Source organism: Pleurodeles waltl, chromosome 6 (genome assembly GCF_031143425.1).
Source record: "Pleurodeles waltl isolate 20211129_DDA chromosome 6, aPleWal1.hap1.20221129, whole genome shotgun sequence".
NCBI classification, from domain to species: domain Eukaryota; kingdom Metazoa; phylum Chordata; class Amphibia; order Caudata; family Salamandridae; genus Pleurodeles; species Pleurodeles waltl.
In genome coordinates, this window is record NC_090445.1 from 45,822,060 (window position 1) to 45,893,904 (window position 71,845).

General features: G+C 44.4%; 2 protein-coding genes across 6 annotated transcripts; one reads left to right on the forward strand and one right to left on the reverse strand.

Moving 5' to 3' along the window:
• Positions 1-7,073: 7,073 nt before the first annotated feature.
• STK19 (serine/threonine kinase 19) lies at positions 7,074-22,086 on the reverse strand. Of its 2 annotated transcripts, none has more exons than XM_069237221.1 (7): positions 21,929-22,086; positions 17,751-17,864; positions 17,494-17,639; positions 15,707-15,942; positions 14,882-14,979; positions 11,616-11,763; positions 7,074-9,797 (listed from the first exon to the last, which is right to left on the reverse strand). In XM_069237221.1, exons 2-7 carry the CDS (start codon positions 17,860-17,862, stop codon positions 9,752-9,754), a joined length of 786 nt encoding a protein of 261 aa, XP_069093322.1. In that variant the 5' UTR covers positions 17,863-17,864; positions 21,929-22,086; the 3' UTR covers positions 7,074-9,751. The 2 variants fall into 2 exon arrangements, with proteins under 2 accessions (XP_069093322.1, XP_069093323.1); XM_069237222.1 differs by having other exon boundaries at positions 21,903-22,082.
• Positions 22,087-22,338: 252 nt separating this feature from the next.
• Positions 22,339-51,473, forward strand: DXO (decapping exoribonuclease). 4 transcript variants are annotated; one of them, XM_069237219.1, is made up of 7 exons: positions 22,339-22,453; positions 31,672-32,136; positions 35,549-35,775; positions 36,526-36,745; positions 37,312-37,447; positions 45,094-45,188; positions 47,310-51,473. In XM_069237219.1, the coding sequence occupies exons 2-7, from the start codon at positions 31,697-31,699 to the stop codon at positions 47,428-47,430; spliced, it is 1,239 nt and encodes a 412-aa protein (XP_069093320.1). In that variant the 5' UTR covers positions 22,339-22,453; positions 31,672-31,696; the 3' UTR covers positions 47,431-51,473. The 4 variants fall into 4 exon arrangements, with proteins under 4 accessions (XP_069093320.1, XP_069093318.1, XP_069093319.1 ...); XM_069237217.1 differs by lacking the exon at positions 22,339-22,453 and adding an exon at positions 22,470-22,665; XM_069237218.1 differs by lacking the exon at positions 22,339-22,453 and adding an exon at positions 22,470-22,631.
• The last annotated feature ends 20,372 nt before the right edge of the window (positions 51,474-71,845 follow it).

Consider the following 71,845-nt stretch of genomic DNA (forward strand, 5'->3'; position numbering starts at 1 on the left):
TTACTTTGTGCCCCACTGACCAGCCAGCAACGAGAAGCCTGCAGCTCAACCTTACAGCACCCCCACAACCTGATCTTTGAAAAAATGAAGGTAAGTGTTTTAAATGTTCACCGTGCCACTAATCTTCGGCGTCTCGCTGGCTGTCACTCAGGACAATGTTCTGGATCGAGGGAGGAAAGCTCGACCAAGCTTCCCAATTTGCTCCTCCGGGAGTCTTGAGAGTCTTATGTGCCAGCATATAATTATAGTCACTGATGCTATAAGTTCCAACAGCTTCCCAGAGATGTCTCTCCTCTCTACTGGGCTCATGGGAGCACCGGCCCCTCTTCCCAGCACAGTCATGGCTTGAGTTGCCCTGTAGCAGGTCTGTTTGCACCCCCGGAGTATTCTGATTGGCACAGTTTCCAGCGCTCTAGTCTTCTATGCCCTTCTGATGACTGTGAATCTGGAGTCTGCGACACTTCCAGTGTGTTCCTCCATGAGTTACAACTCCGCCTTTGCTGGGCTTCTTGCACTGAGTTTCCTGTCATTTTTGGATTCATGTTCCAGTATTGTTAAGTCTAAGTACTTAACTCTCAGGTTAGTGTGCACACTAAACCATAGAGGTGATATTTCAAGACTTTCTTCCTGAGATGTGATCCTGTTTTGAACTCTAAACATTGTTGGAGTTTTGAGCCCTTCCCCTGAGGCCCAGCTCTTTGAACTCTTGTTGTAGCGCTCTGAACTTTTCATATCCAAACTGAAAGTTAGTCATTGTTTTCCAGACAAGTCTGATCCAGCACCTTGAAATAGGTTCCGAGAGACTATAGTTATATTTGTTCAGAATCTGATTTTCTGTATGTTCCGGAGTTCTGGAAGTTCTTCAGTTATTCTTGAATTGGTTGTTCTGTTGTTTTTTCCTGAAATGTTTATGAAGATGCTGTAAGTTTATCAAAAGTGTGAGTAGTTTATCAAAAGTGTGAATAATCATTTAAGGAGACTTGTCTGTGAATAAACATTTAAGGGTTCTACGTAAGAAATAGTAAGTACCATTGTTTTTTTTTTGTTTCAAGTGTATACCTGCACCGAAGATATCGAGGTTCAGAGAATTTCAACCTTTTAGGAAGTGTGTGAGGCAGTCAAGCAGTTCCCTCAATAACGTGGGTTCTTCTTTTATTCCTTCCCCCTTTCGCCCCGGGGGGCTGTCAGTAGAGCCAGACCGTTGTTACTTGTTACACTGTGCTGCCCCAGCTGGGATTGGAGGTCCAGCATTGTCCCCGTAGTTGGAACCAGGTGCGTGACATGCGAATCCTGGTCAGCATATGGGCCAAGAGGTCAGAGTTACTGCAAGTTCAGTCACCATTCTCGGGGGGCAGGCACATTAGAACAATAGAAATACAGGTGTTTCAGTGCTCACCCACACCATTTATTGTCCGATTTCTGCCACTTCCACCAAGTCTTGGTTGTCTCTGGTCCAACCCACACCTCCATGACTCATCAGATCTTTTGCCTTTGACCCTGCACAGAGGCCCAGGCTGCTCCTGAGTTCATGGGGCCGTCTGATCACCTTTGGGGGCACCGCTGTCAACAGCACTCTGCTCGGCACTCAGGTCCTGGCCACGACAAGTCAGGGTGCCACCTCTCTGCGTCACCCCTTTCCACAGCCAGGCCAAAGTGCGTCTGCTCAAAGATTGCCTCAGCTAGCAGCAAGCACTTATTCTGTGATGCAGCAGGAGTCCTGGCCCACACCCAGAGTTCACCCGGCCCCCACCTAGGTGTCACACCACAGAGGGCATCGAGCTTGTGGACCCCAGCGCAGGTGTGAGTCTCGTCGAGGGCCTTCTGCACTTCACAAGGCACGGGGGTATAGGCCGCTTCATCCTCAGCCCAGCGCAGTCCCAATGACTGCCATCTTAGGGAACCCTGGAGAGGTCTCCTTCACGTCAAATCCGATTTTGGTGTTCAACCTACACCGGGCAGTTCAAAATGCCCTCAATGCGTGTCTCCACCGGCGCCAGGCGATTCCATGGTAACTTTGGGACTGGATGGGCCCTCGGGACTCAGGATCGATGCAGCATTATCGGGACCGAGCCAGAGCTCCATTAAACTATGTGTGGCTCACCATCTTGCTGCCCCCCCCCCCCCCAACATTAGTCTGACCTTGAACCAATAGTTGCTGTAATTAGTGATCTCCTACTTTCCGAGGAAAAGAGGGGCAAAATGGACCCTAGTTTGCACAGCCAGAAACAATGTGAGAAACAGCAGCAGATAGCTGGTAGGTCATTGTCAGTTTCTTCTCTGGATTAACTTCACACAGAACTGTGAGGTGGGAATTTTTCTGGTGCATATTTATGATTTCATAAGAGTGAATCAATATGGGTGTTGCTTTTTTGTAGAAAAGCACGATATATTGGCACATGGCTCATTGGTTTCAGCCTCTGGTATTTCTTTGTCTCATATTGACACCCATTATCATACAACTTTCGAACTCTACCCCCCTTACAAGTGAAACAAACTTAGTAAAGATTATAGGTACAGGACTGTCCCCTGCATTGCATATATGTGTGCTCCCCTGCCCGGAAGGCTCAACTGTGTGTATATCTGATATCCTGACTTTTATTTTGGACTTGGCGTCATGCTAGTCTAGCTTGTACGCAGAGATCTAGACTTGAACCGGACGTGAGGTCCAGGATTCATCTTGTAACCTGGCGGAGTAAACGATGTGTCTCTTCATAGAGAACAGTGGACTACAAGTCAGCAATAAACAAACTGGCATGGTGGCCACAACTGACACATCCACTGCAAACCAAAGCGCTGGTTCACTGCAACCTGGGGCTGTGGCTGTCTTTGCAGCACCATGGAAACTTGACTGAGCCAAGGCCATGGAGATCATCATGCAAACAGCCATCACTATGAAGAACAAGCCCTGGAGGAATACACTCTCAACAGGCACGAACATCCCCCGTCATGCCCACTGCAAGGCCAGGGTGGATATTCACAGGGCCTAGCAGCAACTAGGGATAAATGAGACTGCAGCACACACTGAGATTGTGAGAGTTTTAAAACCTTGAAGAAGACTTTGAACTAGATTGCCTACTGGATCCAATAGAACTTTGAACAATCTGCTCCTACCTACTCCTTAGTATATGGGACGATCAAAGTGGAATCCCTAACCACAGAGAAAGAAAAGGCCATTACCGGATAAAAGAAGGGGTAGCGTACCTCTTATAGTGTAACTTAAACTACTGTTCATAGTTGATTGGTTAAATTGTGTAGTATTTAGTTTTGCTTTGACATCAAAAGCACTTACTTATCTAAAATGATAAGCACTTGGCTGGACAGTATTGAATTGTGTCTGTTGTTTGACTGAGTTCTGAGCTTTTGCTCACCATTCAGCCCCCTTGAGGAGCCTGTGACTCCTCGCCACCCCTACTCTCAGAGACAAGTGTGGAGAGGTTTGTACTTGGCCCAGTTTGCAGAACCACAGAGGGATGGGCTCCATTATACTAACAGCAAACAACCTCAATGGCTGGGGTCCTGTAGTAACTGTGTAGTCCGTGGCACTCTCACTAGGGCCCGATACTGAACATTATCATGAAATACCTGAGAAAGAAAGGTCTTGGAATACTCTCCAAAACTCAAAGGAGATATTATGTTTCTCACAGAAACAAAAATTGGCATAAAGGAGGCGCACCCAGGTGGATGACTCCACATGCTCCCATACATTAGGGACGAAAAATGTACACACCTCCCACACCCAGTTTTACAACACCTTCTGCATAAATTCCAGACATAAGTGCACCTGGCATCAAATATTTAGATTTTTTTTAAACAGCTACTTCTAACATTACACTGGCTGATTTGGAAAACACTTTTCACTGTGAACGTGACCCCTAATTAAGCCTAGACAAGTTTTTTTCTTTAGCATAAACATTTTTCAAGCTCCAGAAAATATTTAGAAGGTAAAACTAACCACCTCAGCATTATGTTGGAATTGTCAAGAAGAACAGTAGATGGGATCTTCAATGCGTGATCCTAGAGTGTAAAATGGTAAAGCCATTCTGGACAGAGGTAGTTTCTCACTGTGAAGGTATAGTCAAGACTGATTATTACCTTAACTTTTTTACGGCATGCCTAGGCACCCAGGCTCTTGGAAATTATAGTGATATCAGTCTCACAGACATGATACAATTAGACTCATGCACTACATTACAATAAAAAAAAAAATTATTATGTAATTGGCCTACGAGGTCCATTTTAGATACCAAGGCCTGGTATGTAACACAAGATGGAAGTGAGGTTGTCTTCCCCGCCAGTGGAAATGTATTGCTAACATTTCTGAAGCTGAAGGGAGGAGCCCTGGACACTGAAGTGAGGAAGAGGAGACAAAGCTTCTTTAGAAAGTCAATTAGGCCTTTTGCTGAGCAAGGAGTTGCTGATTAATTTTCCTCCACTGCCATTTGGTGAATGGTAGGGGTGAAGGGTGGGGAAGTTTGATTCTGCTGTGCAGCATGAAGGGGACTCTGTAGCCAAAGCCCAACCTTTTGTTTTGATCCTGTTACACGTTTAGTTTGGCTGATGCCAACTAATTGCACAAACCCCCACACCTCTTTGAGCTGTGGTAACTTCAGGCTGGACACAAGCCTGTTGTAAGAAGAATCACATCTAGAGAGCAGCCTGCAAAGAAAGGACACTTGATAGAAGAAATACTCCAAACCGATTCAGAAAGTGCCGACAGTTGGTATACATTGCCTGCCTCCTTTTCCTGTTTACAAGTGGGACCTTTGACCCCACTTTTATCAGTTCCAAGTCCTCTATGGCCAAGGCAGGCAGTGCTCTGCAGAGTCCTCAGAGGACTGCTCTGATACCACTGCTGGTGTCAGCATAGCAGTCAGATTTCTAGACCAGAGGGGATATCACCAGAGTCTAACCCCCTTGCTGGAAGAGTTGTAGGCACTTCAGATCAGGTATACAAGTCAGCTTGCCTGCTAAGCGAGGAAAGAAGCTTGCTAACCCTGCGGAAGAAGCAAGCTGCAGCATATCCCTGGTGCCAGAAGGACCTCATGAAGAGGAAGACTGCAGAAAGTGAGTTGAAGACCCAGGTGCATGACTTGGAGACCTTTATGTCAATTCCTGGCAGCAACCATGAGGACATGACTCTACATCACCAAAGCCTGGTCAGGGCTGTGGTCGGACTCCAAGATCGGTCTGTGGTGCACAGATTGTTCCGTTTGTGTATGGCCGTGCTTCCCCAAAGGTTGGCCTGTGCATATACGTGTTGCCTGACAAAGATCAGCTGGTGTGTGGCTGTATTGCCTTCAAGATCGTTCTGCAAGTGGCCGTGTTGCTTAGATTAGACTGTGTGTGGTCATGCCGCTTGGATCAGCCCGTGTATAGCAGCACCACTGGAAGATTAGCGGGTGTAGTGCCACACCACAGAAGGGAGACTGGCTTGGGCATGGCTGCGGAGTCTGCAGAGGGCCCATCTGGTTTGTACTGTGATGAAGCCTTCCATATGGATTGTTGTTCCTGTCTGCTTGACCACCACCAGTGAACATAAATGTGCAAAAGAAATTGCGTCTGCCGGGAAGGTACATGCAGCCAGCGTTGAGACCCCAGACACAGCTTCCAGTTAGCAGACCTCCACACAGAAGCAGCAAGGATCACAAACGCAGAGGCGAAGCTGGACAGCTTCCCAAAACGTCTGTTCCATCGTAAGAAGTGAGAAAGGCGCAAACCAAGCAGTAAGAACTGAGTGAACTACGAACCAAACAGTAAGGCTTGAGTGAGCTGAACAGGGAGAGATTGAGTGTATGTTGGTGGGAGGTGACCTGCACTTAAGCCAGAATCCCTAGTTTAAGAGATGGGGGAAACCATCTAGTTTAGGAGGGTCGGAGGTATAGAGGCGCTTCCCTACCTAATAGTGCACAGGAGACGAAATTGTGCTTTGCTTATGTGTGTAGTATTCCTTTCTAACAAACACTAAACTACTTTGCTCCTTGAAAGTCAAGCACTGGGTTGTACATTCAGTTGTTGTAGTGCTGCGTGACTGTTAAGTCTTGAGCAAACACCCCTCTACCCTAACTTCCTGAGCACCAGTGACTGCTCGCCATCACTACCACATCTGCGGTCTGTGCTATCCTTTGTGTGGGAAGCTTGCACTACTGCAGGCTGTGCTGTACCTACTGCTGGTAAACCTTGCAGGCTGTGTGTTCTTTGGGAGGTAGGCTTGCCCTTCACTGCTACTGCACAAGCTGTACATGTGGAATTAAGTGTGCAGTACAACTCCCTGTGTCGTACCCAGTGTCTGAATCTTGCACTATTCTGTGTAACCGGCTTACACTGCTGCTACTTGCACGGTTGTTGCCTGCGCCGTTGTGGTGTGTGGGAAAGACACGTTCTACCGCTGCCCATGCAGTACCTCTTGGCACTACGGAACCTTGCACTGCTGCAGCTCTTGGCTCTAAGGAAGCCTGCGCTGCTGATGCTCATACTGTACTTCTTGGCACGTAGGAAGCTTGCACTGCTACCACGCATGCTCTACCTCTTGGGACTAAGGTAGATTGCACTGTTGATGCCCACGTTGTACCTGTTGGCACGAAGGAAGCTTGCACTGCTACTGCCCACTCTGTACCTCTTGGCACCAAGAGAGATTGCATTGCTGATGCCCACGCTGTACCCGTTGGCACTAAGGAGGATTGTACTGCAGATGCCCACGCTGTACCCGTTGGCACTAAGGAAACTATATTGCTTATGCACATGCTGTACCTCTTGGCACGAAGGAAGATTGCATTGCTGATGCCCACGTAGTACCAGTTTCCTGTGCTCACGGATGCGTAAGAGATCAGGGAGCACTGGAGTGGTCTCACTCATGCCACACAGGAGCTTACAGGGACACCCAGGCCGCATCACCGGCCATCAAACACAAGACGTATGGCACAGGGCTCCTTCCAGGCCACTTAGGCTTAGCAGCAGAGAGGCCACCTCTGATGCCTTCTTCAGCGCACCTCTCACAGAATGGACCAGTCACCAGTTGTTCGCAGGCATAGACAAAAGTTAGGTCCCCCACGCCCCCCCAAAAAAACCAGGACACAAAGATTTTCACACCCTTTATTGTGACCATTCAGAACACAGGAAGACAAAGTGTGTAGGTGTTTGGCAAATGGGTGAGAGTGCACTTTCTAAGAAGCGACGAAAAAAGATCTGCAGAGAATGATGTTCTACATCATGATAGCAATAAACTAGCCTTACAGAGACTCCAGAATCACAAACACACTGCGCGTTTGGACCCAAAGTACGTGCAACCACGACCTCCTAAAACAAATGCCGTCCTCCTCCCCCCACCTGAACACCTCAGTGGCTATATTTGGTTTTTACTCCCTTGTGCGTAGCTCTATTGGTACTCTGTTCCTAGGTTTTCAGCCTAACCAGGTCTATTTTCCTAGTCTGTGCAGTCACCTTTAATCCAGACCAGGCCCTTGCAATTTCTAATCCTAGCTTTAGCTTTGGAAAACACATTGTTCCCGTGGTGTAGGACTGCCCCTTATAGTATCCTTTCAGGTTTTGGTCAAGACAGTCCTGGTCATGACATATTCCGACAATGTCATAACAGAAGGACAGGATGTGACTGGATACACGGCATGGTTCGGGGTGCGCCTAAAAGGCTTCTACGGGATCTTCCTGCAGTATCTATGGAGCTTTTGTCGCACGACAACTCTAGGAACGCACCAGTCCACTCTACTAGTGGATCTCCTAGCTATGTGGTCTTTTAAACTCACTCACGATTCTTAAGGCCCAGAGGGTGTAAAGGTGACTTTGTGGCACCAGTTGGCAGCTGGGATGGCTGTCCCTTGGCACAAGCCCAATGCACCTGCAGAACACAGGTCAACCAAAGATCTTGCTTAGCAAGACTGCCTCAGTGGACAGCACCCCTTCTTTAATCAATGTTTTGGGAGCTCCTGTGTGATCAATGTACCTCTCTCCTAGAGAAGAACAGGGTTGGGATTTGAGGTGGGGGCTCCTTACCAAATCTAAACTCAGGTGTGAGATTGCCTGGCCATTTCTGGTCCCAAGCAACACCACTGTAGCTGCTCTGTGATCGTCTAAGAATGCCTGGCTATCTGAGGGGACGGGGGAGCAGGAGACGGAGTGAAGGGGGGGGGTCCCAGTAAGTGCACGGCTTGTCGGTGCACAAGCCCAATCTGTGTTCAAGACTCGCAAGGCACCGGGGTTCCCATGCAAGGACTGGTCCCAGAAAGTAAAGAGACTTCCCTATGAAAGTACATCCTAACGTGTGGTCCCTGACTCAGCTACTCCCGTGGGGACTGGGTGCCATAGGGTGCCGAGGGTCCTAAACAGTTTGTGAGGATTTTGAGACTGATTTATGCTGGTTTCTGAGGGCTAGATGCCATAACATGCTCTCGCTTCCTGGGTGGCTTGCAAGAGATAGGCTCCATGGAAATCTAAGCCTCCCCTGCATATTCTGGTTTTTGAGGACAGGGTTCCATATGATGCTGGGGCTTCCTGGCTGACTTTGGAGAGCCAGGTCCCATAGGATTTTGAGGCTTTGACATATGCTTGTTTGTGAAGGCTAGCTACTGTAGGATGAAGGAATTTCAGAGAGGCTGATGACAGCTAGGTCCCATAGGATTTTGAGGCTTTGACATATGCTTGTTTGTGAAGGCTAGCTACTGTAGGATGAAGGAATTTCAGAGAGGCTGGTGACAGCTAGGTCCCATAGGATTTTGAGGCTTTGACATATGCTGGTTTGTGAAGGCTAGCTACTGTAGGATGAAGGAATTTCAGAGAGGCTGATAACAGCTAGGTCCCATAGGATTTTGAGCCTTTGGCATATGCTTGTTTGTGAAGGCTAGCTACTGTAGGATGAAGGAATTTCAGAGAGGCTGGTGACAGCTAGGTCCCTTAGGATTTGCTAGTTTGACACGGCTAGTTGAGATAGTGTGTTGAGCTTTACCAGCTGGCTTGTGCTAAGGTCCCCTAGGATGACAGGATTTCTGAGCGTAAGTTGGTTAGTGTGGGCTTTGTCTCATAGGAAGCCAAGGCTTCCCTACACCTGGTTTGCGAGGAATAGTTCCTATAAGCTACTAGAGTGTTCCCAGGAGGTTTCTGAGCACGCTTTCCCTTATGCGAGCCTGAAACCAGATATTGGCAACACCCTTCGCATTCATGGAAACTTTAACAAATCTGTGCGAGAAATACCTTCTTCCGTAAGAGGTCTGTGCCCCTTCTAGGACAAATGTAAACACAATTCAGTCATATAGTGCTTGCAAACCCCCTCCCCCAGCTTCGTAGTGCTTTATACCTCAGAGTACCCTGCTGAATGGCACTCGTTTTATCGTCCGCAGACACTTATCTATCTGCTGCTTGGCTTCGAAACCGTGACCTGCGGGATACAGCCACCTTTACAGCAGAAGCATTAAATGAGCTGTTTCACAACTAACATTTCATCACAGTATAGTTTATAATAAAAAAAGAAGGCCCAGACCCTTTTCTCTACAAGTGGCTGTAAACCATTTGTTCAAATACCCACTTTGTTAAGTCAACATTCCAACAAAAGAAAAGTACTGGCATCGACTTCGAAATAAATTAAAAGAAAAAAAAAGACAGAAGACTGGCAGAGCAGGTCTCCATTCCTGGCCTGGACTCTCAGGCACGCTCCGTCGTGGGAGGAAAAGGCACAGGTGGCTGTACTACACCAGTAAGCTTAGGGAGGCCATCTTGGATTGGGGCACCGAGTAAGGCACACCACTGATCAGGTGTCCGCCAGGCGCAGCAAGGTTCCGGATGTCGTGGGGATGCTAGGGAAGAGAATACAGAGAGGGCAGTTAGAAGCGTAGGGGGTAAGATAGCCATAGGCAGCTTGGTTGTGCACCACTGCTTTGCTTCTCTTATGTTAGATTACCTGTGATCATTTTGCAACTCAGAGCTTCCGTATCACAATCTGTTTGGAAGGAGCAATCACCACTGCCCACCCCTGAAATGGAACCCCCCTCCTGCCTGAAAAGCACTGCTTGTCTGTGCATGGTGGGATGATATTTCGTTATCACCCTGAACTGTGGTCCAGGGCAACCTTGTGCTGCTCCCTGCTGCATTCCAGAGGTGTGGTGGATGTCTGCAACCCCAGCACCCTGGTATGGTTTGTGCTAGGTGGGGTAGTGTCTTGTGAAATGCAACGGCTGTCCAGGGGCAGGCAGGGACTGCTGTCCGTGTCCGCCGTCTGCAGATCAGGTGGGGTGCCTTGTTTCAGGCTGGCGCTGAAGCATGCCCTTGCTTGGACTGAAGGGGTGCCTTTTCAAGGTGGGCAGCGGTGGTTGCCTCCTTCCAAACCAAAGCTCTGTGTTGCATGTTTAACACCAAACACACAACAATGCAGAGCCAGGCGGTCTTCAAGCCATTCTGGGGAAAATGGAATTAAGCCAACAACTACTAGGCAACCCCCACCTCTGCACTAGACTAATCATCAGCTGCTAGCCAATAACACACTCCTCGGGCCTCTACGCGGGCAAGCCCTTCTGCACTGACCTGTAAGAAGACAACTCACCGCTCTGAAAAGACTAGCATTCCCAGCCCTAGGGTGTATGCTGCCAAGCAATAGCTAGTAAGCAAATACCACCTTACCCTAGACACGGGCACTCCACCCCTGGCATTAAGGGAACTTCACACTACTCTAAAGAGACATGGACTGAAGGGCTGGTCTGTAAGGGGGCACCTCACCACAACGAGATAAGCAACCCAGCTCCAGTGGGTAAGTGCACACCACCCTGAAGAGACCATCTTGGGAGTTTTTGTTTTACAGCACATGGTCACTGGTCCATAGATGCCCTCTAGCGGAGTGTATACCAAAAGGGTATTGGGGCAATTAAGAGTTAGGATGTAAACAAAAGGGGCTTAATTGCAGAAGGAGGCGCACCACAAGGTCTGGTTTTAAAGGTTATGGGAAGTGGAAAGAGATAGGGTTTATCAGTGTATCAATGTATTGACACACTCATGGGCTTGTGCTGCTTAGGTCTGTAGTGACCTCTTCAAAAGAGATATCAGGGCCTTGGCGGGTAGAAAGCAAACTAGTGCACCACCGAGGTGCAGGCAAGGGAGCGCCCTGCATGGCTGCTGCTCTCTCTAGAACCCCGAGACAGGACCAGGGCGGCCCAATGGCCAGTCTCAGTGCTGAGTGTTGCAGGATGTAGAGACAGACAGACATGCATCAGAGTGGGCTCAGGGAGTGAGATGGGGAGGCCTGTGGTAGAACTTCCTGGGGTGCTTATTAAGTGAGGCACTGCTGGAGGACATGTGGCTGCAGAGCAATTGCTGCCCTCCTCTGTGGTATGTTGAGTGGAATGAAACAGGAAGGATGGGTGCTAAGAGGTTTAACATTTCTTGCTCCTGTGTGGACCGCCACATGTCAGTCTGCACCCACCTCTAAGTATGTCCATTTAAAAGGCCAAGCTGCCCTTCTCTAGATCACATCTTCACAAGGTTATCCAATCAGCAACGCCACCCTAAACCCTCTGGTTTCCAACCACCTCCTCAAAGCCGCAGCAATGGCACAAGGCGCATCAGGCCATGCAAGGAAGCAAGCACTCACTCTCCCAGTACTTTCTACAGAAGTTCTGCATTACCAGTCAACTAGTTCAGCACCAATGAGGTCGTAGATGTGGTAGTGCAGGCCGAGCTTCACATTGAGTGGCGCTTTTCGACTCTGGAAGTCCTGCAGGAGCACCTCCTTGTATTTGGTTTTTCGAATTACACCCAGAAGGGTTTTACGACCTAACAAAAACAAAACCAAAGAACAACAAAGTAAATAACGAAAGGAAGCAACTAAGGAAAGGAAGAAAAAGTCAAAGCACTTCAGTTATAGAAGATGCCTGTGCAATGCTAGGAGGCAATGCTAGGGAGGCCTCTATGGCACGTCAGAGATGCCTGGCGCAGTACATCTGAGTACTTTACATGAGCGGCTTTTGTTTTGTGTACAGTATGCGAGGTTCTGACAGCTCGTTGGATGGTGTATGTAACATCTGCCCTGCACTTTGGGCAGTGAGAAAGAAGCTTGTGACAGGACTTCGGATACAGTAGGAGTGAATGATTCGTAAAGGGAGTTGGCTGGAGTTTACAGTTTATAAGAGCTGGCAGTAGTAACTCTGCTTATGGTTCAGCTGCAGGTACCACTAGAAATACATCTTTTGGGTTGCTAATACCTTTGGGTGTCATTAGATGAATAATCACGAAATTCTGCACGCCCTGAGCATATATGGCTAGGGCTCAGCATGCAAACTTTTGTACAGTACTGTGCAGGGGGCAAAATAAAGAAGGGGTCACAAAAGAAGCCTTTTCCATTTTAGCTACTATTTAAGATTTCGCTCACCACTCCAGCAACAAACACTGGCACAGCCAGTAGGTCTCATCTTGTTGACCTATTGGTTTTGCCACAGGTTTTTGCCAATGCTGTGCAGCCACATCGCTCTGTAGAGGCGTGCATGGATACACCTTGATGTATGTGCATGCATGTGTGACGATGTATAGGACATTTCCTTTTTTTTTTGTTTAATTTACCGATCTAAGATGGTACACGCCACTTGGAATGACAAATAAAAAGAATCACATTTTATATAACGAAAATGCTGTTTGAAATGCGGGTGACCTGGCAAAAAATGGTAGCTGCTGGGCCACCCAAGCAACTAGAAATAAATCATTTTATGGGCCTGGGTGGGGAAGCAAAGAAGAGGAGCACAAGGGCTGGAAACAAGAGCAGGAGAAGTGGCCGCGACGGCGGTGGTGGTGGGTGGAGGGGTGGGAGGGAGAAATACTTCTGTATAGAGTTATGCCAAATCACTTTTTGGAATGGAGTGCAGCCCTTGAACAAACAACAGCTGCCAGGCCTCCAAAAGAAGTTCAAACCTTTTATTTAAAGGACGGCAATCAGTAGAGGCGCAATGGAGAAGCAGGTAAGAGTCAAGTGGAGGGGAAGATACGGGGGTGGATATTGGTGGAGAAGCAGCACATGAGAGCAAGAATACACATGTACTCTCATGGCATGGAGTAGTTCATTAAAGTAGTTCCCTAAATGTGGGCAAAGGAATGATACAAGTCATCTCATTAAAAGAATGGTAAATGGGCTGTGGTCCATAGAATACACAACAAAGGAAGACAAGTCACTGAATAAGAAGTAAGTAATGAGTGACAATAAAGACAACCAATGGAAAACAACAAGCATACTTTAAGTCCACTGTTCTTGGTATGGTCCACAAAAGGTCTTTCACAAACAGAGCTGTAAGTGGGGGAGCCCTAAAAACAACCCACACGGTCAGCAATTTACACTTTCAGGCAGCTACTGTGTTAGTAAATGCTTCCAGAAATATAGTACAAGCGGCTGCCTTGCTTACGCTGCTCTGCCTCTAACAAGATGGCCACTATTTGCCCTATTTGTCATACTGAGTTGGGGTGTAACACACTACAAGACCATCCGAAATGTGCCCAGTCTACTGTAACCCCCCCCCACCCCCTTACACACTAGCACCAGTATAGTTTGCTCAGCTCCTTGCCATGAAGAGCACAGTCCCTCCTAACTGGACACTGCTGGGTCTCATCTTTCTCTCCACTAAATCAGGCAACCTCAGTCATCCAAATATAAATCGCAATACAGGGCCACAGCAGATCTGCAAACTACCGGATCTGCTTCTGACACCAACCAACAGCAAATTTTGGCATTCTGTCTTTTAATTGCTATTGCGACAAATAAGAGGCTCGTGGCTGTCTGCCATTTTGGTTGAAACAGCCTCCATTGGAATTTATGAGCTTGTAATAAGAACAGTTCTGTTGATGCTAAGTATCACAACCTAAAACTGGCGGGAGTGGACCCTGGCAAGGAGGACCATACTAAACAGTAACAAGTGTTATGCAACAGGTTAAACTAAATACAGTGATGCAAAAATGTACGATTGTTAAGGTTCACCCTGGCAGTTAAAAAGGAGGCCTGCGCCAACGAAGAAAAGTCTTGCCAGCTGAGCACAACGTGTACCTATAATGCAGGAAACTACTAAATAGTAGGATGGACAGTGCTAAAAGTAAGCGTTTCCCTGTGATAAAATAATTAGCTTGAAGCTAAGCAGACTGATTAACAACTTCTTTAAAATGAGAAGTTCTTTCCATAATGCCCACGGTCAATAACCCGAGCTTTTCACAACTGGGTGCCTAAACAAGAATGAAGATGACAGCAGCAAACACCTACAAGCGGGGGAGGGTCCAACGCTTTTTAGGTCGAGCGTGCAAGCGATCTGGCCTGTTGTAATGTATCTGTGGGCTTCTAACCACGCCCACCGCATGCCCATCACTATCACCCTTTTGTGAGCGTGCCTTTCAAACATCCGTTGTTATCATTGGTAACTGCATTGCGTTTGTCCCTCTTTGCAGCGGTTCTTTTACAGCTATGGCCATCCACCCAATGGATAATTGCACTTTTGTCAATACGTTTCACTGTGGGCGATACTTCTGTGTCTCTCCTTCGCGCTCACGGCAGCTGCGGAACTTTGAATCAACTCACTTATGTCAACTGTTTTACTTTTCATTTTCAATTTATGTGGCAAGAAAAGTCCGGTTAGGATTTTACAACGCTAATAGCTCTAACTCAAGCAAATGTGAGACCCCAATGTGCTGCAAATGCTTGTTTAAATGTGTTAGTTTTCCAATGAATATATTCCTACACATAAGGAGACACTATCTTTTGTCTTGTACAGTGCTTTTAGGATGTTGGAGGCCTCAGGTGTTTGGCTAGACAATGTGCAGGGTTTAAAATGAATTATAGGTACGTTTCTGTGAAAGCTTTGCACAATATCACCATGCCAGGGTGAATGAAATGTTAGTGCATATCTCTGCCCTAGAAATTACAAACCATTCACAAAGTATTTCACGAATCGCCCAGCATTTGGTATCGCGAGCCACCAGCTTCCAGCATCCCTCACCGTCAGCACACCGGCGTGAACAAGCTGCCTGCAAAGAAATGTGGGACAGCATGTTAAAGAGAAGCCAGTGTTCTTAGTTTATTTAAATTAGAATAAGGGGTGAGGCTTATGCAGTTCTGCCTTCCAGCACATAATATTCTAAAAGATAAGAAAGGCGCACATCTGAGTCCAACTACCAGGTGAATGACTCCTATACAGTATGCTGCATCACCCATTCCGGTACTACTATACACACAGCTGTGGTCAATGCAGCTTATCTTGACATCTACCAATGCATGCTATTCCAGTAATCAGCCCACACACAAAGCATAGCAATGCACCACAATCCTGACCTGATGTGTTCTTTACTACCCTGGCACTGGGACCCACACATAGACCTGCCAATGACCCGCTACATTCCTTAGAGCTCCAGTAATTGGACTTGGACAAAGCTTTGTCTGAAATACAATCCTGGCCGGAAACAAAACAAAGACAAACACACACAGACACCCCTCTCGCTTTCTGCTTTCTTACCTTAGATACCCTTTATTACCTTTGTATTGAGAACAATGCACAACTAACACTGCACCATGCTTTATTCTTGTACTGAGACCTTGCTATAGCCCTGCAAATGCACATGAGGCTTGAGTTGCAACACTGCCTATTATTCAAGTTCCGAGTCCAAAACGCAGCTTTGTGAGATTGTGGGTTACGTTACTTGGTTGAGGTTGCATGAGGACTCAAGGGAAGGAGTATAGCAAAGAGTGTGCACTTACGAGATCTCGCGGTCTTGGAAGCCATGTTGCAATAGCATCTTCTCTTTGCTGAAGCTGATATCATGGCATGAGGGCAGCACCTTCTCAAGGAACTTTTGAACTGTGGTGGACCCTGCCTTGCCCGCTGCAGCTGCTCGCACTTTGCTTACATAGTCCTTTGTGAAGACCACACCAAAGACGTCAGTGTCGAAGCCATGCTGGAACATTCGGATCTCACCCTGCTCCTTCATTTTGTTCTTTGGGAGGAATGGGGGGGGGGGGGTGGGAGAGATTGTTAATAATCTCAATGTGGACTCAAAAAGGTTATCTGGAAGAATTCAGCTTAAACAGAGAGACCACAACAGGACAATGAATGCATGCTAAGCAGAGATCAGAAGGGTCTTTGGTAACAACATTTAAACATCCACCCAGGGTGGCGTTGCCCTATATATCATTCTATTAGCAAGGACTCCTCATTATTTGTGCTTCCCACAGACATGAAGAAACCAGGCCATGGTGCCCTTTTGGAGAAGCTTCACATGGTCTTTTACTTCTCTAAATTCCAATGGATCTTGTTCAAAACCTCGTTCTCTCCAGGTATAAGGCAGCGTAAGCAAAATGGCTGAGCTTTATGGAGTGCTGTGGGAAACCTTGAGCCTGAATAATGGAGACTCCTTGTTACTGCATTAGCACAAGCTAGACCCTACTAATAGACAGGGTTATGGATAAATTCTTCATGCTTGCATTTTTTTTTTTTTTTTTTGCTGTTGCTCTATTAATTGCACTTGAGTCCCCCCCTATTGTCATGACCAGTCCTCCTCCAGAAAAGAAGTGTGTATATATGAGTCATCCCCTTGGCATGGTAAAACGTAACCAATGATTCTGAGGAATAGTCATTAGAAAGGACAATCACCAGAATGCTAAGCACAAGCACCCAATTCCTAGCAATGTCTGTACCTCCAAATATAAAACAGCCATTTCTGCAAAACTATCAACCCACCTGACCACAATGCCACCCATATACTCACCTTCCACGAAGTAACTGCGTTTATGTACTTTACTCAATATGAACAAGCTTCTAAGTGTATGCTTTTCTATACATTCTTCTATATGTACATCTTGCTTTCAGTGAGGATGCTCATGGACTTTATTAACTGTGTATGTGCTCCTAAAAGCAGGTGATTTCCTGTAAATTATCCTATGTGTGTAAGTATTTATGTCTCTACTTTCATTCACTGTATTATTCCACATATCCAGAGATTTTGGTTAACTCTTTCCAGTGTCACACACACACACACACTCATAATGTGAGCGTGTTCCTGTACTTGTTCGTATGCACTTTTTTCAAAACGGCGCCCCGTTTGTGTACAATTAAATATAAAAGCTCTTAAATATTTTTTCTTATGCAGAGTTCTATATCTACCTCTTCCGGAATACAAGCATTCTGTATATGCTTATAAATGTAGCTGCTTTCTTTGTGACCATATATGCATACTGTGCTTTATTCCATGTGTGGATGTATGTTGGTGCACCCTTCGTGTGCATTGTCCCACACAAAATTCCTTAATGGGAGTCTGTTGCTGCGCTCCCCGTAAATGCACATTATCCTTACCTGTACAATATCGTGTGTGTTTTTTCCTTCTACTTGTTCTGTATGGAGTTGATGTTTGCACTTTTCAATTACTTTTGCTATACGTTGAGGTCTTGCCACACACTACACATGGACTAGATGCCATGACCACCACCCCATAATACCCATCTTACTTTTGGAATGCTGAACCAGTGCTCTTTGAATCTCAATGCCCTACCAATTGGCGATCAACTGTGGTGCGATCCTTCACTAGGCCGTAGATCTGGTGTTTCATCACCACAGGGGGCAGACAGTCCTCAAACAGCTTGCGTGGAAACAGTGCAGTTAGGTGATGCAAAGCGGCCCTTGCATCCTGCAGGCCAGCTGAAACAGAAGACATAGGCCTTAGTATGAGGGATGATGAAAACACCACACCTAGGACCGAAGCATAGTTACGGGTTGTTTGGGGGGACTCTCACTCAAGATTGTCTATACCTGGAAAGAGTGTGGGAGCCACATTCTCGTCTCCTAGGCATCTGCTGATAGGCTCTGCCTTACGTTTCTTCACTTTAAATGTATCACAGATTAATTTCCGCTTTCGGTCCATGGCTGAAAAAATGATGCACAGTACAAACAATCAATGTTCATTTTCCCACTTGGAGCACTGAGTTTGGTCAATTTTAGTTACCAAAACAAATGTCATTTAGGCAACTCTTACCAACTTTCATCACTTTTTATGGCACTAAGACAATGCCCTTGCAACTCGAAATTCTAAAATGGCATTCAAAATACGTATTAAGAAAAAGAAACTCTGTAAAACCTGATTTGAAATGCAAGACCTAATCAGTAAGGATATATGTCATTACTTCCAGATACCATTTTGAACGACTTTACCACCGTACTGCAAGTGACGAAATGATTGTTACTTTACTCCACTATCTCCAACATTAAAATATCCCTTTGTTCAACCATCGCTTTTACACTAAACCATCATACATATTTAATTCTCCTTTGTCCGCTACTGCACTGGTTTGTTTCTAAGAATAGCATGCTGCAAGTTTTCCTTAATTATTTTATAAATTTGCTTTGTGCATGTTGCGTTGACTGCATTTAACCTTAATTTTTAAGACTATGTTTGTAGAGTTTATGTACAGCAACTAAAGATAATATTTCACAATTTAAACAAAAATAAAAGATTTACTCCTACTATATTAACAGTAATCAGTGCATGTAAAATAGTTTAAATGACAAACAATAATGAACCCTATTCAAATTCAAACAACTATATTACCAGAATTGGAATAAGGAACGCTAAGATAAACATACAATCAATTCGCAAGTAACTGTGAATAGATTAACATTAACTTATGTCACTAAAATATAATCCTAACCAATGTAAACAGCATTAACACTAATGCAGTTTAAAATAAATTGAGCTACCACAATAGCAAAACCTTCCTCTGACAAACTGTAATTGTTAAATAAAATAGGCAACTATAGTAAATGTTACGTGCTTAGTTTTATTCGTGTTCATTCACTTAAATCAAACAAATGTTTTGGAGAACCCCACCAAATTTTAAGAACTTAATTTTATTAATAAAAGATTTTAACATTAATTACATGAAATGGCCAACCCTAACCGAAATTGTATGTAAACATTTTTTATTACTTACGAACGATTATTTAATTCCCTTAAAAGTCTGAGTCATAGTGTATCTCAGCAACAGCAGGTAAAGTAACAGCATTTAAGTAATTACATCACACTTTTTTTTGGTTGGGGGGGGAGGGAATGCAGTGCTACTTCACTGCGAACGTAAAACAACAAGCAAGCTCCTTTAAATAAAAAACATAAAAAGATTTCACCAGCAGGAAAAAAAAAAAATACCAGCGTCTTCTGTCCCTCAAAGCAATTGCTGAAACTAATGTTTTACTGGTTTGTTCAAATGAGGAGGGAGAATAGGCTTTACTACAATACACATGCCACAAATAGGCAGCTTTATGTCCTATACAGGTCATATGTGGCAACAATTTTCTTACATATACACATTATATATATATATATTTTTTTTTTTTTTAACTGTTACCCTGCAGGTGTGTAAGAATTTCCCCAGAGCTCACGAGCGTTATCCCACAGCAACTTTTAAAAGAAATAGTGGCATCTGTGCCATATATGTAGGAGTCCGTTTGATCCGCTTTGTATAGGAGGTCTATTCTCGGTTGCAATGCCTAAAATACTCCGAATAGATCTTTCTGTCAGCAGGTCCAGTCAATCACTTGTTTTAGTCAATGCGCTGCAAATCTCCACAAACATTTATGCCTCCTCTCAAATATGGGAGACAGGTGCCTGGTGCGTTCGGCCCAGGCAGATAACTCACTACAGAGATCTATGTCAGAGGAGAACAGCTAGAATGAATTCATGATTAAAAAATAATTACATCAAAATAGACTACTAATCAACATAGGGCTTGACTTAATCAGCAAAATGCCTGGTAAATGAGTAATTAAACGGATGTACTCTCAACAGACATCAACACTGAACAACATTCAAGACCAGGAGACACTCAACACCACCATAACTAGATCCTAATATGGTCAGCTGTAAACAGTGCAGCTAAATGATAATGGTGCCCGAGTGACAGAACAGCTCAATCAGACATGTCCTGGTCAGATGTAATCAGTGCAAGCTGGATAACTAGGGTGCCCAAAGCCCACGGAAGCCACCACTAGGACTCGACAACTGCAGATTGTAATCAGGGCGAGCTGTACGTCGATGGTGTCCGTAAACCACAAGAATCACAATGGGTGACCGTAGCTAGGGAGGCTAGGTAACAGTTATAACGTCAGCTAGTGAGAACTATAACTGTCCAAAACTACCACGGGACATATTTACACTGAGAACAATCATTAGTCCACCAAACCCAAGACAGTCATCAGAAAACAGAAAAAAGCATCCAGGCCATGAAGAGATTTGACGCATAAACCGGCCACTCTCTTGCAGGTCGCCCCGCAACCCTTAAGATACTTAAAATTGGACATAGTAAAGTAGTACTCATATAGGGAAGTTGCAGACCATCCAGGCAGGTATCTTTCCTATCTACACTTCTGTCCTCTATCTGATACATTCTGGGTAAATGTTGGTGTACTTTCTGGCATTTCATGTTACGCTTGCTAATCAAAATTCCAGCATTATCTATGCCATGATGTGTAATTTCAAGTCTGTTATTTGGCTCTATTTTGTGTGCAAAATGTACCCTTGCATTATTTCGTGCTAAACTAAAGCCCTGAATGTTGAGTTTACATTTTATGTATTTTTCCGGCAGTTTCTCGTAATTACAAAAAGGAACGTTTTGCAAATGTCATACACCACTACTTTCTAACCCATGCTTCTCAGAACACGATATATGCACGATTCAATAAGAACAGGTGATTTAAGTCCACAAATCGCTTGGAAATCTAATCCAGTGGCACTCAAAACAATTTGTCTACCACGAAGGCCAATGCCAGCAAGATGCCTAGCACAAGTGCTATTTGACTGGGCGTCCACAAAATATGGTGTTTTCGTTACAGCATTTCAAAAACGAAATACATCATGAACGGTCGAGGCTACAGAGAACTGCACAAGACGACATTAAAAAGTGGACTCTAAACTTCTCTTCTCTCTTGGGTAAGTTTAGTGAGTGAAAAAAGTGACTCAATAGATAACCTGCTTTTGGATTTATTGCCCATGCAGCATTTTAACTACGAGCATTCATCTAGTACATTAATTAAAAAAAACAATCAAAACAATGTAGCGAAACCAGGCAGAAAGGGTGTGTGTTCACATGTAGAGACAATTCCAACGTCAAAGCCCCAATTACTAGAGCAACCAACTGTAAAATAGAGAATCAAGGTTAAAGTCCATTGCACTTTGCACAAGCCCATGTGAGGCGAAGGTCCAAAAATATCACAAAGAGAAGGGCTTCATTTTGCAAACCTACCAGAAATTTAAAACCAGTCTACTCTTAACCGGTGAACGAAACTATGAGCACTAAAAGCATAGAGGTTGTAAGCTGAAGAATAACAGTTTCAACTAGTCCGGGTGGTTTGACCCAAGACACCGGCCGTGGAACAGTCCTAATCAGGATCTGATACTATCTCCAATACACAGAGAAATGGGTGATAGGGGTCAGGAGTTTGGTAGTACAATAGTCCATATGTTACATCGGTGGGGTGGGTGAAGAGTTCTTAAAACACTGCCTGTCAGGTCTTAATTACCTGGAATGTTTTTTTTTTTTTTTTTAAGTCAATGTTTATAATATGTAAGCTATACACATGGTTGTGTCAGCATTTATTTTAAACCTTCAAGAAACTTTCTAATCAAGACTTTTCTTGCTTTGTGAAACATGTTGCTTCGAAGTTTCAGCTGCGGTATATTGGTGGTAATCAATTGAGGTTGTTTATGCGTAAGGGTTCGTCAGCCTCTTAAAATATAAATGAATTTTATCTTACTAATGAATACGGATAATTAAATTATTTGAATTAATTATGCAGTCAAATGTATTAATTCACAAAAAATTCACATACTAATGAATATTATACCACGTATCTTTGTCTTATGATATGTTGTAATACCAGTAAGTTGTCGAATATACTAAAAATGTAACTTACGCCGTTAAGGAGAGCTCAAACAGTACCTGCATTTCAGTGCCAGACAACCCTCGCCGCGATGCTGCCGGCCGGGGGTCTGTGGTCACCAGGTTACAGTCCGGGCGCTCTCAGTGCGCAGCTCAGCTGTGCGCTGACGGTGGACTGATTACACCAGCAGGCTTCTGTGGCGGATATGACGTCGACGCGCTTAGCTGCGTGATGACCTCACGGTACAGGCCACAACAAACCATCCGACCAGCTGGAGAAAGTGCAGCGATGGCTGCTCGTGGCGTTCAGAATGCGTTGCCACGGTGAAAAGAGGCACGTAATGGACAATAGATAATTACATTATTGATTTGGATGTCCTTGTTGTTCTAATTCCTATTAATCACATTATAAGCGTGGTAAACAGCTGAGCTCCTGAAAGGACGCCGTTTTCCGTAGGGTGAATTTCTATGTAAATTATGCGGTTGTAAAAAGGCGGCAGAGTATTTTAGGTGTCGACCACGGCTCTAAAATGTGGGACTCATATTTAAGAATGGCGACGGTGAAGCAAAAGCTAAAGACGCAAGGTAATTGGGCCGCCATGTTGGATTGGGGGTTGTTTTTGCTTTATTCCAGTTTGTTCTAATGTACTCCCAAGAGTAGCTCAGCAATCTCAAGTCGGAAGTGGGCATGGCAGGACGGAAGTGTCGTAGGGAGAAGCTGCTTCTTGAAGTAAACACGGCGCCAGTCCCCGTTTGTGCCGCTGTGAGTACAGGGGGCGATCCTTAGGGGCATGCAGGTAAGTGACCACAAGGACTCTGCCCCGGGGCATGTCGGGACACAGTGGACCGTGGATGTCAAGTCTCTTAATGCACCGACGAGCCTCCTGCCAGTGGTACAGAGGGAAGTCAAAATACACCTCCAAAAGACAACTTTTAGGCCTAGTTCACGGTGCGTTATTGTAAACAGTGGGCATGATTAAACCTCTACGGTGCGTCAGTGGTGTCTGTTCACCACCCACAATTATATGAGTCACACACACAAAGTTCAGCTAAGGACGAGGACAGACACGCGAATGACATCCAAACAATGGTTAATCGCAGTTTTCTCCAAAGAGATGCATACTAGACTGGCAGTGTTTAGCACCCGGTCTTATGTATTTTCTTTTTCTGTTTGTAGTCCTGATTATGTCGTTACTAACGTAGCGCTGCACGTACCAGAATACATCAGAACGGGACTGGATGAGGTACTGGCTTCTGCACTGAGGCATGTTGGCAGAGAGACTGGTCTACAGCTTCCAAATCACACCTGCCCCATGCATAGTGAGGTTTTGGTAAACGTACAGGATTAAAGTTCCTATCACTGGATTGTGTAGCGTGGTATGCTGGGAATGAATACAAATTCCACAATACAACGCTTATGCCCCGCAAATGGTCATATCGAGTGACATATAAACAAGTTCTGCAGTTGTAAAGTAGCAGACCCCAATTGGAGCGCCAGCTTGCAGGGAGCAATCCAATTTACGCAGAAAACAACAGAAATATTGGGAGCAGGCTACCTGTTGACACTCCCCATAATTCGTTTTACTGGTGGGGATGCATAGGTTTACGAGCCGGCCCCGGTGTATTTTGGGACATCAGCAGCAACACTCGGAACAAGAAGTTCCAACATGCAAAGTTGGCTCTTACGATTTCACTAACACAAGTGATCATGTCGGAGGCTAGAGACTTTTGTGATACTCAAACTCACATATTCCTTTTTCACTAATTTGGAAATCAAATTGCCGAGAAGCCTAAAGTATTTCAACGATGTACTGCTGAATAGTGTTTAGGAAATAACCAGCCACATCTAAACGCTGCTTGTGCGTAACTAATCACTTATTAATCGACGAACTATTAAAATAGAGAATTGGGAATGCAAGTCAAGTAGCCAAATGGCAATGTGGGACAAAATATAAAGTTAGGAACGTGTGCCAACCGGCCAAATTATGATTTAGGGAAAATTGGAATGTGGCCGTCTAGCCTAAGGATAATATAGGGGGGTGGATTACCTAGCTAGGTGGTAATTCATGATCAATCAATCGGAAGGTAAAATAAGGTTATAACAGTCAAAGCAATTACTTCGCCAGTTGGATAGCTAGGTAGCTGCCTAACATCAATCCACCAGTATAGATAAGTAGCTGTTTAATACTAACCTCAGACGACCAACTGAGCGTTTGGTCATCAGCCACTAGAAAAGTGGCATTTGTGCAACCAGCAGATTTAATTGGACGCCACTGATCACCTAGCCACGAGGTTAAAATGAAAAGATAGGTCACCTGTTCACAAGGATTATCCTTCCAGTTTAAAAGATAATCCGTCAAACAGGAATCAGTGGATTCTTAAGTCCTTTGCATGGATTGGAAAAGCTATCTTGCCATGCGCCCCTAATACTTTTCTGACTTGCAATATGTTATTCCTTCAGTGGACTCACCAATTTACAAACCAGCTGGCTCTGCCTCACAATTTAATGTTGTCATTCTTCAAAATACATTCGTTTCTTTGAAAGGAAGTAAACCCAAAGTATTCTCTAACCGAAGTGAACAAGGCTGCTGCTACCCAGACCAGGCAACTAGGTTACTGGTGGTGGTTGCAGCAGAATTATAGTGAAGAGGTGCAAGGCACATGCTCCCTTATGGGGAGGCCAACCTCTGCATCGCCTTGAAAAGGGTCTGCTTTATCATTGCCTTTGCTGGGGTTCTTTTCCTATCCTCGCGTAAGATGTACACGTGAGCGCCTCTGTGTATGTTACAAATGAAGGCAGTGGGTCTGTGTCCAGGTCACTAGCATGATGAATGCGATTTAAAGAGGTCCGGCAGCTGATGGCGGGGACTGTGGAACAACTATTTGTTCCTGAGGAACCCTTTTTAGATAGCAGACTGCATGGGAGAGGATGAATTAGATGTAGGAACAAGCACCGCCTCACCTTAAGGCATAAACCAAAGCAGACCTGACATGGCTCACCTAGGGCCGTGAAAACACAAACATTAAATAGTCATCTACTGTAAGTGGTGGCAGTCAAAACAATCTGAGGTGTACCAAAGATGGTGGGAGCAACCAAGGCAGGGGATTGCACATAAGAGGTAAAAGTGGTTCACAATCCCTTTGATGAAAGAAGATGCTATGCGTTATGGCATTGGCAGTAGCTAGGAGTGCATTACAGATTTCAGATTTAGTCATGACATTGGGTGCAGCCAAGAGAGAAATCTACGGTGGTCGTGGTGCCCCACTCAGTTTATCAGCTTTTAGACCATTGGAACAATTATTATGGTCCAGATTGATTCCCTTGTTGGTGGCCTTTGCTGTACATTTATCTTCAACCAGCGTCTAAGTAAGGTCTCTGAACGTGTGCTTCCTATGCTCAGGCCGAATTTTTCAGTGTGGTCTGATGTTGGGCGATGCGGCTTCACACTTGTCTGATTGCTTCTGTATGTCAAAAAAAAAAAAAAACCTGAGGCGTTGCATGTTTCATGGTTTATCTTTATAAAATAGAAAAATGATTATACATTATTAAGAAAAAGTGGATTCCCAAAGCACCAAAACGTTGGTTGGCTGCACTGAGTTGTGTGTTACCTGGGGAAAGAGACCCCTTGGGAGAAGATATTGGAGCTGCAAGTTTGAGGCAACAAAGAAGACGTGTTGAGGGCCACAAAGTCCTGTTATTGAATGGCAGCTGACATCTAGGTCTAGCAAAACCTCGAAGGGAGGGAGAAGAAAGAAGTGATCATTTTGAAATTATGAGGACACCTCTAGAAAGTCGTGAGGGACAGCATAGAAAGCAGGTCCCACCACCCAGCAGTGTAGTGGAAATAAAGAGAAAGTGGCGATGGCAAAGGGGACTGCAGCATTTGAGATGGACAATTTTGAGGCAGCCCAGAGTGCTCCACGGGTACTAGAGAAACCAGAGCACCAAATGTAAACTGCAGCAGAGTAAAAACAAGAAAACTCACACCATACCAACAGACTCAGTTGAGAAAGAAATCAGTGGGCTGCTGATGTGGAAATGTAACGTTATGAGGAGATTAAAGGAAAGATTCAGTTTTGGTAGTGGGCTAAGCAACTGTGGAGCAAGCCAGCTAAGACTCCAGAATGAATGTTTGGTGACATATGGTTAGAATATGAGAACCATTTCCCTTTTAGTGTTCACCTCATTACCCCTTTCACTCACATCTAAAAATAGTGTGTTTGTGACCACTGGAGGCCTTTGGAATTTTGGATTGCCTCCGAGGGTAAGCATTGATCTTAAGTCCATTGGGCTTTACCAATATACACATTAAGCCATTTTCCTTCCCATGGCTGCCACATGCCTTTAGTCACTCCACGTTTAATCCGTCCTCCCAACTGGAAGCAAACCAGCTCGTTCCTTTTAACACACCTCATTGCCACCTTCTTTTGTTAGGTCACAGTCTACCAGACAGCACAGCTGTCTGGCATGCTAAAGACATCTTGGGGACATTCAGAAAACTGACCTAGGAATTCATTCTGCCCATTGCTTGCCATTGGCTTTGTAACTCATTTTTTTCTTGCTTTCAGTTTGCTGGCTTTATTTGTTTTAGGTTGTCCCCCTTGAGTTCGTACCTTCCCTTGCCCAAACCTTATTTACAGTTTCCTCTTGAATTATCCCTTTCTGTAAACAGGCCTGTAAATCTTGTTCTGATTTTGTCACATTTGCCGTGCATGCAGAGACAGAGGTCAAATGTCAAGCACTGTCCTCCAAGGTCGCTTGTTTACTTTTCTTTCTCTGACTTCAAATTGAGAGGATTTATATGACAATCTTGTTGGATACTGGGGGTAGGGGAGAGGTATTTTTTTCTAGCACACAACAACATTGAAGTGAACTGTGTAAGTATTTCTGAATATATTAGAATTAGGATCACAAATAAAGCGTATTTTTGGTTCTTTCTGAAGTGTGTTGGAAGCAAATACTTTATGATCAAAACAAATCATTACAATAGGTGATGTAATTTCCACACATTTTCGCCTGTGCACTGTATAGTTCTATTAGTAAAACTGTATGTCTGTGCAAATGTAATGGTCATTTCAATTGAAAATGTGTTGTCTGTAATAGCAGTGTGCTACCACACCATGAATACTCCACTGCACTCTGCACCACTCCACTCTACACCACTTCATGCTATAACTCTCTACTCTGCCCTACACCACTCTATTTTATGCCAATGCACTCTTTGGCACTCTACACCACTGCAGTCTTCGCCATTGCACGCTACACCACTTCAGTCCAGGCCACACCAATCTACTCTGCACAACTTCACTCTGTGCTACTGTACTCTGCACCACTCTGCAACTCTACGCCAATAGTGTGCACCACTGCACTTTACTCTGTAACACATTTCTATGTCCCTGCACTCTGCTAGTCCACTGTACGTCATCTACACTGCACCACTCACTCTATGCCACTGCACTCTACACTTCACCTTATGCCATTATACTCTATGCCGATCTATGCAACTTCACTCTACCCTGCACCACTCCACTCTGTGCCAATTCACTCTAGTCTGAAACAATGTACTCTACTGCATTCTGCACCACTCTACTCCACACCACTGCACCCTGATACTCTATTTTGCAACACTGCTCTCTCTTCCACTGAACCCTATGCCACACTACTCTGCACTACTCCACTCAAAGCCACTGAACTCTACAGCACTATACTTTACTCTGCACCACTCTAGCCACCCAAAGTATTCTCTCTGTACCCTGCCCTCTATGCCACTCAACTTTACTCTGCACCACTGCATAATTCATCTCTGTGCCACTCCACTCTACATCGCTGCACTCTGCACCACTACACTCTACTATGCATCTGACTCTAGTCTATGCCACTGCTTTCTACGCTGCATTGTACACTGCTGAATTCAGTGACACTGTACTCTACGCCACTATACTCTGCAACACTCTACGTCAGTGCACTGTATTCCAGTCTACTCTACTGTGTGCCACTCCAGTGTATGCCACTCTATGCAACTCTGCACTATGCCACTCCAGTACACAACGCTGTTTACCACTCCACTGTACAACACACTAGTCCCCTCTTCGTCATTCCACTGAACTACACTCGACACCACTCTCCTCTGGGCCACTAACTTTTAGCCATGCTGAACAGCAGCCACGCTGGTGAAAAAACATGGCTAAAACACATTGGCAAAGCCACTAGCTCTTGCATAGGTGAGACCAATTGGCTTTTTCAGTGCTTGCTTCTTGTAAGCCTTTGCTCTTTCTTTGGCTCCAAACAGACCTAGGCCCTTTCTAGCAGGATTGTGTTTTGGCTGCACACTAGACAGGACTGTACTCAAACCCCGGCTGCCCAGGACCTCTGCCACAAACTGGAGTTATGTGGTGGTTGATGGGAGATTTATTAATTACTTCAATGCCGTAGTACTGGTTCCAAGTGCTTGCTGAAACCTGACCGCATATTTTGTTACTGGCTGCTGCCTTGCCCCAGCCCAACTTTAATTCACGCCCTGAGCTTGACAACTTCTGACTGGTAGCTACCAGTGGCCAGAGCCTCTGAAACTGTGACAAAGGAACCAAGTGCATGTCTTTTCGATAGGAGAGGTTTTTGAATTTTGAAGACAGCGACACCTTAGTTGTCCTGTGCTTCTCTCTGTATCTCAAGAGTGGATAAATACTGGTCCTCTCAGATAAGTTGTTGGTACTTTGTTTGGATATCAAAGGTGCTCTGCAAGCGTTTAGAAGAGGAAGAACCATTGCTGGTGGTTGTCCTCCCTCAGGTTTTGATCCCTGAAGCCTGTTGGTGCTGTGACAAGTGTGGAAGAAGAGCTCCTAATCTGCACCCATGACTGCTTAGAAGATCTGCACAAGTCCCAACTTACTGATGGGACTGTATGAAGCCATTAGATCACTGCAGCACAACTCGTTTGAGTAATGACAAACATTAACATAATGACACGGCCATGAGTGTGAAGCTGCTGTGACTCTTCCCTGCCTCCACCTTGTTTGAGCCTGCAGCGTCTGACTCGTGTGGGTGCCTCGTATCCACTGCATCCCAGCACTAGGCCAGGGGGAACAAAGGTCTTAGCTTCAAACACTGACATGGCAGTTCAGTTGTTTGTGATTGGTTGTTCTAATCCCGCAACAGTTTGAACTATCTTCCTAGCTCTTATGTTCCTGAGATATTACATTTTAAAGTTGGTTTGACCCTGATCCTAAAGCCCAGTTTTCAGCTATGCTCAGTTATTGCCATATCTGTAGAGCACAACCTGCCTTTATAACAATGTTGTGAGCCCAGGAATGGCCTTAAAAATGGTTCCAAGATTTCTAGGTCAGAGCATAGCATGATTCAGTTTGCGGAAGGCAGTGTCTCATGTAAGGTGGGTGTGTCAAAAGGCTTATGGATGATGCTCTAGGGTTGTCCTAAATAGGTCACATAGTTTGTCATTGGTGGGTGTGCCTTTTGCCCGTTAGATGTAGATGTAGGTGTTTGGAAAGTGATTGTTAGTGGCATGTGCTGTTGAGTGCCATAATAACCCTTTAATTAGATATGTGTGCTTTTGTGAACTTGATGATATTCATTAGTTTGAACTGATAAACTTTAGGTCCAGCGGGATCACTGTTCGACTCCCAGCGAAGAGGGCAAATATAGAGTTCTTGATCGCCCAACTAGAAAATTCAGATGGCTTGATCGTTCACTAAAGCAAGTGGCTGAACAGAGAATGACTGATTACTGAGCTAGAAATACTATACCGGGTGTGATTGATCAGCCGGAGAAGGAAGTGTGATAGGAGCAATAACCTAATAATCCAGTTAAATTGATAATAATGACTGATCATCCCATCAGGAGGATTATGGGGAGTGATTGAAGACTTGGGGCAAAAGCAATCGTTCTCTCATCTAGGGCAATAAATGAACCAATCACCTAGCCAGGAAGACCATGATTGATCATGTAGGAATAAAGGATAAACAGGGAGCGATCCTGCCTTGCAGAGAGCAACAGATCATCTTGTCGTGGTTAACTGAAAAGCAATTGATTACCTAACTAGAAGGATCAACAGGGAACAATTGATTACCCAGCTAGAAATGTTACAGAGTTTAAACGGATCATCTACACAAGAGGATTTATAGGGCACGATGGATCATCTGGTCAGACGCGCAAGTCACACGTTATTATTTTTTTATCTACCCAGGCATCTTTTGTGGAGTACACGATTTACAGTATATGTTTCCCAGTATATGTATATTCGCTAGTTGAAAGAATTTACATCATTTTTATGTTTCCAAGCAAAAACATTTATTGAGACATCTAGGAACATGAAGGCAATGTACTGTGAAAAACAATTTCTGAAAGAACATATATAATCCATAAGGTATGGAGTGCCTTGGCGAGTCCTTTAAACAGTTTTCAGAATAACTCTTGTACACTGTTGTCATTTTGGGTTATTTTGCTTAAATTTCTTGGGTATTGTACGCTGCCCACATAGATGATCCTTGATGTGAATGTTTCTGATTGTAGGGAAGAAGGATTTATCTGAGCACGAAGATAATAAGCGGGTGATTTAAATAGGGAACAACAGTTATTAGGTCACTCCCCCTGATGGATCAATGGTGATGGATCACTAGGCCAGGACAACAGATATTTAGCAATTAATCACCCATCTAGGAGGGTAAATAGTGAACTTTTGTTAACACCGAAAAGCAGATTATATGGAGTGATCCTTCAGTCAGCTGGATGGATAAACTGGGAGTGGTTCATCAACCAACCCGGAGAAGGAACAGGGAGTGGTTGATTACACAATGGAGAACTATGCGATCTTGTGAAGGTGAAATATTGCTTTTTCAGGAGGATAAATTAGGAGTGCTTAATTATCCATATTTGAAGAGAGCAAGCAATCACTAATCCAAGTTGATTGCAGATAGAAGGCTATAGGAAAGCATTGTTCCAGGTACATCAATACTGAGATCACCACCCAAGTGGTCAGAGTGAGAGCACTTAATTAACGGATTGAGCACACAAGCAGGAGGATACACAACGACAAATCAGTCACTTAGCTACAGAGGCTAAACACCAATTGATTGCTTTAAGGACTGATAATCATGCAGTCTAGACAACAGTAAGCGATAGATCATTCAGTCAAGCAGGATGAAAACGGAATGATAGGTCCATCCGGATGGTCCATTGGAAGTGGTCACAATCCAGGAAAATACACAGGGAGCAAAGAATCATTCAGGGGGTTTATACAAAGCAACTTATAACCGAGAAAGGTGGGTCCTAAGAAACGATTGACAATCCAGCCACAAGCATAAACGTGTCATGATGGATTGTTTAATCAGAAGGATAAAAAGGTGATCACCAGTCATCCATTTAAGTGGATGAATAGAAAACAACCACTAATCCATGAGTATTAATCAAGAGCAGCTGACAACCCCGAAAAAAGAGGGAAAGTAGGGAGTGAATGAATAACTTGCCAGTAGGATAGCTGAGGAGCGAGCAATAACCCAGCCAGAAGGATAGAAAATAAGTTTTCCATTGCCCAGGCAGGAGGACTAACAGGGTGCAGTCAGCCATCCGGCCAAGAAGACAGAGCACAGTAAATCACTCTGTCAGGGATAGGACTGCATGGACCTTGAGACTTCCTGGAAAGAGCACATATTGTATTTTGATATATATATATTTTTTTAAACTGTTAAGACTGGGAACCAAGGGTGCAAGTAAATGAAACATTTTCCTTTCAACATTAAATGAATACCGGAACACTGTTAGTTCAAACTCCTGTTTGCTTTCTCCACAGGCCGCATTTTAGAAACTCCTGAAGGATGGAGGAACAAGTGAGTCTGCAGCCGGCATTCTTGAAGAGGGCAGTGGGGGAGCTCGATGACTACCCCTCGAAGCGTCTTCATACTGTACCTGGGATGACGTCCACCACAGGGAAGGAGGAGCCCTCGCCGCTTCCAGTGCTGCGCGTCCGTCAGGACCTGTACGACGCCAACTTCCCCTTCTACCAGCAGCCGGTGGAGATCGGGGTCTTCTCCCTGGACGGCGAGCGCCGCTTCTTCAATGACTCCCGGAGGCTCCGCTACTACAGGCCACCCTCCAACGAAAAGAAGCCAGGCTTCGACCTTCGCGACGGGTACCACGACCGCTTCGTGAAGCGTGATGAGGGCATCAAGGAGCGCCTGGACAACTTGCTGAAGTGGATTACTCTCAACCGGCACCTCCTGCAGTCCAGGAAGGACACCAAGGTGGCGTCGTCGAGGTGAGGTGCAAACGGGGCATTCTTTTTTGGTGGAAAAACTTGCAGTGGCGAGTCTAAGCATGGATTGTTTGATGAATAAGGGGTTCCTCCCTTGAGTTTTGTTTCTTGCCAATTGTCTTTGTTGGATTCTAAGCATCACTCGAGCTTTGTTACAAAACTACATCAAAACAGGGCACTGGACCTGCTTTAAGGCAGTGCCGACGCACTCAGCGCTTACATGGAGTGGGCACTGACGGGGGGAGGGAGGTGGCAGTGTTTAGCAATAACTTACAATTTAAAAGCACCTGTTGCAGAGTTCCTTGTGTGTGTTCAGCTTTCAGACCGCAATAAAAATGTCATGAAAACTCTTGTGAATAATGTTCCTGCTAGAGGGTTTTTTGTCTAGTGGCAGTTTTGACTCACCATTAAGTAGCACAGAGACTTAATATGCTTGCTGCAAAGAACAGATCTGTTTTTGTTTGTGGATAGATGAGTGGATTAGTAAAGCCAGCCCTCACTGGATCTTTAAAACAAATGATATGTATGCGAGAGAGGGCTCTGGAGAGACAAGGGTCACTTTTGCCGGGTGGTAGTGAAGGAATCAGAGGAGGAGCTCATGGGGTGGGGGTGCCAAAAAAGACTGTCGCACCGGGCGCCATCAGCACTAAAGCTGGCCTGACAGGGCAAATCAAGTCTGTGTTTGCTTTGCATCTATGAGAGGTGTCGGTAGATGAGTCACGTGTAAAGTGGCATTGCCAAATACCTTTACTTAGAATCCCTTGCCTTTTTAAAAACATAAAAATACTAGTGCGTAGGGCAGGCCGTATTAATCAATTTAACGGTTGCAAGACATGAAATTTGGCAAATTACAGGCTTTGCAACTATTAAATCATTTATTTGTACAAAGCCCATTTTAGAGTTTGGAAAAACTTTTCCGGCGCATAAAATGCATTCTGCTACCCATGCCGATTTGCAATTTGGAAGGGGCTTGCAATTGACGTTCCTTCTAGATCACGAGTAGGTACGGTATGCGTTGGTGGTTTCCCACTGGCATTGGTCTGTTACTGACTCACAAATTGGAATGGTAACTAACTTGCAAAGGGGAAGACATCCCCTCCGGAATCTGGTTGGCACCCACAGGGAAGTGTACAGTAGTCCAGGGGACCCACTGCCTCAATGCAGTAAAGTTTTAAATATGGAAAACGTGTTTTTTTGTCTAAAAGAAGCCACTCTATTAAGTAGAACAGTTTTTTTCATTTGGGAATTAGTCATAGAGATATGGTCTGTTGGTCCCCTGCTCGCTATCATCCCTTGGATTGTAGCAAATATCCGGGGGCTGCAAATTGCGACCTGCCTATTGAATATTGATTAGCTTGGTTGTTCTGTCTCCCACCGGTTTGGTGAACTGACCTATTTTCACATAGGTTGGTTGGCAAAACAAAATACTCGCCGCACACAATTGGTGCACTTTTTGGGAGCACTCTTTGAGACCACTTTGTGCATACATCTGGCCTTTGGTCCCTAAAAAAAACACCCTGATGTGTGCACGGTTTTATGGTGTACTTTCCTTTTCTATAAGAGACAAAAAATATGAATAACTCTACACCCGTTCTCTTATTGGCAGACAAATGTGTGTGACTTACTTGGCTTCTATTGAACGTGACTCATGACTCCGAATATAATTACACAAAATTCATGAAAAAAAATACCCAGTGTCATAGACCAGGTGCACAAGATTCATATTTGTTTTTAAACTCTGCAAGAATAGAGCAATCATAAACAGTCTATAGAATTGGGTTTGTGTGTTGCATAGAATCCGGGACACACTTAAAGGCACCCATTGACATAAAGAGCAACACACAGGCATGCCATCACTTAGAAAAGCAGACGTGCAGGCACATATCGTACACTTACAGGAACCCATGTATAAGCATTGGCAACATACAGTTGCTGCCTATAGCCAAACAAAGATTGGTAAACAGAGTGCACATGTGTGGATATAGGAGCATATATAGAGAGATGGCTGCTTCCTAGGTAATTTAGGGCAGATGTATCAAAGATCCGTTTTGTATTTCTTAAATAGTAAATTTTAAGATATCGCTATTTAAGAAATGCAAAATGGGATGTATGAAATTTACGATTCTGTAATAGCGATTTTTTAAAAGTCTCAATCGCTATTACCAAATCGCACTTAGAGAATGGGACTCCATTCATCCTTATGAGCCTGTAGGCCCATAGGTGCGAATGGTTTTGCATTTCCCGATTTGCAAATTCCAGTTAGGAATTTGCAAATTAGGTAATGCAAACCCCAGGGTGCTGGGGGCCTAAGCCCCCCTCTGATGCACCCCAAAAAAATATTTGTGGATATGTGAAGTGCACACATGCCCTAGGGGCATGTGTGCGCTACATGTTGATTAAAAAAAAAAAAAATGCATTTAAAATGCATTTTTAAATTGCACATGCTTACCACCAAATTGGATGTGGTGGTAATTGCATTTCCTAAATGCCCAATTCACATTTAGGAAATGCTCGATGCATGTGCTTTGGAAGTCGTAAATAGGAATTCCCTATTTGCGATTTCCTATTTAGAGAATCGCAGTTTGCGATTCTCTAAACGAGGTCGCTAGTTTAAGGAATCGCCATTTTTGCGATTCCTTAAAATTGCACAGCGCATGCCTTTCATAGATCTTGAAAGGCATTTTTGCGTTCGCAAACGGTCGTTCGCACTGTTTGCGAATGCAAAATTGCTTGATACACTTGGCCCTTAGTGTCTTTCTCATGTTAACACTGTACCATTTTTTTAAACCTTCTTTGTTGGATTTTTAGTGAAAGGGTACAGCCACATCAGTTGGTGCCGATAAGTTTACAACAGTGACAGGGGTAACATGCCATCGAGCCCCAGAAGTGCAGCTCCATTTGAATGAACATTAGGAAATAGCATACTTCAATAACACATCAACTACCATAATTATATGCAAGTCCATGCACTGCTGCAAGCATAATTGAACATGGGGTGCTGGGAGAGTGGAGAGAGATTCACTCAAGAATGTAAAGGAACAGCCCAACATATACTCACAGTGCAGGCACTTTTTATGTCAAGGTGTAATTCACAGGATGGATATAAAATAGAGAGCAGGTTTGCATGCCGCTCTTTGTGGGGACCTGGGCTGGTGACAGCTGGGTTCAGAGGCTGAGGGCAAGGCATACAAGATGTGGAACACTTTTGAGGACGAGGTGGTCTGTTGTTGGAGGAGACAGAAGCAATCCAGCCAGTATCAGTAATAATTATCTTGTGTCTGAGTGGCTTACGGTCACCTGAGATCCAAGTGAGGAGAAGATGTCGGCCTGGTGAGAGTGCCTATCCATAGGAACAGAGCGGCAAATTAAGGGTACCTTAAGTAGAAATAACACCAGTCAATTGTTTCCCTTCCAGCCGTCTGAACCGAGACTTTGTCACCTGGCGAGGCCACCTGACCAAGCTGCTCACCACCCCTTATGAAAACCAGGAGGGCTGGCTGCTCGCGGTCACGCTCTTCCAGGGCACCTACTACATCAGCGAGGTGGAGACGGAGCAGGCGCGGCGGCAGCGTGAGGAGCGCACCGCTGACCACGAGGAGATGATGTACATGGGGTACAAATTTGAACAGTACCTTTGCACAGGTGAGACGGAGTCTGAATTTGGGGACAACGATAGGGCCGCAAGCTCTGAAGCAAAGCTTCACGTTGAAATGTAATTTGAGATTCTCAGACACGAGATGGGTGGGATTTTGCATCACAAAGTGTGCTAGCTATTTCAGAAATGTCTCCTTGGTGCCAAAATTGCCTGATTTACAAGTTTAGGGTAAACAGCAGGATTTTAGGCACGTCTGTGTTAGGAACCTTGGAAAGGTAGGTCAACAGGCACTGAATTTTGTTTCTTAATGTTCATATACCCCTTGCAAATAGCTGCCTATCCTAGATACACAAAGGCAGGAGTAAATAAGTTTCCATGGTGGTAGTGAGGATGAAATGCCCCCTTACGTAGTGAATATCTGAGTAAGTGAAACATTTTAATTGAGAATTATTAAAAAGTTACATGTGCAAAGTACCTTTGCACCACGTGTCCATGCAGAAATGTATGCCTGGTGGAAAACCCACGCGTAAATGTTATACCTTAGAGAACTTTGGGAAATGGCCTTCTGTCGTACATTTCCAGGAGTACTCTTGAGACCCTGTGAATGCCTTAAAATACATCTGCTCTTGGAGTAGAACTATAGAACTAAGTTTGCCATCTTACAATAGACTCTTGCCTGCAGCACAAAGCATCATGGAGCCAGTTTCTTCCTGAATGTTCAATATAGTTGATGCATGTGTTTATCCTTCTGGCTAATTTTACTTTCCTAAGTACTTTTTTTTTCTTTTTCATGTAAGACGAACCTGACGGCACTCCTGACGTTGGCGGTGTTGTGAATACGAATGAGGCATTTTGCTCAGTGGTGCAAACCAAGCTACATGGCCACTCGCTACTCTTCTCTGGAGAGGTGGACTGCAAGGACCCAGCTTGCCCCAACCAGAAGGCACCAGGCTGCTATGTGGAGCTGAAAACCTCTAAGGAGATCCGTAGCCCATACCAGCAGCGCAGCTTCAACAGGTCCCGCCCCGTACTTCCCTTGCGCCTTGTACTGTTTGGGATTTGGTGGTACACTGGCGTGCCACCTCTTTGTTTGTTGCTTTCATGCAGACATTAAGTCAAAGGATTCCGCCGTTTGTGTGGAGCCACAGCCCCACACTTGATAGAACGCCCGTGTGATATTGTGGTGGTGCACATTTAGGGCCAGATGTACCAAAGGATTTTACCCATTCTGTGTCTATGGGAAAAAGCTTTCGTACATACGGCCCTTAGTTCTGGTGCGATCTGTGTTACAGAAGGGGCTGCACATGCATCTGTAATACCAAAGTACCTCTGGGTTCAAGTCAAGACATGAGTCTACATGCCTCTTGTACCCCCAGGCTCTTTCCACAGTGTCTTTGAATGCTTAATATGAACACTGAAGTAGTGGTGGTAGATTTTACTTGGATTCATAAAAAGTAAAACCTACATGCGCTGCTCAAAGAGCCCACCAGCTCCCACGCCAGCCTGCAGCGTGGTATGTTTGAAGAATGAGGTGTGTTGTTTGATTTGTCTTTTTCTCCACCTTTTGTTTGCTCCTGCTCTAGGTACAAACTGATCAAGTGGTGGGCGCAGTCTTTCCTGCCTGGCATTCCCCGGATCATCGCAGGCTTCCGGGACGAGGAGGGCCAGGTCGTCTCGTTGCAGACCTTTGAAACCATGAAGATCTCTCACCTGATCAGGGTTGGTATAGTGCGCGGTGGGTGAAGGGCACCCGGAAGGTGTGTCTTCCATCAGTTGGTGTGTTATGTTAATTTAATTTATAACGCGTGCTAATTACTGCGGGAGGGGTATCTGGGCGCAGCTCAGAGTCCCAGGCAGTAAACAGTCAGCTAGCCCGTAAACAGCTCAGTCTTCCGAACTTTTCTGAATTTAAGGTGATCAGTACGTTTCCGCCTGTGTAAGGGTAACTGAAGTTAACAACCTATAGCGGTGATAAGGAGGCTTCATACAGCACCTCACAGAGGCACAAGTACATCTGACAGACGAATGTATTGATTTTGGAAAATACAATCATATGCAGGGACTACTTTTTTTCTGCGGGTACAAGAGTACATTTGTATTTTTTTAAATATTTATTTGTTAGCAGTGTTATGCAGAGGATCAGTCTTAAATCCCAGATTATGTTATTCTTTTATCTTGTAAAAGTAACGTGTGGTTGAACGCAGTGTTATATTATGTACATAGGGTGTAATAAACCAGGAAACTGCCCCACTCAGTATACATTGGATGGGACATAAACAAGTTGACATACATTTAATTGGACAGTGCCAGCACTTCTCAGAAGGGCCACTGTACTTGCAATAGAACGGTATTGACTTGACTAAAGCATGGCCACTGTGTTGAATTGGGCAGAAAAAAACACCTTTAATGGAACAGTACTTCCACAACTCCGCACGGGTGTTACTCAGTTAAAAGGAATTAAACCAATACTTAGCAGGAAGCTGGTATTTTTCCTCCGATTAATTTCATCTGCTCTCCATTTTAATCACTTGTATCGAACAAGTCTGCACAAATAGTACACACCTTTAAACATTACATTTAACATTTCTGTATGTGAAGACAGAATGCATGCATTGTAGTCACTTCGCTCCTATTTGGTAACAGAGTATTTAGTTATACCTCCTTGAAGAATCGAAGTAGAGAAAATGAGGACTCCATCCTCCTGGCCCTTGCTCCTGGAAGCTTGTGCATTACTTTAAGTTTTGCGGTGAGGAGTGATAACTGAATGATTATTAGGAGTTTAATAGGAGGATGCCTGTAGGACATTTTCTTTAGTTTTGGGGGCAGTCATTGGCATCGTGGAAGTAACTATCGTTCACCACTCGTACCCCAGGCCTTTTCAGATAGATGCCTACATTGATATTTGGGTATTGAGAAGACAATGTTTTTTCCTTTTTTAGCTCTTCATATCTCCTATGGAGCATTTTAAATGCTATATACAATAGTCATTACTGTTACATAATTTAATGGTACTCTATTAACCTCAGAAGGATGGAAGGCTGAGTTGATCATAGTGGAATTTCAACTTGTGACCTACCGATCACATAATCCATCTTTCCAAGTTAGATAGACCTGCTGCCTTTAGAAGGTGACAAAGCTTTGGAAGCTAGATATGCCATAACACAGGGTAAGAGGAATCACAGATCACTGTGACTTCTATAAAATGCAGGTCTTTATTTACAGCAGCATAAGGTTAAGCTGTTGGGACTAGTGCATACACGTTAACTGGAAGATCCTAGCTTTGTCTATTTATGTCTATAGCCAAGGATCAATCTGAAACATTATACCAGTGCTTGGGCATTTAAGCGCTATATTGCCTTGAACAGGGGTGTCTGTAAGTAGTTTAAGTTTATGGGAAGCAGTTTCGAAGAGACGTCAATCTTATGATCTCTTCTGTTCAGCTGTATTATTCTTTCCTACACACTTTCTCATTCAGTAGAGTATAGACAGAATTTAAGAATGTATTGCTCAGGGCTAGGATCAGTGCGATGTTTGTCCTATTTCTTCTGCTACCCTGTGTTGGGTCTATACTAACAGCGTGGCAGGGCTCGCATCATCCTTAAGCATGTGTTAGTCCCCTGGGTATTGTGTCTTCTTGCTGCAGTCAGTTCAGCTGCACACCTTCAATGCAATAAACAGCACATCACTGATCCTTGCCCTGATCCCAACCTCAAGGAGGGAAGAGGATGAACAGCATTTCTGGGTGCCCTAGTACAACGTCCACATCCCGAGTCATGCTTCAGGGCGAGTATAAGAAATGCAAGGTATTGATTCCAGAAAGCCAGTATTTATTCAAACCTGGAGCCTCTGAAGGACATTTAGAGTCCAGTGAGAAGATGGGCAACCTTCAGATTTTATGACCCCCACCCAAACAACTAGGGCAGCTCCTTTGCAGTTGTTTTCCTGGGCTGACACAGAAGCTGGGAGCGCAGACAACAAATCAGCAAGGGGATGTGGGTTGAAATGTGAGAATTGTGTTGTATTATATGGTGTGGTTGTGTGACCTCACTGTAATATATACTTTAAAACCTCTAGCTCATTCCTGGGTAGCTGCGGCTTCCAGTAACAAGGCTTGAACAAAGGAACTTGTGTAAAGCATGTAAAACTTAAATCTCAGTATTTTAGTACCAAGCGCAAACAAGCATTGGTAACCATAAGGTATGGAAACATTAGAAGAGTTGTATTTGACTACCCTGGCCCAGACTGGGCGGCCATATCTGACAGGGAGAAGGTCAGGAGGGCCAATAAGGAGCACTTACACAATTACCTGGTGACCAAAGCAGTCTCACATCCGGTTCCACACTTTACGCCAGGACCACCATAGACTTCAGTGGAGTGATCTTTATGCTGAGGACACACAATGCTAAGGATGCTTGGGGTGCTATGCAGTTGATGGGGGTCTTCCTGAGGTTATTCCCCGGTCCACAGCTTTTGGGAGTAGGGGGTCCCTCAAAATACTCTATGTAACAGTAGAGATCCAGGTATGACTAGGCTTACCGGTCTGTGGTCACAACAGGTACAGCACTTTCCTTTTGTAAGGGCTGGTGTCCGTCTTTGGCAATCAGTCTTCACTCTGATCGCTCCCCCTGGTCTAGCAAACATGGGTGCAACTTTATTTTTTCCCCAAATATTTTTATTCACATGTGGAAAAAAACACCAATCTGTAAACATTGCACTGTCATATACCACATTAGATCTTCAGGCATCGATCCCATCCCCACCCTGCCCACAGCACAACCCTACTCATTATCTGATGCTCTCGGAGACCTCTGTGGATGTTCTGCATCTTCGCCTGCCAAGGCCAGGGTCCCTTGTACCAGGCCCCTATAGAAGTTCCAGCCATTCCAAACTTTACCCCACTTCCGGGGAAAGCCTTTACCTTCATACACCACCTTTTCTGCCAACATGTACCAGCCTAAATCCTGCTTCCATGCCCCCAGTCCTGGGGCTTGCCTGCCCACCCATGACCTTGCTATATTTCTTTATGCCACTGCCAGGCCCAAGTTAATCCATGTTCGTTGTGCACTACTCATACCCACTTCTCCTCAGATGTTCCAAAACTTTGCTTGACAGACACCGTAATGCCTACTCCCCCCCACTTCCCTTAAGCACCGTACCACTTTAGTCCAGAATTCCTGTACTACTGGGCGTTCCCAAAGGATATGAAAAAAGGTGTCCATTTGTCCACACATACGTAGACACTGTGTGTCTGTCACCCTCCCCATCATTATCCTCTTCTTGGCTTAATAGAAGTGATGTAGGATCTGCAATTACACCAGTCGAAAGCCTGACGATCTGCCCACCTCTCTAGGAGCTGCGAGGGCCTCTTCCCATTCTCAGTCATCAAGCCCTCCCACCTCCCTATCTCATTGACCGCATAGTCAGTCTTTTTTTTTTTTTTTTTTTTTTTTTTTTTTTTAATGTCATATCAGTGATGTGGTCTTCCAGGGCATCAGCTCACCTAATAGCCTGTCTTCCAGGGGGTGGATTCTGCAATGCCAGTCCCCCGTGGCAGCACCACTCTAAGCGTGTGCCAGAGCTGAATATATCTGTGTGTCTTGGAGGATGCTAGTTGGCATTCCTTCTGTAGGTCTGCCTAGGGGGTGACAGCTCCCTGGGTCCAGACGTCACTCAGCGTGGAGATGCCCATGAGGTGCCACTTGTCAAATCCGGGATGCTTCCTCAATGTACCAAAACTCTCAGCACCCCAAAGCGGACTTGCCTGTCATATCGTGTATTTCCACCCCCAGTGTGTCATGGATGTCTTCCAGAGTTGCACTACTGTCTTATGGGTGCAACGTTTGAGCAGTGTGTGGTGGCCTCCTTGGCTGTATGTCAGTAGTTATCTATAATTCTTCGGAAGTGGATACTGACTGACTCTTGGAGTTCACCATTTCTGTCTGGGGCTCTGGAGCAACTTTTCCTGGAGCCAAGTACCACAGGCATAGCCTTCTCTAGCTAGGCACCACAGGCACAGCCCTCTCTAGCCCAAGGAGCAGCGGGTGCTGTCCAGCGGTTGGTGCAGATTCTGTTGCCAGGTCCCGGGGTCAGCAGGGCAGTTATCCGTTGGCTTTTCTCCAGTGACAGACATGATTTGAGGTTGTGAGTGCCAGGGGTGCCATATTTTAGCCCAGAAAGTGTCCAGGGAGAATGACGCGGTCACTAGCAAATGGGCTACCAGGATCCCTCCTGCCTTGTGAGCACGTCCGGCTATGTGTGGCATCTAGGTATCCCAGAGTGCACTATTCTGCCCACTCCCAAGATGTCTGAACACTTCCTTCAGTGTGGGGAGCTTGGTAGCCCACCCTAGAGGTGTGGCTACCTATGGGCTACACGTCCTTGGAAACAACAGTTTGGCAGTTGTTGTCCCCTCTCTGTTCCCTCTGCTAGCCCATCTAACTGAGCAAAGGGGGAGCTTTCCTCGAGTGTGGTTGCCATTTGCCCATCAAAGACAGTGTATCCTCTGAAGCTTGCCTTTTAGGTCATCACCGCGTGTGGCTTCCTGCGACGGGGAGGTAGCATCTCCCTCTGCAGCAGGCCTCTATTGTTCCTGGGCTTGGGAGTCGTTCACACTATGCCCAGTGGTATAACATAGGCCCTGCACCCCCCACGGTGCTCTGGGGGATGGGGGGGGGGCATAGCTCCAGGGGCCCCCCCTCGGCACAGTACCCTGTCTGCAGAGCTCCTAATGGAGTCCTGGAAATGGGGGGTGGGGAATGGGGGAGAAGAGGGGGGAGAACTCAAGTTTTGTTTCACCTCTGGCTGTGCCCTAGATGGGTAGAAGGCCGTCTGATGGCCAGCATACGTGAACGGCAAGTGGATTAACTGAGCAGCAGAGTGACACCTTTCTAAAAATTACTTTTCCTTAATAATGACATTGAATTTGACTTAGACATTGTCAGGTTTAATGTCACGATTAATTCAATACCTTGAAGTACCAATTTTAGAAGTTCCATTCAGGAGTTACTTGCCCTGTACTTGCCAATGGGGCTAGTAGCCTTTCCACAGATAAAATTACAGTTTGGGTTTTTTACTGTTAGGACATATGAAATTACATGTTCTACTTAATAATATACAGCACCCTGCTTTAGGACTCGATAGGCCTTCCTTAGGGGTGATTTACATATATCATTATGGGAGGCTTGGGCTTTGCCATGATTTAAATGGCAAAGTTGAACTAGTAGTTTTAAAACCGCTCTCCCAGTATGCAGTGGCAGACTGGGAGCCATATTGTGCTTTGCCACACTCATGGGGGCATGATCAGTGCTGCAGCCCTGGGTGGACACTTTAACTTAAATGCCCCTTGATTACCTCATTAAGACAAGACCTAATGGTGCTTTAAAGATGTGTTGTTGATGAGCATTTCATGCTCAAAAGCGTACTACTCATCAGTTTGGCCCTTAGAGAAGAGGTTTTCATTTATTAATTTCTATTGAGATGTTGGTGGGTCAGAGATATACAGTGTAAATAACATTCTTCATTTCGTCAGTTATGTCTTTTGGAAGGGAAATGTGAAAAAGTGGGAAATATACCTGCAACATGAATTCCCATATGTGGTTCCTTTGCTCACTGTGCTGTAGGATCGAAGCTATAGATTGCTGATGTGGCCTCACAAGGTTGAAACCTGTCTGGGGTTGCTTGTGTTCGATTCTGGAGGGGGCCGGGCAACAGTTCGGGATGGACTGTTCCGATAAGAAACAGGGTCAGTGCTAATTCGCACAGTGCAGGCCTCCGTCTAGAGTGGCACAGTGGGTGAAAAACGATGAGTTAGAATGCTACCCAAAGCGATGTGCAATGATTTAGACTTCTTTCAAGCATTCTTTCCATGACTTTTGTGTGTGCTTGAACCAACACGAAGAATATACACTAGCCAAATACATATGAAATGTAATTTAGCACAGGGTATTTCTACAGTTGTTATGATCATCAGAATTCAAGAAGAGTAGGAGCTGTTTACCAGGGAACTTTAGTGATTTAAAAATATATATTTATATTTAGAGAGCCCTCAGCAGTAATGCAGTACAGAGGTTTTGCAAACATTGCACGTGAAAGCAGTGTGGCTGGTAACAGAAAGCCAGTTCTTTGGACAAGAGTGGTGTGAGACACATTGCAAGTGCAGCAGTCAAGCGAGTAACTAAATACCAGATTAGAGAAGTCGATCATGGGATCTTTGCGACCTCTAGGGATATATTTCTGTATCTGTGCTCGGGAGCCATTTTGAAGGGTTTACAGAAAGTTAAGTATTCTTGTGGATCTTCTTTAAATCCACTCCTTTATGCTGTGTTTATTCTATATGCACAATTCTTGAATGCTTACTATTGTGTGTTTTTGTGTTGCATATGCTCATGCGTGAACCTTTCTTGAGGTCACACACCTGTGTCACACCTTTCGTGTACACCTCTCAGTGCATATTCCGCACTGTGCCGTTATACCCGCCTTCTGTATATGACTCCTGTCATACTATCTGCCTCTCTTCATGATGCCATGCATCTCCCCTGTCTCTGCTGTTTTTACACCTTTCTCTCACCTTGTGTCTTAGAAGTGTCTTCCATTGCCTTGCCACTCAGCATTTAACCTCTTCCCTGTTCGCCCCTCACATTATGCCGTATATCTCGCACTTTACTCTTTACATGTTACTTTGTCTGTCATTCCTACACCTCTTTGGGTTTGGGGTTCAGCGTCTCCCCCCCCACCCCCACACCCTGCTTCGCACCTAGTTCTCTCTTTACCAAACTGTGTACTTCATCTTACTGTGTCACCCACTTCACAAACCCCATCCTCATGTCTCTTCAACCTTTCTCCAACCTTTAAAAAAATTAAAGCTTTCTGCATCACAACCATGTGTTTCCTGCCTCACCCTTTTATCAAACTACTCTGCTCACCCCCACCCCTTTTGAACCCTACCCGACTGCTTTACACACTACATTAGGGGTGCCCTGGTTATGTCTATGAAGTCTGATCAGTGTCAGAGTTTCTGGATATTCACTTAAAATACATTTACATATAATTGTAAATAGTGCTTATTAACTTGGAGCCTGATTTAGAGTTTGGCGGACATATTACTCCATCAAAAACATGACTGATATCCCGCCCGCCATATTACGATCTGCATAGGTTCTAATGGGATCATGATATGGCGGACGGGATATCCGTCATGGTTGTGACAGTGTAACCTCCTCTGCCAACCTCTAAATCAGGCCCTTAGTGATTGTCCTGAAAATCTGGCATGAATTCTTCCCTCCTGGGCTTTTGGGGGACACTGATACTCTAGGCGTAACCCATCTCTCCAACCTGTTTTCCTTCTTCTCTCCCATCTGTCACTGCAGGGTGAGTGGAATAGCTGGAAGCCTGCAGTCTGCATGAACTTCTGCAATGCATTCCTGACCTTTGTGAAGAAGGTGGTGACGCAGGATGACCCACAGTGAGTCTGCCCACTTTTCTCTCTTTCCATCACGCCTGCAACCTACACCACCCTGTTTCCCCTATTCATGGCCAGCTATGTCGAAGATACATTGAGATGCTGGGGAATCTTACAGAGTTTGAGAGCACGTGTAAGTTCAGTCCATATTTAACAATTTTGACTGTTTATATAACAGTCATTATGACATTAATTGTCATTTGTTTAGAAAGTTCAGCCGCTTCTCGCCAGATTCCAACCTTTAACTTGGAAAGTTACACATAAGTCATTGCATTGTGTTTTCAGTCCTCTACACTATCGTACCAAGAAGCAACAAAAATATTAGTCTCCAAGTTGCAAAAACTGTGTTACAATATATTTTCAGGAATGCTAAAAAACATTTATCACAGAAAAAAGGTTGGCCTTATAAACTTGACACTTAATATAACTTACTGAACCGACAGTAGAGGCAGGAAGGCTAGGGACCTGCTAGCTATCAGAAAGCAGTGCCAACAACTAGTCTTTAACTGCATACAATTACAAAATACTCCAATGCATTCCTTAATCGAGGCTCACTCTGGATTTGTACACTGCTCATTTTGGGGCATATGACACTTGTTCTCATTTCCTTTCTATCACTGCTCAAGTATTTACATTGATTTAATATTTCACCGTTTTCTATACAGCCTAATGCGCTAACACCCTAGTTCTTGATTGACAGTGATTGGGAGTGAGCTCTACCGTAATGTAGCTAGAGCCTATGCTGTGTGGCATAGAATTCGATAGACTATCATCACATCATCAGCCAAGAGCTAGTTTGAGTCTGATGAGGATTGTTGTTCTAATGTGTTGCCCCTTGGCAGGCCTTTGTGAAATAGAGTGGACTGTCTGCATGGCTCCCAGTAGTTAATAGTCTGTTTCCAGTCTGGGCAGAGACTTTATGGCTTGATGAACTCTAAAGCAGAGCTTCTTCCTCCATCTCGGATGGTTGGGTGCTCTGTGGCTAAATAGAGAATGGGAGCATTTTGTAATTCATTTTCACGAACTTTAATTTACACCCCCCACCATCCTTTCTCCATGGTTTTATGCTACTGTCTTGAGGTACAACTACATCAGTGGCCACTAAATACTAAAGGTAAGATTATAATGCATTTCATCACTGCTACAACTCTAAAGCTACACTGTCCTTTTTAAAATGTGAATTGTTTTAATTGTTCATCTTCTTAACTGATTACATTGTTTTGTAAAATGAATGGCAATCCTGTTAATTTATTTATTAAGGTAACCCTAATATTAATTCTAACATCTTATCACATTACATGTATTGTAAATAATTGTTATCCTAACCTTAAAAAGAACCCTTTAATAATTGTAATTGAATTAACTAAAATTAATTCACTAAAACAATCCCAGTATGAACCCTTAGATTGCTTTTCATTTAAAAATGATTTATCATTAACCTAATCTTAATATACACCCATGTTAAATTAATTTGTATTACAATAATCCTTATTAACATATGCTAATACTAACCCTCATCCTTAATTTAACATATTTTAAATTGAAGTGAAACCTCAATGAAACTCTTAAGTAATTTGTATTAAATAATTAATTACCATTTATCTAGCCTGGATTCTAACCCTGCTCATAATACTTAGTTTGTGTTGCAATAAACTAATTAAATTAACCTAACCCTAATACTGACTCTTAAATTAAATCTAGTAAGCCTAACCCTAATAACACACCTAACCCGTAAATAGTTTACATTAAACTAAATTACTCTTGATTGAATGTAAATTAAATGTGTAATCCTTTTGATTTAATAAAGTATGTTTATTAATTTGTTTCCTCCATTAAACTCCTATTATTCTACTGGATGGCAGTTTCTTTAGAGGTCATATCTGTATTTGCTATCCATGTAATGTCCCAGCGATGCAGTGGGGGGTATACCTTTTCATCACTGCCCCTTCCTCTTTTATAAGCAGTAGAAAATATTGTGATGCAGATATGCTGTTCTTAAATTCTGCAAAAGCTCTCATAAATCCCAGTCACAGTGCTTGAACCTATAGTGCTTGCTGACGTAATGGGTGGACCCTTCCTAGCTGACACTTTTGTTCTGCTTTCTGTGCCCCCTTTTCCCTCTAGGGTGGTATACCTTTTCTCCTGGGAACCACGCCGGGACGTCTCGTACACTATCCACAAGGACCCAGGCCTTGCCTTCCTCCCACCCTGGTACCTGAGTGCCATGACCGCGCAAGAAAAGTAAGCGCTGAAACTAGAAACACGTAGAGATTGGCCCTGAGAGAAAAGAAGCGCTTGTGTTGCCATCACTCAGTTCTCGAAGCTGGACGGTACAAGCTGGAGAAGATGGACGCTCTGCGCTTGCAGGGCTCTCCGCTGGCCAAATAGTTTTTCCCAGATTGTGTCCGACCAAGCTAGTCCAACTTAGGTGCCGCATCTGCCATTACTGAAAAAAATAATTTTACATATTCATTTTTTAGATTTCGCACTGCTGAACAGTGCACCGCATACAGAACATTTGCAGTTGTGTGACAGTAGGAGACAATAGTTGAGGGTCCTGTGTAACAGGACCCTGTGGGCAAAGGCACATGATGTGTGGACGTTCAGTGCTCAGATGGGGAAGACCCACGTTTTAAGGCCTGGTCAGCCTGAAGAGATGGTGTAGTTGGTATGTCGAAGAGCTTAGTATGAGCTTAGTGGGTGGTGACCCCACTTCTAAACTATGAACCACCTGGACATAGAAGGCTTGTGCCGTTACTTGTATGTACGGTTATTCGATCTGTATGAGCTGGTACAAAAGTTGAAAGAGTGAAGAAACCCAATTTTAAGATGCACATCACCTAAGGCCACAGCTCCATCTGATGGTGCCGCCGGTTTGGTCTTGAAATATGATTTCTTTTAGGTTTGACTAACAAGAAGATCCAAGGTCATGGCCTTACTACTGGTGATTCTGCCATTTCCTCCTGATGAAGATTAAATTGCTTGGGTGCTATTGATGATAACTTTGGAAAACTAACACACATGCAGCTGTTTGTTAGACTTTGTGGTCAGACAGTTGGACGTGGCCTTTCCTTCTTCCAGAAATCGTGAACTCAGAAAACAGCACAAAGTTACTTTTCACCCAAGTGTTAAATAGCCTTACTGAATTTTCCCCTTCATCTTTACCGCCTGTTCCATCTTACTCAAGAAGCCTCACAAAGTTCACCTACATGGACTAACCAGTTCTGAGTTGGCACCTTCATTTTTTTTTTTACAGTCCCTAATAAGTGAGATTTATTTAATGTCCCTCATACCTATTTTTCCATTGAGTTCCCTCCTGGACATGTTGGCGCCATAGAATCTGAGACCTGTAAAGGTCCCAAAGACCAGCGGCCTTCAAGCAACTTGGAACGGTCTTACAGCACATTGGTAACTGGTTTTCGAATGACTTAAAGGCACTAAGCCACAAAGTGACGCATAATGGAATACACATGATTCTCTAGGTTCTGGCCGCAAGCTGAATATGTTGGCCAGTTTTGTATGCACACATGCTGTGTGTGCAGTGCGAGATTGGGGCTCAAGCATGCTTGCAGGAAAAGATTGCAACACAATCATCATATGCCACTGAGTTAGCCTGCAGGGAATGCCTCCTCCCATATTAGGAAATGAAAGATACATCTGTGTCCTTGTCTTCCTGCATGTGGCAAGAAATGAGGTTTTGCTGGGCAGTGCTACTTTGGGTAAGATAGGCCGTCACAAGGAGTTAGAAGTTCTACTGTTTACCAATCCCAGACTCTTTCAATGAGAAGAGATAATGGCAGCTAACAATTCATGTACCCTGTAGGGGTGCTTTCCCTCTTAGAGGGGTGCTTTCAGTTTTATGTTTACCAATTCGTGGCATTGCAAGCTTCGACCGGAGGACAATTTGATCAAGAAAAATCCAGAGGCTTTCAAACCCAACCACCAGCAACAATATTATGGTTTGTTCTCACCTCCATACCGCTTTTTGGTTTATTTTTACTGTCCAACCAGTTCACGCTGTTTCAAATGACCAGAGTCTGGGTTTCTTCCAAACTGTGACAGTCAAATGGACAATGCAGAGTACAGATGGGGCTGTACTTACCTTCATAAGAGTGCATTCTGCACTTCTGTTTAGGAAAAAGGGGCTGCTTAAAATGGGCAGAACGAAGGAGCACTAACTCTTTTCTGTATAATTTTAGTTTTGAGCAGAAGAACGATCTTTATTGTTACATTTTGATGGAAGCAAAAGTTTCCTGCTATTGCACTGTAAAATATTTTTCAATACCAAAAATATTTCAAAATGTTTGCATTTCAAAGGTCACACAGTAAACTGGACTATACAAAGGTTCCGGTGTAGTTGGTTTATTCCTCCTAAACTATGCTACACAATGTTAGCCCATGTTTGTTTTATAAAACAAAAATCCATTCCTAATAAGTAATTTATGTAAAGGCCCACTTCCGGCCCCCAATTATTATGCCAGAAATTTGAGAGAAAATGTTAGAACCCAAAATATTTATTTACCTTGTGATAGTTTCTGTTAGTGTATAGTCACTACCAATCACATTTTCAGCAGCAGTCTTGAATCTGTAGCATAAATATGGTGGTGGTGGGTGAGGACGTAGGATGTCTTATTGGTTCCCTTAAATCCTTGTTAGGTTTCACCGACAGTGCACGTGCTGTCAGCGAAAGCTATTGTTCGTATTACAAAAAATGCTTGAAAATAGGCTCAGCGCCCGCTCATTGCCTACCGCTGGTTGGCTTCCAAGTCACTCTTGTTTCTTTGCTTCTTACTGGTCACATCTCCTGCTTCCTGACAGCTGCTCACCTCCTCCAGCATTCTTCCCAGACCTTCTGTCCCTGCCGGGAAGCATGGACCAAGTACAGCTTCCTGTATCCATCCATTGTCCTTCCACTGGCTGCATGCTGCTCCAGGTACTCTGTTATTTACTTTTGGCCAGACAGTCTGTAGAAGTGCATGGCACTGTACTGTCTCTCCATCCCCTGCCCGTCTCCCTCCCACCTTCCCAGCAGCGCACTTGTGTTGCTCCCCCACCCTCTTCCTGCAGTTTTTTGACCCCCCCCCCCAACTGTCCATTGTTTGTTTAACCTCCCCACTCTCTCCACACCCTTTTTCTTCTGTCTGTTTGTGGGCCCCCCAGCCCTAATAATTCTTCCGCTGACCGTGTTTCACCCCCTGCCCTCCAGCTGTGCGTAGTTTTCCCCACACTCAGCCCTTATGTTGCTTGCCCCCAACTCTTTTTACACATGCTGCACAGCAGCACATGTGTAGCATGGCTTAAAGGGCAAAAAAAAGCACTATGACATGGTCAACGCTGGAGGCTTCATAGCACTTTTATTTTTTATTTATTTATTGTTTTATTTTAAGCCAAGCTGTCCTTCAACATATCGGAAATAAAATTGGCAAAACCAATATATTTTGCGTCGGCGAAAACTATTGCCTTTGCCAGTGCCTGTTTAATGGAAGCTTCATTCCCCCGTTCTTCCCATTTAACTTGGTGCAGCTGCAGACAGGCCTTCGATTAAAATAAAATAAAAAAAACAGAATGTTGATGTTGTGGGGGAAAACTAAATCAAAATAAATTACAGTTGCTTAAACTAATAATGATTCTAATAAAAAAAATAAAAAAAAATCATACCCCACATCTTACAGCCTCCTACTCCTACAGCTAAATACTATGCTTTGTACCCATTTTCAGTCCTACTTATGATTATTTTACAAAAAATGAAAAATGTTTGCTTTTTTTTTTTTCAATAAATCACTAAAATGTCACTATATTCCCTCTTTGAGATGTGCAGGCTCTCACACCACACTACTGTATACAGTTTTAAAGCTTGTTGTCTGAAATATACGTTGCTATTACACAATAGATCATATATTATGGTGCAGGTATGTATTTTTAATACATATTTTTTCTAACAAAAAACTGCCTTTTCAATTGTTTACATTGTTCCATTTTCTAGCCTTTTCTTTGTTTTCGGAAGTTGGCGAAAGGCAATTCTTTGTCTGCCAGTTTCCATAATGAGGACACCTGCAGCTGTCCTTTCTTCCTCTGTCTCATCATAAGAGTGACAAAACATCCCCTGGTGCTAGTATGGGGGAGGGGCCCCATTTCCTTGTGCATGTAATGTACATAAATTGGAGGTGAACCAGCCCAATCTTTGAGTACATTTAATGTACACAGAATATAGATGTTTTATTTTCTACGCAAATATTTTGTCTTTGAGATGGCAGCTGTTTTCCTTAAATAAAGATTGATGCAATTTAATTTTTGTACCCATTTTCTGCCAAACTTACATTTGTTAATGTGTGTCTTTTTTTTTTTTTTTTTTTTTTTTTTTTTTTTTACACCCAGGTTAAAAAAAACATTTTAGACCAGTGCTAAAGGCACGTTTCATTTGAGAGCTGGTATATTCGCTTATTGACTGACAAAAAGTTATTATAATTAATGCATTCATTCAGCAATGTTTTTGCCATTTGTCAGTGCTGCTATTACTTCCTTTGCAGGAAATTTCTACAGGTTTACACTGACATGTTGGCTTTCATTGTGCCAATGAGACTACTGGATTCTGGCAGCAACACCATCATGTTGTCCAATTCTACACCTGCTGACAACTGTTGGTCTAACCCTTTCAGCCAGCTAGCAGCACCTCACCAGCACCTGGAAGTGGTGGTGCTTTGTGGCAGCCGTACACATGACACTCTGAATTCTCAGGAGAAATCGTGGTGGAACAGATCTCATCCTTTCCTCTCAGTTGCACATGCAAAGACAAATAGAAGTAAAGATTGGTTCAATATGCTTTATTGAATCAATTGTGTTCTAGATAAAATAGCATGTTCTGCAATGATTAGGATGATAAAACATAATAATAATGCGGAAAAGTGAAACATAAAAAAAGTCAGGCACTGTGTCAGAATGCTAGGTGTTGGAATTCCCACCTACACCACTAAAGTACTATATTAGAGCACAGCAGTGTTAGCCCTAATCCGCCCTGCAGGGTCCCTAGGAAGACACCATCCCTCATACCTGGATTTGGTAGTAGCGAAGAGGGTTGTTAGTCTACTTAGCGTCCCCTCTCACGTGGGAGTAGAAAAGACGTCAAGTCTCAGCAGACAACTGCAATGAAGCGACAGCATGCAGTGGCAATCTTCTGACTAGAACTCTCCCTCTGATGTATGAGGGGAACAGAGATATTTTATATTAAAACAGCTAATGTTCTAGGAAAACACACGTTTCCCTGAAGTGTTCCACTTTGTACCGGCAACATACTGGAGACAGCCTTGAGCAGAGCACAGAACGAGAATGTCAGAGTACAAAGTATGAAAATGGTTTCTGTGCTAAAAGTATACAAGATAAAGGAAAATAAAACATCACCACAGAAGAGAGCTTCTGCTCAGACAATTAAATTGAATTGCAACTAGGCTAAAGGGCACAGGCTGCAGGCATATGGCTAAAATAACATGCACATAAAAAGCTGCTACGGTAACCCTTACAACACTCTCCCCTAGTCGGTTCAAAGTGTAGGGGTAAACCCAATCAAATTACATTAAAATTGCCTTAAAATAAAATAAAATGTATGTACAAATGTCCATGTTGACAAGCAAGTATACTCGAAGCAGGCCAAATTAAAAAACTGTCAATTAAAAAGAACCATTTTGGAAATAAAAGCTGTATGTCAAATTTAAAAGTCAGTGTCATTTGGAAAACTGTCAGTTATATCCAGGACAATTGAATTGAGGAAACATCTCACTTCAGCAGTTATTAAAGCAACCAAATAAATGCCAAGGAAAACCAAAGAATACTCGTGTTTCAAGACCTCAGCTCCAGCCAAGGCGGCAGTATTTCGTGTAGTGCCAGATGTTGAAGTGGCCAGAGCCACTTGGTCCACAAAAGGTGGTTCATAGGAGGCTTCCTGTAGCAAACGCACACTCAACACGCATCTCTGGTAATGAGTCCTCATTGAGAACATCAATAGATCAGTGTCCTGTGAAAGTAAGCGCCGCGTAGAACAACACAGTTGTTCACATTCGAATAGGCACCAAAGGCAACGAAACACGGGCTGCACACAGCTCAGTACCGGTCTGAATGACCGAGACCAATTGCACTCCAATTCCTCAAAGAGTGATGCTCATTCATAAGCGTTCACGACACAGTTGGGCTGGTGGAGGCACCATCAGTCATCCTCATTGAGATGGGGCAGCCATTGTGAATGAAAAATAGCAGCAGCAAAATGCCACCAATTAAAGCCAAAGTATTTGGGAATCCCCAGAATAATCTCAAAAGAATTGAGCGTATGGCTGAAGGTATTATGCCAAATATAGATGAAAAGGTGCTGACAAGAACCAACAGCTTTAAAAAAATGAACCAACCTGGCAGTATTAGACACATTAAATATTCATCTCACAAGTTCACCAAAGTATCTCGGAAAGTTTGTGTTTAAAAGGGACTGTATTTCAGCAGACAACCTTGCTACTTGAAGCACATAGGTCTCATGTGCAGATGTCAGCGCTACATTTTTTTTTTTTTAAAACAAAAGAGCTTTTAGTCCGCTCAGCGTGTCAAAATGTATGTTTGACGTAGCAATATCCGGCCAGATGTCTGCTACTTTTGTCTGTTATGTAGGGGAAAAAGGATGTTACTGCAACAAGTTACAATCTGGGAGACCGAAACTATGTAGGCAATTCCGGCTCGCATTCCACAACAGCTCTCGCTGTTTAGAAGTACATAACTTCCATTCAAGAGCACCTGGCACGCTGGTCGAATTAAGGGGACAGGAACTCCCTTTAGACAACATGCTAAATTTGCTGCAGAAGCGTTGCATGCTTTGTGCAAGAAAAGCTGTTTACAAAACATCGAATGGCTCACAGAAGTCTTGCATTGGCTGCCGCCAAGAAAGACCTCTTTCATGCCATTGAAACATTTGTACGAAAAGGGTAGCTTCCACACCTCATGAATGTAACTATCTCCCAGTCTTTCATATCTGCCCACAGGAATGTGTTTCAAGCAGAATGTGAATTGTGGTGTTGAAATAGGCCGATTGATAGCCCCATGAATTGGCCAGACTGCAGATCGTATTTCTGCCATAGTAAAGGGCAACTTCTCTAATTTTTCGATGCGCAGCATAATATATGTAGCTTTATTCTTAGCCATTATTTGTTGTTGTCGTGTCAATTGAAATGGTGCAAACAGGTCCTTGGTCCTGACGTAATGCCATGCACATTTTTCACTGTCTGTAGTGTCCAACCTAACTGCATAATGGACCTAAGTTGACTGCCCATGCTGCAAAGATGACATGTCGGTTTGCATAGTGTCAACTGCAGAGGGAATGATGTTGACAGTATAAATGCAAACGGACAAGGTGTTAATCCCATTATCTTCAACAGCTAATGCTTTATGTACGTTTTTCTGATCTATTTGCCTTAACCGGGCTGCAGCTTCTCGTTGCGAAAGTTTCCAAATCTAGTTGTAAATTGCATATAACAAGCGTGGCTTACGTTGTCTTCTGGGGCCTAACAGAAAATCTTGCAAGTCTGTGTTATTAGATAGGAGACTGTGGTGTGCTTTTACAGCATCTAGTGAGGAACTTCTTAACCATTGCTGGCATAATTGTCCTACACTGTATGTTGTCACAATATCCAAATGTTCTGGTGACACATAGTGAGGGCCTGGTCTGTTTTCTCTCTTACTCCCAGTGGAGTTTACAGAACGCACATGACAACCATTTGTGTCCACTGGCCACAATATCCACCTGCGAGGACTTGAAAGTGATGTGTTAAATGTTCCATTTTGGACCCACTCATCGAGCTGATCTTCAGATGCATTAATGTATTTTTGCCATTTGTAAAAGTTTGCGGGAGTGGGGATACTGGGTCCTTTTAATGTTTTAATTTTCAGCAAGCCTAAACAACTTGTCTGCTGCACTGTCATTTGTAAAGGTATCTGGCATGGTCTACATAAAGCTTCCCTTCCCTGTATTTGCCAATGTTTAGATCCCCAAACACTCTTTAAGTCAGTCGACTTCATCCAATATTCATAGCTTTCTATAGCCAACCGGGAAACAAAGGAATCAGAATAAATCAATTTCGTATCAGTCAACAACACATTGTGCATTAGCATGATCGGCAATTTAAAATAATATGATGCAGCATGTTTAACAATATGCCTAGAAACATATGTATACTTATCCATATATGTATTAGAACTCCCCACTGGTGAGGTAGGACAATGTTCCCATTGTGTATAGGTAAAAATAATCTTTTGGGTACTTGCTCTGTGAATGAAATGATATCCATAATAATAATAATAACAGAACATATCACCATAATTTTCTTTTGTTTGGTAAATATCTTCACTTTCAAATACATCTTAGTCATCAGAAACAATCCCAGGTGTTACGACATCATTTAACAATAGATTGAAAACATACGGAATTTGAAGAACCTCCGTCGGACCAACTATATCAAAGGAAACCTTATCCCAGACAATCCCATCAGGAGCTGGTATAGCTAAAATGTTCACTAAGGATAAGTCTCAACAGACCTTGTGTTAAGAAAAATGTGGTTTTAGGACCTCTTCTACCAGCTCAACTGCAGAGCATTCAGGAAGGTAATGACCATGTATCAATAAGAAAAAAACGGCGACAAAACCAATCCAGAGAAGAAAGGTAGGTAGAGTTAGTAAAAACCATAAAAAGTTCCATGAATTAATGAAACAGTTATCTTTAAGGCAAGTTATCAGATTACTTGCTTGAATAGATGAGTCAAAAGAGGAATCATCTTGATCAGTAAAGTATCCAGAAGCAGTTAGTGCAAAATGTGGAGCTGTGTTAGGAGTTGGAGAACTGACAGAAGTCTCCCTCTGTGGCTCATAGTACACAATTCCATCCTTTTGAGTTGGGTTTGTGTAGTAGTCTTCATTTTTTTTCCTGTTTGTTGTAGATGAAGATAGTGGTACTAATGAAAGATCATTTATACACTCCCTAAGCCTGGGGAAGTGTCAGCATTGCTGCTCAAAACCTTTAGAGGAACATCCTGGTCTGTAGTGAGAGGAATTCGGAAACTACCCAGAAGTCGACTAGGTCTGCTGTGGAGGGTCGGCCATATGATGTAGCTTGACATTACCAATGGAGACAAAGCGATTGATCCAGGCAGCGGTAGTAGGATAACAGTTCTGGCACCATGTATTCCCAGAACTGGAACCGATGCACAATATGATGGACCAAACTTTTTTTCACAGCAATCTTTTCTCATACTAGATCCCCAATTTTCAGAATCCAGCCGGTTGTTGTTATTGGTGCGTCCCTTAGTCCCCAGGAGGCAGCACAGGTAGACATGTTTTCGTCTCGCAACTGTTATAATTCTTGCAAGACAGTGACACATTAATTTATATCAAAAGGTGTGTCTGCCGCCTCCATACCAGAACCATCAAGATCTGGAACATACGTTTGTGTCACAAACAGCACCTCAAAGGGGGTGCAGCCTCCCAAGGACCTTCTGGGCAGAATATTATGTGCTCTCTGGACTCCATACCGGTGACTAACCCAACTACAACCTGTGCCTAATATTCTCGCTGTTAAGGATTGCTTCAAGTCTCGATTCTTCTGCTCCACTACACTGTTACCCTCTGGATGGTAGGGAGATGAGAAATGTAGTTGGACCCTTAATGAAGCCATGGTATCCCTGAATGCCCTTGAGGCGAAAGCAGGGCCCTAGTCTGAGTGGAAAGGCACAACTGCATATGCCCCGATAAAGACATGCAGACTTTAATAACATCTGAGCGTCAGCTAATCGTTGTGGTCATAGCCATAGAAATCTGGGGAATGAGTCTAAAGCAACTATTGCACCATCAGGTGTCAGGGGACCACAATGGTCCAGGTACACACATTGTAGTGGTTTGTTTGAAATTAGAAGGGGTGTCTGCGGTGGGCCTTTAACGGTGGACCCTTTTATTTGCTGACAGATGTCACAGCAAAGGACATATTCTTTTCTCTGTTTGTATAGACATGACCACCAATAGCATTTTTGGAGTAGAGAAATAGTAGCCGCCACACCAGCATTGGCAGAAGCAACTCCATCATGTGCTGCTTTTATCAACTCAGAACTTTGATCTTGGTTGGGGATCACACGATCACCCACCCCTGGTATTGATACTAAGGCGGTGTTTAGGCTAGTTAAGTGGTAGGGATATTTGGCAGGATATGCCTTTAGTAATGGCTTACCGATACTCAAACCTTTCACAACAGCAAGTGTTTCATCATCCAGCCTTGTTCGTGACTGTAGGAAGTTGGCTCTGTATGTGCTATTTCAAAGTAAGGAATAGCATGCACAGAGTCCAAGGGTTCCCCTTAGAGGTAAAATAGTGGTAAAAATAGATAATACTAATGCTCTATTTTGTGGTAGTGTGGTCGAGCTGTAGGCTTATCCAAGGAGTAGTGTTAAGCATTTGTTGTACATACACATAGACAATAAATGAGGTACACACACTCAGAGACAAATCCAGCCAATAGGTTTTGTTATAGAAAAATATCTTTTCTTAGTTTATTTTAAGAACCACAGGTTCAAATTTAACATGTAATATCTTGTTCGAAAGGTATTGCAGGTAAGTACTTTAGGAACTTCAAATCATAAAAATTGCATGTATACTTTTCAAGTTATTGACAAATAGCTGTTTTAAAAGTGGACACAGTGCAATTTTCACAGTTCCTGGGGGAGGTAAGTATTTGTTAGGTTAACCAGGTAAGTAAGACACTTACAGGGCTTAGTTCTTGGTCCAAGGTAGCCCACCGTTGGGGGTTCAGAGCAACCCCAAAGTCACCACACCAGCAGCTCAGGGCCGGTCAGGTGCAGAGTTCAAAGTGGTGCCCAGAACACATAGGCTAGAATGGAGAGAAGGGGGTGCCCCGGTTCCGGTCTGCTTGCAGGTAAGTACCCGCGTCTTCGGAGGGCAGACCAGGGGGGTTTTGTAGGGCACCGGGGGGGACACAAGTCCACACAGAAATTTCACCCTCAGCAGCGCGGGGGCGGCCGGGTGCAGTGTAGAAACAGGCGTCGGGTTTGCAATGTTAGTCTATGAGAGATCTCGGGATCTCTTCAGCGCTGCAGGCAGGCAAGGGGGGGATTCCTCGGGGAAACCTCCACTTGGGCGAGGGAGAGGGACTCCTGGGGGTCACTCCTCCAGTGAAAGTCCGGTCCTTCAGGTCCTGGGGGCTGCGGGTGCAGGGTCTCTCCCAGGCGTCGGGACTTTAGGTTCAAAGAGTCGCGGTCAGGGGAAGCCTCGGGATTCCCTCTGCAGGCGGCGCTGTGGGGGCTCAGGGGGGACAGGTTTTGGTACTCACAGTATCAGAGTAGTCCTGGGGTCCCTCCTGAGGTGTTGGATCGCCACCAGCCGAGTCGGGGTCGCCGGGTGCAGTGTTGCAAGTCTCACGCTTCTTGCGGGGAGCTTGCAGGTTTCTTTAAAGCTGCTGGAAACAAAGTTGCAGCTTTTCTTGGAGCAGGTCCGCTGTCCTCTGGAGTTTCTTGTCTTTTCGAAGCAGGGGCAGTCCTCAGAGGATGTCGAGGTCGCTGGTCCCTTTGGAAGGCGTCGCTGGAGCAGGATCTTTGGAAGGCAGGAGACAGGCCGGTGAGTTTCTGGAGCCAAGGCAGTTGTCGTCTTCTGGTCTTCCTCTGCAGGGGTTTTTCAGCTAGGCAGTCCTTCTTCTTGTAGTTGCAGGAATCTATTTTTCTAGGGTTCAGGGTAGCCCTTAAATACTAAATTTAAGGGCGTGTTTAGGTCTGGGGGGTTAGTAGCCAATGGCTACTAGCCCTGAGGGTGGGTACACCCTCTTTGTGCCTCCTCCCAAGGGGAGGGGGTCACAATCCTAACCCTATTGGGGGAATCCTCCATCTGCAAGATGGAGGATTTCTAAAAGTTAGAGTCACTTCAGCTCAGGACACCTTAGGGGCTGTCCTGACTGGCCAGTGACTCCTCCTTGTTGCTTTCTTTGTTCCCTCCAGCCTTGCCGCCAAAAGTGGGGGCCGTGGCCGGAGGGGGCGGGCAACTCCACTAAGCTGGAGTGCCCTGCTGGGCTGTGACAAAGGGGTGAGCCTTTGAGGCTCACCGCCAGGTGTCACAGCTCCTGCCTGGGGGAGGTGTTAGCATCTCCACCCAGTGCAGGCTTTGTTACTGGCCTCAGAGTGACAAAGGCACTCTCCCCATGGGGCCAGCAACATGTCTCTAGTGTGGCAGGCTGCTGGAACCAGTCAGCCTACACAGCTAGTTGGTTAAGTTTCAGGGGGCACCTCTAAGGTGCCCTCTGTGGTGTATTTTACAATAAAATGTACACTGGCATCAGTGTGCATTTATTGTGCTGAGAAGTTTGATACCAAACTTCCCAGTTTTCAGTGTAGCCATTATGGTGCTGTGGAGTTCGTGTTTGACAGACTCCCAGACCATATACTCTTATGGCTACCCTGCACTTACAATGTCTAAGGTTTTGTTTAGACACTGTAGGGGTACCATGCTCATGCACTGGTACCCTCACCTATGGTATAGTGCACCCTGCCTTAGGGCTGTAAGGCCTGCTAGAGGGGTGTCTTACCTATACTGCATAGGCAGTGAGAGGCTGGCATGGCACCCTGAGGGGAGTGCCATGTCGACTTACTCATTTTGTTCTCACTAGCACACAGGCTTGTAAGCAGTGTGTCTGTGCTGAGTGAGGGGTCTCTAGGGTGGCATAAGACATGCTGCAGCCCTTAGAGACCTTCCTTGGCATCAGGGCCCTTGGTACTAGAAGTACCAGTTACAAGGGACTTATCTGAATGCCAGGGTGTGCCAATTGTGGATACAATGGTACATTTTAGGTGAAGGAACACTGGTGCTGGGGCCTGGTTAGCAGGGTCCCAGCACACTTCTCAGTCAAGTCAGCATCAGTATCAGGCAAAAAGTGGGGGGTAACTGCAACAGGGAGCCATTTCTTTACAGTGACCGAGTTATTGCAGCAACTGCTGACATGGCCGCTTCATCAGCCAAGGTATTGCCTACAATGTGTACTCCTACACGTCGATGTCCCAGTGTATAAACTACATGGGCATTAAGTGGTGTTCCCTTCAGATGCACTACTTTCCCCCACAATAACTTGTGTTTAATGGTGTTGCCTTTTGAATCTCTGAACTCATTTTGACGCCAGAAATGCAGATATTTATTGAAGGACTGGACACAGTAGTATAAATCACAAACTATTAACATTAGTTGTTCTGGATTCGTGTGTTCCAGCGCCATCACCAGAGCATTGAGCTGCTAGTTGTGCAGTGCAGTCCCCTAAGGTCTGCGTGTAAGTGTTTTTTTGGATGGAATACACCATATTTCATGTAGCCACTCACAGCCACGCAAGCAGCAGAGTATTGGTGTTTTGTGCCTATGGCTGGTTGGGCTGAATCGTCAGTGTAAATAATTGTTTGATATTGATCAATTGTCAGACTATTTGCCGGGTTTGGATATTACATTTCATATTGAAGGAATTCTTAAATTTGTAATTTTGGGTCGAAAATGTAGTCAACATCAGTGGCTGACAGAGACATTGCCCATTGGATCCCATGTGGATGTAATGCTTTTGCGTTAGGAATTCTAGCCTTTGTGGCAGCCTCAGGGGCTGGGATTGGAGAGCCAACAAATATGCGTTTACCCAGAGTCCTCTCTTAATGACAGCCATCTGAACAGCAGTCAGAATTTTTTCTTTGTGAGCAAAGCCTATTCTGCTGTAGAATACAGCTGTGATTGTATACAATATCACCCTCATCAAATGTTACATGGGTGAAAACGATGAAACCAGCATTTACTCTGATGGCCAGACGTGTTTTGTTGTCTCTTGTGGGTAAATGTTTTGCTGCAAGCATGTCTTGTTGTAATGCTCGGAGAATATCACTGTGTTTGACTGTTCAATATTTGCTTGAAAAGCTGGGGTGTATGAAATCATATAATGGTTTAATGTGTTGGGCATAATCAGGAATGTGAGTTCTGCCAAATGTAAAAAAAAAAAAAAAAACAATAAAGACTGGTAATTTTGTGGTTGCAGTTGTGCACATTTTAGGCTCTTGCCTTCATCTCTAACAAAAAAAAAAAACAATAAAGACTGGGTATCTGGTGGTTGCAGTTGTGCGCATTTTAGGCTCTTGCCTTCATCTCTTAGCTCTTATCCCAAAAATAGGACACGGAGAAAGGCAGTTTTTGTTTTCTTAAAATTGAATTTGTAGCGGAATTCGGCAAATCCCACAACAATACCGGCCATCCGTTTCAGGTGCTGAATTAGATCATCATCCGTTATGTAGATGTCATCAACATAGGACAACGCTTCAGGGTCAATGTCAATGTAAAATGGATGTTACATGTGCTGAAAACAATCTAAGGCTGTTTTTATACCCCTGAGAAAGCCTACCAAATTTTTCCTGCGAGCCCAAGATGCTAAATGCTTTCAAACTCCTGCTTTCATGTGCTATATTTTGGCAGAAGAAACCGTTGGAAATATCCAATGTCGTTTTGTATTTTTTGCGCACTATATTGCTAATGAGTGGTATGCTATGTGCATTTTGGATAGCAAATGTGCGTGTATGACTGTTAAAATGTCTGTTATGTAAGACTTTTCTATATGAATGGTCCGGCTTTGCAACAGGAAATAGAGGATTGCTCATTAGTGAGACACAGGGCTTAATTATACCCTGGTACCCTAGCTCTATCTCTTTCACAGGAGCTTTAGCCTCATGCTTAATAGGATATTGAGGTTGAGGATGTGGTTGGGACCTAATTGGAATCATGTGGAGAATCCTTATCCCACCCAACATGGTTGTGATACAGCGTGGGGGGCCTGTGCTAATGCCCAATCAAATAAGTATGACTCGACTAATTCTATAGGAACTAGGGGCTAGAAGGAATACTTAATTATTTGTTCCCCCACAGGACTTCATGGACAAATTCTGGCAGCCAGTCTTTTTCAGCCAACAAAACGTCATAAATGCCAGTTAGTCGTTTCCCAAATATAAAATCAATTGTGCGCTCAATTTCTCCCTCAAATTGTATTTTCATTTTATGCACCCTATTGGGAGGGGAGATGCGTATGTCCGCAGTCTTGACTTCGAGGAAGTTGTCAGTTGCTTTCACCTCCAGATGCTCTAAAAGATTATGGCTAACTATTGTGACCTCTGCTGCACTGTCTAGCAGGGCCAATTCCTGTTCTTCAATAAAACTCTCATCTTGCACGGCATTTCGTGCAGAAATAGCTGCCACCTCCATCGTTTTAAACTGGGGGTTTTAATGTGGAAGTTTCTCTTCTTTTTTTAATTGAAACTTCAGCTGAGCGTTGCAAATCTTTTTTCGGTTTTACGTTCTGATCACTCATCACTCTCACTACATTTATTTGGCAAGTCCTGAAAGAAACAGGATTGGCGTGTATCAGTATATTGATATCAGGAATTTTTACATTATCCCTATTTCGCGAGTTATATAGTTTCTCAAGGGTCTCCGATGGTGAAGATTCTCCCCTGTCCTTTTGAATTTGTTTATCCCAGCGATTTTTAGAGTCCTTAGGTGCTTGCTTGGTTTACAAGGTCTGGCTCCCAAACTATCCTGGCTTATACTTGAATGAATAGGTTTCAGCAATAAGTTTTGGCAGCCCGCGTTCTTGATTCTGTACTGGAACATCCCAGAGCGACATGCGCACTGCTAGTGCTACTGCTTCACCTTTAAGGTTACTTAATATTATTGAGGATGCTGCAGCAAAATTGCCCATTAATTGCATCCCCTAATCCAGGGCATGGGCAGCCCTGTATTCATCTTGAATTTGTTTTATCACTTCCTGAAGATTGGCAAACGTTGGTGTACTATGTACACTAGTGTAAAGTGTGGCAAATACAGTGCCCCAAGTGTTGCACTTAATTACTGCAGGAACCATCCCAAATGGCAAGCAAACAGTGAGAATGCTTTGTGTATCTTGAGGTCCAGTATGGGGAAACACAGCTTCAAGCGTGTTTATCTTTTGAGCTAACCAAAATGGAATTTCTTCACGTTTTGCGGGTACTTTACCCATGATCGAATGCATCGTCGCAGGGTTAATACCCAATATGACTGCGTGCTGTTGTACTAGAGCAGCACGTGCTGGGTTAGTGTTTAATGTTTGCATTACAAACTGTACCAATAGTCCATATATGGTTACAAGCTCTATGTACTTCAACCTCAGCTACTGCCAAGGTGTCTGCATCAGGATGCAGTGTATTGGGAATTAATCATTTTAAGGTTCAAGCTTAAACAATCTTCAGTCAAAATTATGTGCAATCTATCTCGCTCAGGAGGAAATCCTCAGTACCACAGACAGTATTGGGGTGCCTTTAGCACATAGTGAGACAGAGATACTCAGGGAGATCTGTAATTCAGTGCCTGACCAAACGTTGGTGCCATGACGTGTTGGCTCTCATTGTACCAATGAGACTGCTGGATTTGGGCGGCAGCTTCACCAGGTTGTGAGGAACTCAGTCCAATTCCACTCCTTGTGACAACTGTCGGCTTAACCCTTTCGGCCAGCTAGCAGTACCTCACCAGAACCTGGAAGTGGAGGTGATTTGTGGCAGCTGTATGCATGACATTCTGACTTCTCATGGGAAATCGTGGTGGAACAGAACTCATCCTTTTCTCTCAGTTACATTTGCCTAACACATGCAAAGACAAATAGAAGCAAAGATTGGTTCAATATGCTTTTTTGAATCAGTAGTGTTCTAAATAAAATAGCATATACTGCAATAATTAGGATAATAAAACATAATAATTATGCGGTGACAGGAAATGTGAAACATACGAAAAGTCCCACCATAGTAACAGAGGGCTAGGTGTTGGAATTCCTACCTATTCCACTAAAGTACTATTTTAGAGCACAGCAGTGTTAGCCCTAATTGACCCTTCAGGATCCCAAGGAAGACACCATCACTCATACCTGATTTTGGTAGTAGCAAAAAGAGCTGTTAGTCTACTGAGCGTCCCCTCTCGGGGGGAAAAATACATCTTGTCTCAGCAGACAGCTGCAATGAAGCAACAGCATGGGGTGGCAATCTTCTGCCTGGAACTCTCCCTCTAACGTAAAGGGACACAGGGATGTTTTATAATAAAACAGGTAATGCTCTAGGAAAAATGCCCTAACGTAAAACATGCATGTTTCCTTGAAGTGGCAGAGATTGTGGTGTTGCACTTTGTGTCAACAACATATTGGAAACAGCCTTGAGCAGAGCAGAGAACAAGAATGTCACAGTACAAAGAATGAAAACAGTTTCTATGCTAAAAGTATACAAGCTAAAGGAAAATAAAACATCACCACAGAAGACAGCTTCTGCTCAGAAAATTAAAATGAATTGCAACTAGGCTAAAGGGCACAGGCTTGCAGGCCTATGGCTAAAATAACGTGCCCATAAAAAGCTGCTACGGTAACCTTGTGACACCTCTGGCAGGAGTTCTGCTTGCAGCTTAATGAAACGTTCATGGTTTTGGTGTTCTCTAACCAGTGTGTATGCCATAATGTCGTATACAACTGGAGATGTGAACACATTGAATAGTTTGTCTACTCTCTGCAGAGGACTCGCAGATTGAGCATAATATAAGATATGCTCAGAAAAGCAAATACTATATTTTAGTAGGTTTTAGAAGTTAGAAAACATTAAGTGACCTGTCCTGCTGATGGAAATTGAGCCTTCGTATAATAAATAAATAGTGTTACGAAGGTACACAGTTTGCAGTGGAGCAGTATACAAATCTCTCTAACAGTACACAACATAACATAAGGCATTTCTAAAGCAATATGCCTGTCTGTAACACTGTAGACATTAGTCATGACATCCTTATATGACGAGCACTAGACTAATTCCCATGGTCCAATGGGGTCCCGGAATACTTTTTTTTCAAACTTACAGCATAACAATATAGCTCGTGTTACACGAAAAGAGGAAAGCAACAAGAAAGTTTGATAATATCAGTGCTTCCGATAACCTGCAAAGATGTCCACCCTCAAGATATGAGGGAAATATATCTCCCACCCTTCCTGTCTGGGGAAGGGTGGTGTGCTGGTGGCAGCCATCTTGAAGTTGTCTATGCAAGCACATGGGTAAGAAACTAAAAGTGGCTTGGAGAGAGGAAGAGGGAGGGCCAAGGTTAGGGATAGGAAAAGCACATGGCATAGAGGTGAGGAAAACCCTAAAACACACAAGACCCCAGGGCTGATGCCTGCCCATCCTACCACTCATTATCTATGGAGAAGTTACAACAGCGTCAAGGTGCCAATCAATCTCGCTCCCGATCACTGAAAGAGAAGCCAATTCTGCAAGTGATTTCAATGTGCCAATTTCCTGGCCATCAGTGATGCTGCAGCATGCTATGTATTTCTGAAACTCTTCCATCGCCATCCAGTGTGCTTTCTTCCCCAAGGTATTAGGGTAGGAGCCAATCAGGTTACTGCCGACAGATCAATACTGGGTGCCACTGGAGACCCTAGAAGTCATCATGAGGTCTACTCGAAAACTGGTGCCAACTTTCATACAGCTCCGATATCTGCTTTGGCCCCTCTTTCATTGAAGCCAGTACCAACAATGCCAGAAGGAGCTCTTGTGCTAACACAAATGTCTGACCCAGAGCAAGGTAGCATTCTGACTCCACTCCCTGTTCCAGAAGAGACACATTCTGACAATATACCACCACTACTGTGGAGTTGTCCTCAGAGGCTTCATCATCTTTTTGCTTCAGATTCTGACCACACTGTAGCCCCCGGAGATCACCACAGTGATTATTTACCCCACATTGTGATGATTACAGTTTATGCATAGGCCTGCAGGAGGCCAGGCTGCTTAATATTTCCCCTGATAAAAGGCTGATTTCCTCCCTTTGCCCTTGTAATTAGATGGGCTGCTAAGATCCTGGACCTACTTGTAATTTGATGGGCTGCTGGGGTTTTGGACCTACATCTGTCTTCTGCTGAATTTAAAACAAATGTAGGAACAGTTCCTGATAATGGGCAAGGGACTCTCACTTCCAATGTTGTAAAACCACGTGGATGGTAATTGGAAAAAGCAATTATCCACTTTTCTTCTATAAAACAGTGCTTTTGCCTGCCTGATGTGACACTTGCTAACATGGATCGTCACGTCAGACAGGCAGTTTTCATAAGGCACACGCTGTATTGCACATGTGCCAATTAATGTGACTTGTAAGCAGGCTATGTAGGCTGACATGGTAAGCGATGCTGGCTGACCCACCGATGACGCAAAGCAGTGTCCGATTTTGAAGAAGCCCCAGGTATGTACAGTGTCAGACCTGTACTCCCGGGGCTGCTTGTCAATTATTGCTAAAGCTGCCTCCACCCCCCACCTCTTTTCTCAGTTTGTCTTAGGGTGGGATGTGGTCAGTATGCATAACTGGCACCACCTAACCCTGTGAGGAGCTGGGAAAGGGAGGGCTAGAGGAGGCTGCCTTTGCAATAGGGCATGCCAGTCTGTGACTGACCTGTGAGACATGGTTGCTTGCAGGCCATAGCTGGGAGTGCTTCTCCAAGCCTGATCAGAGCATTTTCTTCCAAATTCAATGTCACATGCAGGATACTGGGAAAGCACACACTTTAAAGAGCTTGAAGTTGTCACACTTTACATTTTGCACACTATAGTAACTGTTGAACATATTTAATACAATAAAATATGGTGCAGTTTTCAATGTGTTTAAATATTTCACAGCTACACATCCACAATTGCTTTATGAAACCACCTTGTTTTGTCACTAAATTCTTTATTAAAAATGCCTTAAAATGCATCATTACTCTTTTTTCCCAAAATATTTTTGGTGGAGGAAGCCCACCAGTTTGTTACACTGGCTTCACTTGCTACGTTAAACTCATCCACAATTCTGCAGCTTGGACCTGCTTCTTCTGATCCTTTACTGCCACTCAGTGAAAGCCTGACTGATACTGAGATGGACACTTGGTCTACGTCTGGCTCTTGACCACCCATGGACTGGCAGGTGGCCAGACACCATAGACTGGTGCCTGGTGAACCTAATTTTCGTACATAGTGTCTTACTCCTGAAGGTTTGGTGGTCTGAGCTTCCGCCAACAAGGTGAATCTTAATTCATTTCCCTCAACCCATCTGGACAGAGAGTCAAAAAGGACTGAGGCGTTTAAAAAACATTTTCTATAATCAGCCTCGCCTTGAGGTCTGTCAACACGGTTTACCTACTAAGTTGACACACTCTTGCCCTCTGGGACATGGCCAGTGAGATCTTGCCAGCGCGCCTGAAAAAATGTATGAACTCACTCGCTCAAACACTCAAGATGGAGCCAAATACTTTATGGGTGCCGTCCCGGATACTGCTGATAGTTTGGGGCAGGCAATCTGTACTAATGTGGTGCTCCATCACCATTCATGCATGCGGTCCACATGCCTTTGGGGGATGTGCAGGCATCCCTCATGAATATACATTCTGATGGATCTCGCCTATTTGGGGACAACACTTCCAGGGGGCTATTGTATAGGCAGCACCAGGCCTGCCTACCCACCCACACTGCAGACACCTCAGTACTCTCGTGGCCAGGTACAAAATCAGTATGGCACTGCTCTAGGGGCATAGATCTTCCCAGTCCCACCCCCGTATCATCCGTCTGCAAGCTGCTTTAGTTTGTCCTTATCAGCACACAACTGGCCTGTTGGAGGCAGGATCCAGCACTTTCATCCAGAGTGGCAATCCCTCACATCCACCAGATTGTTCAGCAGGGCTATGTCCTTCTGTTCCTTTCTGCCCCACCACAGCTTCCACCCACATCAGATCAGCACTCAGAGGAGCGTCTGCCAATTTTCCTGCAAATGTTGCGGGCCTATTTTCCAAAGGGGTCATTGAGAGGTGTTCGAATGCAGAAATATGGACAGCCTGTTATTCCTGCTATTTCCCCCAAAGAAGATGGAGGCTGCCATCCTATTTTAGATGTTTGCCCGCTGAATGTCTTCCAGCAGAAGGGCAAATTCACAGTGCTCACACTGGCCTGGTTCTGTCAGCGAACCTAAGTCACAACTAGAGACTTCATTTTATAAGAGCAGTCTTGAACATGGTGCAGTTCAGGGCCTTTCCTCTATCACAGTGTGTCCCGAGGTTTTAGCGTTAGTGCTGGATATCAGTGAGCATCGGTGAGACTTCTTGGTTTCTATGCCTTTTGCATCCTGTTAGTCCTTCACCAGGTGGCACATGCGGGTGTTGTAGTTGGACTCTCGCTCCTAGATAAGGCTGCTGGTTTAGGGATGACAGCACTTTTGTTTGTAGGTGACTAAGTCACTCCTACAACAAGTTGCAAGTGTTGGCCCAACCATCCTGGGTCACAAGCAGTACCTCACCAAAAACCCAAACAGTAAAAGGTGATTTCTGGCAGCCTTACACATGGACTCTAGATAAGACCTCTCAGGGAAGTCGTGGTGGAACGGAAGTTATCCTTTTCTCACATTAGCAACACGTTTTCAAAATATTTATTGAAAAGACTGCAACCTACAGTAAAATGCATGAGCTGCAATGATTAGGATAATGAACAGTAAAAGAAGCATAACTGTGAAGATGAGAGTTGTGAATACAAAACTCCCTACTATCTTACAAGAAACATGAGATGTAAAATGCAAGATGCAAAGAGAACCTAATCTCTCACCTAATGAGAGCTAGGCATGTTAAACCTAATCTGCCAGTACCATATCCATGAAGAACACCCCCAAACCCTTGTTACCTTGGAATGAGGTCTCTAGGACAGACTCCCTGGTGACATAAGGGTTGAGTTCTGCAGCAAGGTGACGTGCAGTATAGATGGCTATTGGAAGGAATCCCACTAATGACCTTGTCCATGTGAGATGTAATTATACAGTTCATGTAGGACCCCTGATGCAGGTATGTTCCCAAACAACTGATAAGGAGGCAGACTTGTGGCGACAATTATATAAACAATCCCCAACAAGTGTACATTATATTCCTATCACACGTAAGTGAGAAAGGGATATGATGTTAATACCTATGTACATCACTGATAATGACACCTTCACAGAGTGTCACTGATAATGCAAAACAAAACATTCCTATAACTATAAATAATTGCATTAATCTTAAAAGAAATAATAAAATGAATGGCCTAAAAGAGAGCAAGCTAAGTAGGTTAAAAGTCACAAGGTGATGGGGCCACAAGCCTGTACGCCAAAGGCTAAGCTAAGCTCCTGAGCCCCAATAAAAACTAAATCGGATTCACCACATGGGCTCTGCTTTGGGATCCGAAGTCTCAATGGGGCCAGCACCAAGGAAATCTGTTAGGTGCCAGGCAGGTTTTGGAGGAGACTGCTCGAGATCTGCAGTGGTGGCTGCTCGACTGCTACCGGACAATCAAAATACACCACTCCCTTACCCACTCATCTGGCATGGACAATGCACCCCCATGTGGTACTGCATCAAGCAGGGCAGAGTAGGGCCCTGTCCCAGCAGGCTATCCATCTTTGGGGGTAGTTGGAATGTCAGGATGTCTCGCTGATTGTGGTCCTTGAACACTAGGATGGACCAGCTCAGTCAGTCAGTGGTACCTGGCGGAACATGAATTGTGGCTGCACCCGGAGGTTGCACAGAGCCTCTCCTAACAATGGGGAGAATGCTTACTAGATCTATTCACCACCGTCGAGAAACCGCAGTGTTAAAACTTTTGCACTTTGGAGTTTCTGTGAAGGATCTCCCTTGGAGATGCATCCCAACTGGAATGGAACATGGGACTCCTGTATGCCTTCCCACCTCTGACTCTCCTGTCCAGGGCCTAAAGAAATATAGGAATGACAGAGCCAAATTCAACTTAGTGGCTCCGGACTGAGGCATGAGAGCTTCTAAGCATGTGTGTCGTCCCTCTGATCAGGCTACCACTTCGAGAGGACGTTCTTTTCGAGGGCTTTCCAAGCGAGGAGACTGAATGGTGCCAGTTGATGGTGTATGATTTGCCAACAGAAGGTTTGGATGTCATCTAGGCTGTTAGGCTTCTTTCCACGAAGTCTGCTTATGCTGGGTGCTGACAAATATGTAGCCTGGTGTACAATCTGCAGGACAGACACTTTGCAAGCAAAGCTGTCGCAAATGTAGTTACTTGTTTCATCTTTGGCCCAACAAGGCCTTACATTGGGCAGTATTGAAGATTATTTATTGACCCTTTCTGAGTTTACTGGACTGACTGTCCATGTCTAAGTCACCTGTGATGCGTTTTCCTGATCGTTTGTGATGCCACTGTGTAGGAAGGTAGCCTCTTTCTAGCCTTGTTACCCCCCACTTCTGGCCTGTTTGTGAGTATATGTTAGGGTGTTTTCACTGTCTCACTGGGCTCCTGCTAGCCAGGGCCCAGTGCTCATAGTGAAAACCCTATGTTGTCAGTGTGTTTGATATGTGTCACTGGGATCCTGCTAGCCAGGACCCCAGTGCTCATAAGTTTATGCCCTGTATGTGTTCCCTGTGTGGTGCTGTATTGGAGATCCAGGAGATCCCTATGGGCTGCAGCTTTTCTTTTGCCAACTATAGGGAGCTCAGACAATTTTTACACAGGCCTGCCACTGCAACCTGAGTGAAATAACATCAACGTTATTTCACAGCCATTTTTCACTGCACATAAGTAACTTATAAGTCACCTATATGTCTAACCCTCACTTGGTGAAGGTTGGGTGCCAAGTTACTTAGTGTGTTGGCACCCTGGCACTAGCCAAGGTACCCCCACATCGTTCAGGGCAATTTCCCCGGACTTTGTGAGTGCGGGGACACCATTACACGTATGCACTATACATAGGTCACACCTATGTATAGCGTCACAATGGTAACTCTGAATATGGCCATGTAACATGTCTAAGATCATGGAATTGTCTCCCCAATACCATTCTGGTATTGGGGAGACAATTCCATGATCCCCCGGGTCTCTAGCACAGAACCCGGGTACTGCCAAACTGCCTTTACGGGGTTTCCACTGCAGCTGCTGCCACTCCCTCAGACAGGATTCTGCCCTCCTGGGGTCTGAGCAGCCCCGGCCCAGGAAGGCAGAACAAAGGATTTCCTCTGAGAGAGGGTGTTACACCCTCTCCCTTTGGAAATAGGTGTGAAGGGCTGGGGAGGAGTAGCCTCCCCCAGCCTCTGGAAATGCTTTGATGGGCACAGATGGTGCCCATCTCTGCATAATCCAGTCTACACCGGTTCAGGGATCCCCCAGCCCTGCTATGGCGCGAAACTGTACAAAGGAAAGGGGAGTGACCACTCCCCTGACCAGTACCTCCCAGGGGAGGTGCCCAGAGCTCCTCCAGGGTGCCCCAGACCTCTGCCATCTTGGAAACAGAGGTGTTGGGGGCACGCTGGACTGCTCTGAGTGGCCAGTGCCAGCAGGTGACGTCAGAGACCCCCTCTGATAGGCTCTTACCTTTCTTGGTAGCCAATCCTCCTTTCTTGGTAGCCAAACCTCCTTTTCTGGCTATTTAGGGTCTCTCCTCTGGGGTATTCTTCAGATAACGAATGCAAGGGCTCACCAGAGTTCCTCTACACTTCACTCTTCGACTTCTGCCAAGGATCAACCGCTGACTGCTCCAGGACGCCTGCAAAACCGCAACAAAGTAGCACGACGACTACCAGC

Coding starts and splice junctions, on each gene's coding strand:
- STK19 (XM_069237221.1), bottom strand. CDS start 17,862: ATGGACCGAAAGCGGAAATTAATCTGTGATACATTTAAAGTGAAGAAA. Junction 17,640..17,750: donor GGCTCCCACACTCTTTCCAG/GTATAGACAATC, acceptor CTTCTGTTTCAG/CTGGCCTGCAGGATGCAAGG. Junction 11,764..14,881: donor CGTGAAATACTTTGTGAATG/GTTTGTAATTTC, acceptor TGTTTTTGTTAG/GTCGTAAAACCCTTCTGGGT.
- DXO (XM_069237219.1), top strand. CDS start 31,697: ATGGAGGAACAAGTGAGTCTGCAGCCGGCATTCTTGAAGAGGGCAGTG. Junction 37,448..45,093: donor AGATCTCTCACCTGATCAGG/GTTGGTATAGTG, acceptor CTGTCACTGCAG/GGTGAGTGGAATAGCTGGAA. Junction 45,189..47,309: donor GTGACGCAGGATGACCCACA/GTGAGTCTGCCC, acceptor TTTTCCCTCTAG/GGTGGTATACCTTTTCTCCT.